The 55,538-nt window shown below is 50.2% G+C and overlaps 3 protein-coding genes across 6 annotated transcripts; 1 reads left to right on the forward strand and 2 right to left on the reverse strand.

The window, feature by feature from the left end:
* Nucleotides 1-4,748: 4,748 nt before the first annotated feature.
* On the reverse strand, nt 4,749-27,330 carry SH3YL1 (SH3 and SYLF domain containing 1). The gene is made up of 10 exons (XM_079792712.1): nt 26,843-27,330; nt 18,296-18,406; nt 17,793-17,906; nt 15,735-15,799; nt 13,609-13,721; nt 12,641-12,769; nt 10,191-10,359; nt 9,501-9,579; nt 7,980-8,036; nt 4,749-5,618 (listed from the first exon to the last, which is right to left on the reverse strand). Coding segments are annotated over exons 1-10 (1,029 nt in total). The 5' UTR covers nt 26,844-27,330; the 3' UTR covers nt 4,749-5,427.
* Nucleotides 27,331-27,718: 388 nt separating this feature from the next.
* Nucleotides 27,719-40,749, forward strand: ACP1 (acid phosphatase 1). 3 transcript variants are annotated; one of them, XM_079791499.1, is made up of 6 exons: nt 27,719-27,848; nt 30,750-30,823; nt 30,905-31,018; nt 37,453-37,514; nt 39,689-39,794; nt 39,924-40,749. In XM_079791499.1, the coding sequence occupies exons 1-6, from the start codon at nt 27,806-27,808 to the stop codon at nt 39,999-40,001; spliced, it is 477 nt and encodes a 158-aa protein (XP_079647625.1). In that variant the 5' UTR covers nt 27,719-27,805; the 3' UTR covers nt 40,002-40,749. The 3 variants fall into 3 exon arrangements, 2 of the variants coding, with proteins under 2 accessions (XP_079647625.1, XP_079647626.1); XM_079791500.1 differs by lacking the exon at nt 30,905-31,018 and adding an exon at nt 31,066-31,179 and having other exon boundaries at nt 39,924-40,746; XR_013814584.1 differs by lacking the exon at nt 39,924-40,749 and having other exon boundaries at nt 30,905-31,179; nt 39,689-39,764.
* A 107-nt stretch (nt 40,750-40,856) lies between these two features.
* On the reverse strand, nt 40,857-47,973 carry ALKAL2 (ALK and LTK ligand 2). Of its 2 annotated transcripts, none has more exons than XM_079791501.1 (6): nt 47,724-47,973; nt 46,843-47,159; nt 45,617-45,670; nt 45,460-45,540; nt 43,180-43,245; nt 40,857-42,466 (listed from the first exon to the last, which is right to left on the reverse strand). In XM_079791501.1, the coding sequence occupies exons 2-5, from the start codon at nt 47,099-47,101 to the stop codon at nt 43,181-43,183; spliced, it is 459 nt and encodes a 152-aa protein (XP_079647627.1). In that variant the 5' UTR covers nt 47,102-47,159; nt 47,724-47,973; the 3' UTR covers nt 40,857-42,466; nt 43,180. The 2 variants fall into 2 exon arrangements, with proteins under 2 accessions (XP_079647627.1, XP_079647628.1); XM_079791502.1 differs by having other exon boundaries at nt 40,857-42,469.
* Nucleotides 47,974-55,538: the final 7,565 nt, after the last annotated feature.

Genomic DNA, 55,538 nt, shown 5'->3' on the forward strand with positions numbered 1-55,538 from the left:
TTCCCCGGGTTGTGTGAGGACTGGAGGAGTTATGTCCCTCCTCGTCCTACATCCTGCCCGGCCCCGGCCCGGGCTGTTCCAGGGGCTTGCGGGAAACTAGGCGAGGCCCGAAAGGCCAGTTTTTGATTTTCAGGGATGTTAGAAGGGCTTATTAGCTATAAGACTTTTAATGCTATAAAACATTTAGTTTTAAAAGATTGACTTCAATACACAGGCACAATCACGTAATTCTAGAAATGAGGTGATTAAAGTCCTTAAGCTTTTGTGTTCCAGGAGAATATAGGGGATTCGCTGAGGGTCCTGGGTTCTACAGAACAGAGTGCTATTCTCAGGTTAGACGCGAGACAGACGCTCTTCCCATCTATTTAAAATTATTTTAAAAACATTTTTATTGCTTTCAGAGAGGAAGGGAGAGAGAGAGGAACATCAATGATGAGAAAGAATCATTGATGGGCTGCCTCCTGCACACCCCACATTGGGGATCGAGCCCGAAACACGGGCATGTGCCCTGACCAGGAATTGAACCCTGACCTCCTGGTTCATAGGTGGATGCTCAACCACTGAGCCACACTGGCCAGGCAAGGCCCTTTCCCTCTACAGTGAGCAGTGCCTGGCCCTGCGGAGACTGAGCACCCAGCAGCCGGTTAGACTCATTATGGGCTCAATTCTGCTGTGGTTGGTAAGGGTCTGAAATAAGAATTCAACAAAACGGTATCATAGAGAACTCCATAAATATTACATCTGGACACAGAAGGAAATCCATCCTGGACAGAAATTCTTTTTCTTTTTTTTTTTTAAATATATTTTATTGATTTTCCACAGAGAGGAAGGGAGAGGGATAGAGAGTTAGAAACATTGATGAGAGAGAAACATCGATCAGCTGCCTCCTGCACACCTCCCACTGGGAATGTGCCCACAACCAAGGTACATGCCCTTGACCAGAATTGAACCTGGGACCCTTGAGTCCATAGGCCGACGCTCTATCCACTGAGCCAAACCGGTTTCGGCTGGACAGAAATTCTTTCTTCTGGGACTGCTGACCTTTGCCCCAGCCCCAGCATCCCAGAGAACAGCGAACGTTGGGCATTTCCCCTCTGTGGTTCAATCAAGAGCTGCCTGCAGAGAACACCAGGCACTGCTGCGGACCCTCAAACTCGCATTCTTTGTACCGTGAACGATTAGCTGAACTCCTTTGTTTCCCCTGATCTAAGGAACGAAATGCTCCTTAGCCAAAGTCTGGCTAAGCTTCTCCCCTCCCCAGGCCCCTGAACCTTGGCCCTCACTCACTCAAGCATTAGAATGAGGAACAACCGTCCCGTCCCCCCCCCCCCCCCCCCCCCCCGCTTCTCCAGCGAAGGCTGACCTTGGTCTAAACAGCGTCTCACCCTGCATCTGGCTCCTCCACTGCCCACAGGTTCTTCCCACCCTTTTGACTCCTCCTGAGGAGAGCCTGCCCTGCCCAGCTGGGGGCACTTGGGCTCAGGGTCAAGGAAGCTCTATTGCCACCAGCCCCTCTTCATCTTGAGATAATCTCCTCAAAGTCAGCCCCGGTGTGGTGTTTGACACCACATGGTGGAGAATTACACTAAAGCCTTAAATACAATCAGCAACAAGCCATACAGGCTCTGCTATATGCCAAGCAGTGCACCGGGGACCCTCTGCAGAGAATGCCAAGAAATAGGAAAATGAAAACGAAGAAAGCATCTTAAAACGTACAGGTGAGCCCCGGGAGTCTAACCTGCAAGAACAGGCACGAGAACGTCAGTCCTGTTTCCTTTGTTTCCACTTGGTTCCAAACAAAACGTAACGAGGACACGGGAACATCTATCTCATTGGCTTCATCGTCCAGCAACTGGAAGGGCGCTCGAGGGGCTGCACAAATGGGAGGGACTCGTGGGAAGTGAGTGGGCAAGGGGGTTTCGTGAAAGAAAAAAGGAGGATCATTCGGGCAGGTGCCTGTTTTTTGGGGGAAGAGATGGGGCAGGGGTCTTATCATGCAGATTGCCTCTTCCTTCTGGGGAGATGCGGAGAGTGAAGTCCATGGTCCCAAACCTGACCTGATGCCTGACCCACTGCAGTTGTTGCTGAGGGACTACCTGGCTGGCTTTTGTGTGGTCAGCAGTAGTGAGGTGGTGGTTGAAGCTCCACGCACGTGTGTCTCTGGTCCATAAAGGTGCGCGGAGGGCAGCGCAGTGGCGAGGGGCAGTGGAGACCGGCTGGGGGGATATTTAGAGACCTGCATGTGCCTGTGTACACCTCACAGGGGTCTTCCGTCTGCAAACTGGGAGCTGCAAGACCTCTGCACAGGTGACGAGAGGCAGTCCAGGCTCTGAGGAGGCTCTGCTCGGCTGCTGTTGGAGGTAATGACCTGCTTGGCCCAGTTCCAGCCTCTGAAACGGACAGCAAGAGTTGGCTCTGTCCTCCTGTCTCCTGCCTCTCCGAGCCAATCAAAATACCCACAGAGCCCAGTTAAGAATTAACTTCTATTTATTTTGTTATCCATTAAACACAGGTTGTGAGCTAGAAAGAAAAGATATATTTAAGGCTCGTTAATTTTTTAAAATCGACCTTCTTTGAGGCTTATGGAATGTTACTAGTTATGGGAAAATACCTGCGTAGACCACTGAGGGGCCAAGACCATGTAAAACTGGAAGGTTAAAAAAATTCTACAGTAACTCTTTCTTTGCTTCCCCAAAGCTGGAAATCCTAAGGAGGCAGAGTTTTCTGGAGCAGCTGATGTCCCGGGGACTGAGTCTGAGGGGCAGGTCTTCGCCTCTGGGCCCTGAGCTTTGGATAGAGGAGAAGTCCTGAGAGAAGCTTCTGGGGCCGAAGGAAGGGTCGCCTTCGGCGTCAGGAGACATGATTAAGGGTGTCAGTCCCTGCCGACGTCTGCTGGTCCAGTCAGGAGGCAGGAAGTGCTGGGTGGTCAGTGCACACTAGTGCAGACCTTCTCAAAGTGAGGAGAGCCGGACACAGACAGGGGCGAGATGCAAAGTCAGACTTGAGCAAACAGACTTACCTTAGCTTTGCTCCGGACACCTGAGCATCATGAGGATGCACACTGTCTTTTGTTAATATATGGATTTAACACGATCTCGCTAAAAATATTGTCTCCCCCCGCCCCCTGGTGACAGTCAGGCTGATGCTGCAGTTCACATGTCAAGTAGGCAGGGAGCAGCCAGGGAAGCCGCAGGGAAAGGCGCTAGACCAGCTTCCTGCCTCGTGGAAAACACCGTCACATCGTGTAACCCTCTCCGTGGTCAGGAAAGGAGCAGACGGACAGGTCTTTCCTGTGTCTCAATACTTTCAACTCTCTTGTGTCAGATTGGATACACGCTCTAACCCACCTTCAATCCAATGGCTCTCCTTTTGTTTAAATTACTGTTAGATCCGTGTATTGTTTTCTCAGTTTATTTTTCAATTCCAAATGTTCCATTTTGTGCTCTCGCATAGTGTCAACTTTCTGCTGAAATTCTCTACCTCATCTTTTAATTCCTTGAATGCATACATCATATAGTTTATGATAATTCTATTGTGAATGAATGAATTCACTATCATTTTTTTACAGTTTAAAAGTTTAAATCTTGAAAGCTTTATAAGCATGCAAAACAGTAACGCATACTGCTTCAAAAATATACAAATATACTAAAAACATAGAGAATTAGATAGAATAAATAGCAAATTCAGGATGATGATTACCTTTGGGTTAAAAGGAGAGAAAAATTGAGAAGCGTTTGAAAAGGAGGACATACTAGGTTCTATTTGTTTGCTGGGATGAAAGTGTGGGTCTTCTCCTTTTTCCTTGTCCTAAGAATTGCATTATAAAGTCACCGTGTGTGCATGTAATGTCAGCCATGAAGACACACAGCAGGGTAAGTGGAGTGGGAGGTACTACTTTTAAGAGGATCATCTTGGCTGCTGTGTTGAAGAAAGGAATGCAAACTGGAGGCTGTGACAGTAGTCAAGGGCTGGGCTGATGGTGCCTTGATTTTGGGCAGTGGTGACAGAGGCAGTTGTGTCTGGTAAGTATTTGAAGCCAATAGAAATCACTGGTGAATGTGACGTAGGTGTGAAATGGGTCCTACCTGATGATGTGGCCTAAGGAACCGGGTGAACAGAATTTTCTTTTGCTGAAGAGGACGAGGGAGACATTGGAGGAGGGAAACGCCCGAGCTGAGTTTTGGACAAGTTGGGCTGGAGATGCTATCAGGTGCCCAAGCAGCTGTCAAGGGCGGAGCTGGAGCTGAGAGTCTGGAGTCCAAGGGAGAGTTAGAGGGACTGAGCTGTGCAAAGGGGGCTCATTCCCCAGGAGGGGGCGTGCAGGAAGAGCCGATGGATGATGCTCTGTCATCATTGGTGTCTCTATCCCTCTTCCCTTCCTCTCTCTGAAATCAATAAAAACATATTAAAAAACTAAATTTACCAATCAGAAGACATTAGATGACTGAATGGAATTTTAAAAAGAACCAACTGCATCTGAAATACATATTTTAAACAAAGGTAAACGTGTGAGATGATGGATGTGTTGACTCAGTGGGAGTCCTTTCACGATGTAGGTGTGTGTCAGATTATCATGTCGTCCCCTTTACATAGTTTATAATTTTATTTGTTAGTTAAATGTTAATAAGCTGAAAGGAAAGTCAGGAAGCCCAATCGTGGGGTGTTAAACTGCAGACCAACCACAGGACCGATGCTTACTATATAAACAGAAAATAAGAAAAAAAATAAATCAAGACATTAGTTTAGCATTTGAAAAACATTTATTTAGGGACAACTAAACCATGTCAACAGAAGTTGCTTTCGCTCCTGCTGGAAATGAACAAACATAACCTTATGAAGAGAAAAATTAATAGATATTTTTAATGCATAGTGGCTGAACTTCTTTGTAATAGTGTTTCTACTATAAATGTCTATACACAATTTTTACAGCTATCAAGATAAATTCTAAGGATTCACATTCTAGTTAATACCTACAACTCTAAGTATTGCTACCACTTGCCTGTGTAAGCTGATTTCTTTTTTCTACTCACTTTGCAAAAATATGTGTATCCATGCCCCTACACTCAAGATTCTCAAACGAAAAGAAACAGTTACCATATACATTGCCAAATCATTTATGATGTTCGAAAATAAACACAAAAGAACTGCAACCATATAAATTGAGGATCTTAACTATTAAATAGTATATGTGATAAAATTAGTACAAAGCATTAAAGATATATAAGTTAATCATTTATTTATAGGTGGAAAAATAAATCCTTTTACATAAAGGATACATGTTTATCCTTTCCAATTTGTGTGTCTTTTGTTTCTTATTCTTGCCAAATTTTTAAACTTACTCTCAACGTTGCTTAACTGGATAGTAAGTTCTGTCAGTGAGGAAACAATTATTTTTTGTAATTCTCCAAGAAGAAAATAGTATAAAGCTCAATTCATGGTAACATAGTTGGCTGGAAAAATGCCAGTCTGACCTCGAAGCCTTCCTTCCCACCAATCAAAATGCGAATCCGTTTTTGACGTCACTGTGATTCTGTCTCCAGCTTTAAAACTCAGATCCCCCGGCTGTTGTCCTTCGAAAGAATAAAGTGCTGTCACTTCTATGGGTTGACTGGAATTGCCTAAAACAAGAAAAAGTACTTAAATGATTCACATTTTTATAGGAAAAACGGGGAGTATATGTAGGTGAGATAGAAATGAATGACTTAGAGTATTCTGAGGCCTGAAGGCCTGTGGGACCCACAGAGATGGCCTGGGTGATTGTCATCATCATTATACTCACTAGAGGCCCTGTGCACGGACCCCTCGGGGGATGTCGGACTGCTGGTTTCGGCCCAATCCTCGCAGGCCAGGCCGAGGGACCCCACTGGTGCACGAATCCATGCACTAGGCCTCTAGGATGCATATAAGATCTTTGGTTAATCTCTTCCTGCCCTCCCCGCTTCCCTCTGAGATTCATCAGTCTGTTCCATGTGTCCATGCCTGTGCATTGAGCATCTTCTCCCCGGTGGTCAGTGCACATCATAGCTACCAGTCAAACGGTTGAACGGTCGCTTAGGCTTTTATATATAGACTGGAGGCCTGGTGCCTGGGATTCGTGCACTGGTGGGGTGTGTGGCCTGCGGGGATCGGCCCACTGTGGGAGTGCCGCTCATCCCAGTCAGCCGAGCGGCACTCCCACTGTGGGAGCACACTGACCACCAGGGGGAAGGTCCTGCGTTGAGCATCTGCTCCCTGGTGGTTAGCAACTGGTCGACTGGTCATTCTGGTCGTTCCGCCGTTTGGTTGCTGGGCTTTTATTATATAGGATGATTTTCCTTTTTGCAAAGAGCAAATGTTTGGTAATAACACTAAGTTCACACAAGTCAAACTGCACATTATTTTATAATAACTCCTCCTTCTGGTTCCAAGACACCTGGGATGACAGAAGGAGACAGGGAAGTGAGTGCCCGTGACCGTCAGGCCATCCTAGCTTCCCCCACGCACACATTGTGGTCACAGAAGTCCAAGTGCGCAGGAAAGAGACATACGAAGGTAACAGTAGCAGTCACTGTTCCTGAGTTGGGCACAGGACAGGCACGGACATGCACCCACTCACCCTGCACCTCCCCTGGGACAGCTCCATGGGAGTGGCCTGCCCAAGGCAGTGGGTTTGAATCCTGGAGTCTGTTCCTGGCTCTCTGAACGACATGAGACCTCAGCAATCACACAAGCACCGCATTGTGTTCAACAGACGGAACGCAACGCATCCAAGCATTTTACGTTTGTTAGGCCCGTTTCCAAGGACTGGTGCATTTTTCTGCATCACTGCATTACCAAGACTACGCACATAACTGAACTAGTTTTTACCGGTCCTAGGAGCATAGTTTATGATGAACAATTCGAAGAAGAAAGATATTCTGAACTAGAGAGGAGAAAAGAGAGAGGATGGCAGAGCTGGCCCCATGCCTTCCCGCCCTCAGGTTTTGTCTAATTCCCTCTGAGTCGAAGTTTTCAGGTGAAACCAGGATGAAGCAGTGAGGGGAAGGTGAGTAAGGAAGGGCAGGTGGTTTGAGCTGCCGCAGAGAGCAAGGCAGTCCTGCTGGGCTGAGGAGGCTGATGGTCGGCCCTCCTCTCACCCCGTGTGTTGTCTGAGCAGAGATGGCGGGGCAGCGGGGGGGGGGGGGGGGGGTCACAGACAAGAAGACGCAGGCCTGCCAGATGCCACCCAACCCCCCAGTCAGGGGCTGGGAAAACAGGAGGCTACACCCGAGTGAGGCTGTGCCCAGTTCACTCGATGCCACGGCCTACTGTGAGCTTTTTCTTCAATAAGCTCGAAATACCCTAAAGTTCCTCTTTCCTGTAAACAGTAGGGGAATTTCCATTAGGAAAAGTTTAATGTCTACAAAATAATTCCTTTAAAAAATAAGTGAGTCCAGCAGGTCCATCCTTGGTCATTTTTCTCTCCCAAATCAGGGCTACACTGACAGGAAACAGGTTATATCAGCATTAGTGATTGGCAGCTGCCCTGAGGCTCCCAATTAGCAAGGCCGGTCCCCTCCCCCTCTCAGTGCCTAATGTAACCCAGATGCGGCCACACATCTGCCCAGACAAGAGGCAGGAGAACCTCAGCCCTTGGACAGTCCAGCTTTTGGACAGTAAATGTCTGTGCACATTTGCTGCAGTGACGAGTGTGCTGGTGACCTGGCCCCTGCGTGCAGGCAAGCCTGTGGCCCGAGTCAGTAGCGTCTAGTCTGTGCCCAGGTGCTTCTCAGCAGGTAACTGGCTTTCATGTCACTCTCACTACCTCCAATTCAAGCAAGTAAGAGAACAAAAGCATCACATTTTAAAAAAATGAAGTGCTTCTGCAATCATGTGGGTTCCTGTGCATCTAATAAGGGTGTCGAATACTGTCCCTGAGGTTTTTTACAACCGCCAGAGAAATTAGAGAGCTTGTGGCTACCGATGGAGATAAATCACTTTATGTGGATATATTTATTTACCAAGTCTCTCAGGATAGCTGGGAAGTTCAGGGTAGAGCTTATATTCGTTTCTGTTACCTGCAAAAAATAAAATAAAAGATCGGGGGGGGGACATTTAGAAAACTAGTTTATAGTATATAAAGTACCCAAGAATGCCAAACCTTGCCTTTGCTAAGCAAATATTGTAAATCACAATAATTGATAGAAACGCCATTATTTTATCATGCTTTAAATCAAGGAATGCCTGAATAAATCCAGAACATACACCAGGTTTAAGGCAGATGGCACGCATCTGATACCTTAGCACAAAAGCCACAATGCAGGCCTCGTAGTGACACACCCATGGCAAATACAGACACGTCGTTTTACAGACGTGATCCTAAAACGCCTGAGTCAAAAAGCTCATAACTCCCAAGCCAGAGACTTTTGAACATCCTTACTTGCATAACCCCAGAAACAATTTTTAAACAGCACGCACTGGGACACCCAGGCTCCTCCCCCAAAATCATAAACTTCCTTCCACGGCCCTCGGTCACACTTCCATGGGGGCACCTCCTAGCCCAGTGGTCGGCAAACTCATAATCAACAGAGCCAAATATCAACAGTACAACGATTGAAACTTCTTTTGAGAGCCGAAAACCGACTAAAGCGCATGGGCCACAAAGTTTCAATCGCACTGTACGTGTGCGCTCGCACGTGGTGTTTTGTGGAAGAGCCACACTCAAGGGGCCAAAGAGCCGCATGTGGCTCGCGAGCTGCAGTTTGCCAACCACTGTCCTAGCCTGAAAGCGCTTGCAGGACGCAAGTGAGCCTCGTCTTTGTTCTCCAAAGCCCGGCACAGCCTCCCCGACAATCGAGATTACATGCTTTAATGCAGTGGTCGGCAAACTGTGGCTCGCGAGCCACATGCGGCTCTTTGGCCCCTTGAGTGTGGCTCTTCCACAAAATACCACAGCCTGGGCCAGTCTATTTTGAAGAAGTGGCATTAGAAGAAGTTTAAGTTTAAAAAATTTCGCTCTCAAAAGAAATTCCAATCGTTGTACTGTTGATATTTGGCTCTTTTGACTAATGAGTTTGCTGACCACTGCTTTAATGCATTGTGTTTATTGGTGACCTCTCCATGTGAAAAGCAGAATTCTAAGAGTGACCGTCGTCAGAGAGAGTGATGGGAAGGGGCAAAGGGCAGGACATGCTGCTGCATCACCCAGTCTATTCTAAAACCGCTTTACGAAACCCTGAGGTCCCAAGATGGAGGATTAATATTCAGAAATATGAATCTGTGAATATATAAGAAAAACAGGCTTATTTTGTTCCCATTTTAAATCAGCTGCTTCTGAATGAGAATAGAAACCCTAACAAAGTATAGCCATGAGAATGTGACTTGGGCATTTAGAAGAGGCTTGAGCATTCACTTTTCTTCCTTTAATACCCACTAGTTCTTTTATTCAACTGTAAAGTTCAACAATGTGGCTCCATTTCTTAACAATAATATTTAAGAACTGCTTAATTCTCATTGTATTTGAATTGCAAAAGAATACTTACTCTGTGAGCCGGAGCTCAGCGGGCCTTGTGGAGATGATGGCTGTGGTCTTGACAGTGGTTTTGGAGGTAATTCTTGAGCCTTGGGAGGAATAAAAAAAATGCACGTAATAAAAACCCCGTTTTTACCTAGGAGCACACAGGCCTTTTCTCCTCATGAGCACATGTGGCAAAGTCTACCCCGTGCGCTGACAAATGAAGCCCCTCACGCTCAAGGTGCTGCTCTGGGGCAAGCTTCTCCGAACTGGACCACAACATACACGGGGTGCCCTGGAGCAGGAAGCGCCCCTGGCCCAGGTTCCTCCGACAGCCGGCAGGCAGTCAGTGGTGGCTGGGAGAGGCAGTGGCAGCTCTAACTCTGTGCGTCAGTTTTCATTCTTTAAGGGGATTAAGCGACTGGAAGCGGTTGTGGAATTAGGTAACGAAGGCCCACAAGCCCTGTCCCTCCCACACCTCAGTGTGGGTACTGAAATGACAAAGTCCTACCCTTGGAGAAACGCAATCGTGGGAAAGGACTGTGTTTCCCTCTGAAGCCTGTGCAGGTGGCATGTGAAGGCTGTAGGCCTTTTTCACAAGCACTTTCGGTAAATGAGGTCACCAGGGAGTTCAAGGTTATTAGGAAGCTGACTCAAGGACAGAGTACTCTGTGTGGAGAGGTGTCCTGTGGCTACAGAGAAAGAAAACCAACAGCACCGAAGCCTTCCTGCGCTCCCGGGCGGCTCTCCTCGCGTTGATCCGCTGTCCTTCGCTCTCATACTTCTCCGTGAACGCATCAAGGATTTCATAAAGATCCTCCGCCTGAGCAGGCCGCGGCATGTCTCCAAATAAAATGTCATACGCTCGAACATCTTGACAATAAAACCTAAAAAGAAATGTCAAATCAAGAACATTTCTTTTATAGACACGGATCCTTTCTAGAGGAAGTCGTGTGTGTGTGTGTGTGTGTGTGTGTGTGTGTACTCATACACTACTTTTCAAACTAACTACAAGCCACACCCACGTTAACCGGAATGCACCCCCATGCTCACCTCTGGAGGCACCACCATCAATACTCTGATATGCACAAAATACAAAATGCACATCACATATACACACAGACACTTGTCTATACAAACATACGTGACCATATATGGTATATCAACACTTTTGCAAATACACCTACAAGCAGATACATTTTTACAGGTTTTTATTTTTCAAGTTGCTCAATCACCCTAGCCTAAGGCTTTATTTCAACATATATGCCTTTGCAATTTCTTTTCTTTTTTTTTTTTAAATATCGATGAGAGAGAAACATCGATCAGCTGCCTCCTGCACACCTCCCACTGGGAATGTGCCCACAACCAAGGTACGTGCCCTTGACCGGAATCAAACCTGGAACCCTTGAGCCCGCAGGCCGACACTCTATCCACTGAGCCAAACCGGTTTTGGTTGCAATTTCTTTAAGTAGACATTTGCTTCAAAACCATACAAGGATTTGCCTTACGTGTTTGGAAGGCCTGCAGTTGACTACATGTGTTTTAGTTTGCCCAGAATGTAGGTGAGCTTGAGTGGGAAAGTCTTCCAAAGGCCTAAAGTCACAGTCCCTAAAAGTTTTCTTAACCTGTATTTCTCAAATTTATAAAACCAGAGGTCAAACACCTCGACTTCCTGATGGAGAGCTCCGTAACCCTGCACTTCCCCCCATCCTCCCTGCTGTCTGCCTTGGTGTTTACATTGAATGCGATTGAGCGCTCCTGAATCGGCAGTGAACTGGCACTGACTTTGCGTGGGTTTCTCTCTCTCTGGGGGGCGGGGGGGCGTCTGTCTGCTGTGAACCACCTGGCCAGCTCCGTTAGCTCCCACCGGGAGGAATCCCCGCCAGGTTCTGGAAGCAGTGCTTCTGTGGGTCTTAGCACTTTACCTTTTTCTTGGGAAAGCAGACATATTTTAGAGGAGATTTTAAAGAGCTGCTTTGGGAAAAATTAGCCAGATGCCTGTTTAGAGTGGAAGTTCCTCTTGGCCTGTAAGTACATCCAGGTCCTTTTTTTAAAAAAATGTAAAGTGGTCTCTCTTTTATGGAAGAATGAGTGTGATAACAGGAAACTTTCACAATGAGACACATTCTGACTGACCTACAAGTCATAACTGGCCCGGGCCTCTAAAAACGCTAAAAAAATATACCTAATAGGGTACATCTACCTCATAGAATACTATGGAACCATTAACTTACATTTATGATTCTTATATTATGATGCTAAGTGAAAAAATAGGACTTACAACAGAATCTTGCCCTAGCTGGTTTGGCTCAGTGAATAGAGCATCGGCCTGCAGACTGAAGGGTCCCAGGTTCAATTCTGGGCAAGGACACATATCCAGGTTGTGGGCTCGATCCCCAGTAGTGGGCATGCAGGAGGCAGCCGATCAATGATTCTCTCTCATCATTGTTGTTTCAATCTCTCACTCCCTTTCCCTTCCTCTCTGACATCAATAAAAATATATTTTTTTAAAAAAAGAACTTATGCTACTATCATATGTGGCAAAACAAAAGAAAAGTATGCTTAGAAAAATATTAGGAGGTAACAAAACAAAAGGTGAATAATCTTTAAAGGGGTAAAATGTTTCCCCCCCCCCCCTTTTAACTTTTCGTGTTTTCTAAGCTTTCTATTCTATATAATAAAAGCATAATATGCAAATCGACTGAACGGCAGAAAGACTGGTTGCTATGACGTACACTGACCACCAGGAGGCAGACGCTCAACGCAGGAGCTGCCCCCTGGTGGTCAGTGCGCTCCCACAGGGGGAGCACTGCTCAGCCAGAAGCCGGGCTCGCGGCTGGTGAGCGTAGCAGCGGTGGCGGAAGCCTCTCCCACCTCTGCTGCAGGTGGGCCGTAAGGAGTGAGGGGTCCGAAATGCGAGAGGGATATCCACCGAGAGGTCCCAGCCTGTGAGAGGGCTCAGGCCAGGCTGAGGGCTCCCCTCCAGTGCACAAATATTGTGCACCGGCCTCTAGTAGGTACATATTATCTCACAATGAATTTTTAAATGAAGAAACATCCACTCGGAGTCATAAGTTGTTGATTTAAAAAAGGAATAGACAAAGGAATTAGCGCTGTATACACTTACCAAACATTCTTTACATCAATAATTACTCGCCTTGCACTTACTTCCGATTGGTCTCTTTCCTTTCAATCAAGCAGCTGCCTTCCAAGCTGATGCCAGCAAAGAGCCCCCGGGACCTGCAGTACGTGAAGACGGCAGCCGAGCTCCGCAGGGCGACGTTTCCCTCCAAATTCCTGCAAAACAGAGGTGAGCTCACACCTGAGAGAGGCTCTGCCCCCACAGACGGTGCTAGAGCAGCGTGACCTCTGACCCCAAGTCTGGCCTGTCTTCCTTCAAGCTTTTACACGCTCGCTTCCTGTGGGCCTGGCCTGCGTGGGCTTGAGGGGTGCAGGGAAGGGGGGTCGTGGGGCAGGACAGGGCCCCGGACTCGGCCAAGGGGCTCAGTGCCGGGGACACAGGGACAGTTTTCATCTTCCTGTCTTCCTTTCCCCAACAGGGAATACTCTCCAGGTGCCAAGGACTGGGTTCTTTTTACACTGAGGGTTTTCATGGAACTTAGACATCTTTTCCGATGATTTTACCGTGTAACTTCTTTAAACAGTCTGGGTTTAAAAAGTCTAAACTGGTCAGTGAGCACAACAGTACTTCACTAACAGAGAAGGAAAATCCACTGTGTTTTAAACAACACTCAAGTGAGACACTTCCTCTCCTATTTTCATAATTCAGTTTGGAAAGAGAGCCTTTTCGTTTCTGATCCCCACCACCCTTTACCAAAGTTTAACTTGCTTTGGCTCCTCCAAAGTTTAATGTGAAATTTGTGTTCAATTCCAGAAAATACAATGGCTGGAATTTCAGCAATGTTTAGTTTCTTGTGTGTGAAAATTTTCTCATTTTATCACACTGGCTATGTTCTGTAAATTTCTTATTTGTAAGCAACCTCAAACCTTCTGTGAGATATAGAAAGTGTAACTTTGCTTCATGTGAATTCAAGTTTCCTCTTAACACACGTCAATATATAGCTTTTAACACTTTCCTACCCCACAGCTGTCCCAACGTGTTTTACAGAACTCACCGTCCCAAAGGCCCGACCGCCACAGTCAAATTCCCTCCGAGGGTTAGGTTGCCACCTTTTGCAAAAGCTTCTACCGCTCGGTCATAGTTCAAAATTATAACCAAATCCGACACCTAAAATGTAGAAACCCATTTATTTAAAAATAATTTATGTTTAACTATTATTTAAAATATAGGCTGATTGAAACCCAAAAATAATATAGTATATGTACTGCACAAGCATTTCGGTGTAGACAGAGGAAGACGAGGACAGCCATGTTTTTAATCTTGAGCAGAAGATGTAAGCCACTGACATTTCCACAGATGACGGCCAACTCCTGGCACACTGTGAGGCTTCATGCATCCTCTCTCATTCTCCCCAGCAACCTGGTAACACAGGTGGTGACTGGTAACACAGGTGGTGACCGGTGTCGTGAGGTTAAGTTAACTGTCACAGCGATGACAGAACAGATCAAACGGGTCGGAGAGGAACGTCACAGGACCCCCGGCAACTAACCCCTCAGGGAAGCCAAGCCGAGAGCCAGACGAGTGGGGTGGAGGCCACCGCCCAGACGGCCTGGCTCCCAGGACAGGTCCACGCCAACATCCCTGCCGGGGCCTGGCGCCCGGTTCCCATGAACTGCACAGCAGACACTTTATTTTATGCCACAGAGGTTCACACCATCAGGAAGAAACACAGCGACCGTTTCCCAGTGCCTGTCACTATGGCCTCATTCTCTAAGTGAACCTAGAATGAGGATGCTCAAGGCCCGTCGGCGTGGGGAACACATTTGTTTTCCAGACTTGCGCTGCTGTGGTGGCACCCACGGCGAGCACGGAAAAACAACCGGCTGTCCCTCGGGCAGGCAGCCCTTGGGTGACAGACACACGTCTCCTCCCAACGCGTCCTCTCAGCAGCTTACGTATTCCAGTGGTTTCACCTACAGACTCATTTATTGTAAACCCGGAGGGAAGGCGACCTTCGCCTCTGTTACGGGGTGAGGGTATGAGCTGACCGAGAGCGCGCGCTGGAAGACGCTCAACGGGAACTGGACGGTGCTGCCCGCTCAGTCCTCGCTCCAGTGGCTCCAGCACTGGACCCAATTGCTTTGGAAAGACAACCGAGCTCATCGTTTTATAAGGTGTTTATCTTACATCTTCCTGTTGCATTCCTGGGCGATAGGACTTCATGTTACTGTACTTGGTTTTCAAGTCTCTTAACGTGCACTAGGGCCCCAAGGGATCGTTATGGAGACGCTCATGGATAGTCTTCACTACATTAAACTTATTGACGTCATTATTACTTAGACTATCATCCTTTTTTTTAAAAATTATTGATTGAATTTAGAGGGAAAGAGAAAGACACACACACACAGAGAAACATTGATTTGTTGTTCCACCCATCTATACATTCATTGGTTGATTCTTTCTTTTTAATATTGAATCTTTTTTAAAAATATATTTTTATTGATTTCAGAGAGGAAGGGAGAAGGAGAGAGAGACAGACACATCAATGATGAGAGAGAATCATGGATCGGCGCCCTCCTGCACGCCCCCCACTGGGAATCAAGCAGCAACCCAGGCATGTGCTCTTGACCGGAATCAAACCCAGGACCCTTCAGTCCATAGGCCGCCACTCTATCCACTGAGCCAAACCAGCTAGGGCCATTGCTTGATTCTTATATGTGCCATGACCAAGCATAGAACCCACAACCTTGGCATATTGGGGCGACACTCTAACCAACTGAGCTGCCTGGCCAGGGCCTCTCATTGTTTTCTAAATAAATGCTATTTGAGAGAGACCCCAAAGCAGGCCCCAGCGTTGCGTGGAGGCCGAGGCTGTGGAAAGAGTGGCTGTAACCCGGCTCGAGGAGTCACCAACACATCGCCCACGTGGCCAGCCTGAGACATATCTGTTCTACAGACGCACCAAAGATGGAGACATGGCAAATGAAAAAAAATTCTACTGCCAATGAGAGAAAAGGAAGAAGATGGCCACGTGAGAGAGGTGTGGGGAGAGGTTCGTCCAGAGGATAAGAGGGGACCGTTTGCACAGGTTAAATAAACAGTGGAAATCTCACTTCCAGATGTTAGGGTTCAGCTGCTTTTGGAGGATTCGCGATCGTGTGCGTACCATGGGCCCCTTACCTCGATTCCGATTTCAAATCCTCCACCGAGCCCCGCGATTCCGATGGCCGAAGGTGCAGACCACTCTAATAAAAACAAGCACACGTCACTCCACAGTCAGACCCATCACGCAAGTGTCAGGGGAAATGCTAACATGAGGATGAATACTGTCTCTTTTTAAAAGAAGAAGAATCTGACATTTTCCTCTATGTTTTTAAATGTTCTTTATATATAATTTTAAGTTAAAAATATTAGACATTCATTGAGTCTCAGACTCACAAATACATGTTGTCTAATCTTTCTCAATAAACATGCCTAATACCAAACTATTGAATTCTCACCAACTAAACTTAGCATTTGACAACTTCAACAATCAACATTTCATGTTTTACAAAATAATTGAGCAGTAATTCTAGTCATTAGTGAGAATTTTAGATCTGAGAGCAAAAGGTTTGAGAGTTTACCAGTATTATAACCACCCCTAAGGGTAACACAATACCACACGGTTTCTATTTTACATTTCCGAGGGCAAAAACTGTTTGACACCCTTTGTGCCTAGGAAAAGCACAAGGAATAGGCTATGCATTCCAGATGATTAAATTCTAGTAAACTATATTTCTTTACATTTGCACACTAAGCACAGTAATTGCATTTGCATGAGTATTTTATGCTTATTTTGTCTGATATAGAAACAGGTTAAACAAGTCTAGAAAAAACATGAATTTGGTTGGGGGAGGGTGGAATGGTCCAGATAAAGTTGTTTCTTGAAATGCTTGTCAGCTTCTAAATCAGACTTTCCTTCCTGCATGCATTCCAGGTGATAACTATCGAGTCTACCCAGAACTAATCTGTCTGGACTTAGAGGAGTTTTGATGACAGAAATTAGTGTCTTAAATACCAACATTATTTTCCATTTCCTATGTTAGGAACTGCCTCTGTCCCCATCCGGCAGGGTTCGGGAATTCTCTGTGCTCATTTGGGCAGCTTTTAAAGTATCCTGAGCAGCCACCACTGGGCAAGATGGGAGAGAAATGTAAGGGCCCAGAGTGAAACGCCAGAGGCCGACAGCACCTCCACCTTCCGCACAGTCATCTGCTAGTGACCAAAGGGACCTACAGCGCCGAGGCCTTCTTAGAGACTTGGGGGTCACCCGGCGTGGACTCTCTCAGAACGTGCCCCCACTTTGGTTGTACTACTTACTGGGAAATCTGCCCATAAAAATTGGGGTGATGCTTGAGAGAAGAGAATTCTGTCGCTTTTGTCTCATAGCCGTGCATCGAGCTCTGAGAGCTGAGCCACCGCTCGGAGGACTCTCATTTTGGGGGGATACCTCACAGGAAGCGGGGGGTCCAGCGACTAAGGTTCAAAGGCTGTGCGCTCCACAGATGCCTAGATGTACCTATTGTCGGTGAATGTCCCACTAATTATCCACACGAACAAGTAACTACACCAAAATGTGCCCACTTATAGGGCTGAACAGCGACGTTCAGTTGGTCTAAGAAGCATTTAGTTGGTCCTGGCAGGCCTGCACACACTCTAAGTCTTACTATCCATGCTGGTTCTTGGGGTTCAAGGCAAACACACTTCGATTTCACCTCTGAGAAATCAAGTATTAGGTTTCATTGCAGAAAGTAAAACCAAATTATATTGATCTTGATAGCATTCTGCTCTGGGGATATTCCTTCAAATGACTTCCCACAGCAGCTACAGATGGCTCTCATTTTCTTACAAAGTTCCACAAAACAAAACCATTGTGGCATGAGACTGAGGAACAAGAACTCATACTTAACAGCAGATGCGAATTTTGTCATATTTAATATTTGCTCCATGAAAGAACTACAAAATGTATACAAGACAAAGCCAGGTCTACCCAGATCTCATCCAACGTTTCAGGAAGAGAACAGTGACGGCTTGTGGCCCTGGGCTGTTGGATACCCAGGACGCACCCCAGGGAGCCCTCAGGATGACAGGTTTGGGGTGTGGGAGGCCTGCCATACTCCCTGTGAAATGTGTTCACATGGAAACAGAACAGCGAATGTGCAGGATTCTCTCCTCCCCACGTGAAGAAACACCACTTACTTCCGTCCGGAAGACGAGCCAGCACGATCCCGCTGCCTCCTCGCGCTGTTACCAGAAACCCAGCTTTTATCACAGACAGAACCGCAAGGCCCTTGGCCTTGGCAATCACATGGGCTGCAAAGGTCAGAGACAACAGGTGAGCAGGTGCAAGCAGACCCCACGCACACAGGTGTGATGGGCCGATTCCTGGGTTCTCACGAGGAGCCTTAAGGGGACACATTGGAGCCACGGATAAAACGTGGTTACAGGACAGTTAAGGGGGGGAGGGTCCCCAACTCCCAGCTCAGCCTCTATGTTGTTTCTGCAAACGCAACATCGTACGGGCTCAAAAACCCCCGCAAAGGACATAATAGGTGAGATACAGCTGGGAGGATCAGCCAAGAGAAAAGGTGGATGAGGACTTGCTCTCTCAGGGGGTTGGCAGCCTGAAGTCAAGGAATGCAACACTTAAGTTAGAAAGAAAAGCAAAGTTAGAGATTAACAGCACGGTTTTATTTACCTACCAGGAATGATCTTATCAGGTCCATTTCTGGAAGTTATTTCTGTGAATTCTCTTAGAATTTTAGCAGCCTTTTTTGCTTCTGATTTCAAATTGGAAGGTATAGGGTTATTCACTAAAACATTTTTAAAAAAGATAGAAGTTACAAATTTATTGTCATTTCATTTTTTTCTCATACATAATTAAACATTAACAAATCATACCCTACTAGACAAAGAAAATGAACTGAAAATCCTCAATTACTAATTGTTTCATCTCTATTTTCCTAGTAAATTAAATTCACTAGGAGATTGGGAAACCCTAAACATCTCAGATATTATAAAATCATGGGATTCTAAAGGATCTTAACAAAAAATCTGGTTCAATCTCTCAATTACGTATGTTCTCCCTGTAACCCTTAACTCACCTCAATACTAATAAAAACATTAAAATAGTAGAGGCCCGATGCATGAATTCATGCACAGCCAGGGGAGTGGCTGCGGGTGGTTGGCCAGCCCCAAACCCTGGTCGAACTCCCGGTCGAGGGGACAATTTGCATATTAGCCTTTTATTATATAGGAATTTTAAAAAGATGTACTTTAGAACTGTCTATGTTAGCTAATGTAAAATTTAACATAGTTGGCTATTTTTGTCAAAAATGTTTGAGCGGTCTGTACAGATTTTCCTTATTGATAGTAAAATTCCAGGAGTCTTGGGAATTGAGTGATTACTTTAAGTAACGAAGGCTAGCATTTGTACAGGACTTTGCACTCCAGTGTTGCTTGTGTGGGGGCTAAAGAATAGTAATACTTTTCTGCCCACCTACAGGGCTAATAACCAAATTAACAGAGACAGATTAACAGGAGAACATCAAAGTTTAATATGTGCGCATGGGGAATTCACATTGGCATAACAATTCCATGGGAATTCCAAAGACCGTGAGGCAACATTGGGTGCAGAAGGCATTTGTGGACAAAGATCATGCCCTGTTTCCAGACAGGGGACCAGAAGAGCCAAAGAAATCAAGAGGTTTAGCCCTAGCTGGTTTGGTTCAGTGGATAGAGCATCAGCCTGCGGACTGAGGGGTCCTGGGTTCGATTCCAGTCAAGGGCACGTGCCTGAGTTGCAGGCTTGATCCCCAGTGGGGGGCGTGCAGGAGGCAGCCTATTGATGATTCTCTCTCATCATTGATGTTTCTTATCTCTCTCTCCCTATCCCTTCCTCTCTGAAATCAATAAAAATATATTTTTAAAAAATCAAGAGGTTTAATGTGAAATCTGCTGTGCAGGCCATCAAGTCAATGTTTCATTTAAAGGCTGTGTTTCTGGTTCTGAAAGTCCCGCTGGTGGTTTTCCGTGCCTTCCGTTTCTGTGCTCCTTGTGTTTATGCCGTTCTTTGAACCCTCAAGCACGTTGTAAAAGGTGCATTTACGTCCTTGTCTGGTCATTGCAGCATCTCTGTTCCTCCTGGGCCTGCTTCTGATGGATTTTTCTCCTAACTATGGATTCTATTTTCCTGGTTCTACCCATTTCTAGTAAAAGTGGTGGTTGCTGGAAGTTGTGAGCAGGCAGTGAGCCAAGGCTTGCTTCTGTTACTGGTGGAAATAGGGTTCTTCCACAGAATTGCAAGAAAAGCATTTCGGGGACCCATGGACTTGCAGCACAGGGGCAGGTTTATTGGAGCGAAAACAAGGGGCTGCCCCAAGTCCTAGTGCCTCATCCACGACCAGGGGCTCAGCTCCGTCCAGTGTGGAAGAAGTCCAGCCTCCGGCCGAAAGCCCGCAACCACGGCTATCAGGCCAGGAGGCCGGGACCCAGCGAAGCAGAACTTCTCTGTGTGTCATTCACCCACGGGCAGGTCCTCTGCTGAGGCTGCATTTGGGCCCACACTGCTGCTACAGAGAGGAAGCACAGGAAGCTCTGAGGGCTGTGATGGGCCCTCCCCCTACCCAATCCCTTCCTTTCCCCAGGCTAGACTCCTCCCCTTCTGGGTCCCATCTAGGCTCTTACTGCACATGCCTCAGCAGAGGAATTTCTCTCTTACTGGTCCCCCCCTTCTGGGATCTGGGGGAACAGCCAGTTGTCCCCTGGGGGGATTGGAAAACCAGTCCTTTCTCCCTCCTGGGGATTAGCATCTGTTTGGCAGTCCCCTAGGATGCGCTGTCCCCTAGGATGTCTGAAGGACCTAGCATCATAGGAGACCTGGTTTAATGCTTAATTAGATGTCTGGCTCCATCTGCTCCCTTTCTTTTTTTATTTTTATTTATTGATTTGAGAGAAAGAGAGAGCGACCAATTTTGTTGTTCCCCTTATTTATGCATTCATTGGTTGATTCTTGTACTAGCATGTGCCTTGACCAGGGATTGAACCCGCAACCGTGGCGTATCAGATCGATGCTCTAGCCAACTGAGCTACCTGGCCAGGGCCCCCATTTGCTCCCTTTCTTTGTCTGCAACTAACTAGCTGCCTAGGCCTGTGGTCGGCAAACTGCGGCTCGCGAACCACATGCGGCTCTTTGGCCCCTTGAGTGTGGCTCTTCCACAAAATACCACGGCCTGGGCCAGTCTATTTTGAAGAAGTGGCGTTAGAAGAAGTTTAAGTTTAAAAAATTTGGCTCTCAAAAGAAATGTCAATCGTTGTGCTGTTGATATTTGGCTCTGTTGACTAATGAGTTTGCCGACACTGGCCTAGATGAACACTTTGATGTGTGGCTCAGGTGTGTACATAGTCTTTAGCTCACTGTTAGCCCTACAATTAGGGTGGGCCTCTCTCCTCCACGTCCTCAGGGCTTAATGAGCTCTTTGGCCCTTGGCTGGTTGGAACTGCTATTCCCACTCTGAGTCAGCCCAGGGCTGTTCCCCTCACAACAGCGGGCAGTTATCCTGCCTGCCTTCCGAGTCCCCCAATAATGCCTCCCATTCAGCCAAGGACTCGGGGACCCCTCTGAGATTCCCTGAGCTCTCTCCCTAACCCCCTCTGCTCTGCAAGTGCCATGGGCCTGAGCCTCTCCAAGCTCACGGTCTCTGCATCCAGCAAGAACACACACTCTGAGCCTCCTTCTTCTCTGGGACCCACGCGCCTGTTGTCCAAAATGTGAAAACAGACATTCCTTATATTTTGCCCAGTTTCTAGTTGTTTACAGCAAATGGAAAACCCAGTATCCTTTTCTTCATCATGAAATTCTCAGTGTGCTTTTAATCTGTTCTTCCCCAAGTTATGTTGAATATTTTTCCAATTCTGTAAAAATCTTTTTAATATTTCTTGTCCATTTATGGGGCATTTCTCTCTTTCTTATTAATTTATATATTAAAGGAATTAACCTTTATTCTGCAATATAGCCTCAATGTTGCCACTTGGCCCACAAAGCCCAATACATGTCCCCTCTGCCAACCTCTGACTTCTTGAAAGTCTTCAAGACCCTTTACATGCTGCTCCTACAGGAAACCATCAGCACAGCCCCTCACATAACTGGCATCTTGGCATGGCTGACATCCATGCTGGGCATTTGTGGGGGATGACAGGGTCCTTAATGATGGCCCCGCCTCCTACTGGCTCAGGGCCCCCCCATTCCGAGGCCCCTGGGCACAGTTTCTTCCCTTTTGCCCTCACTGAACAACCAGTGACCTGAGGCACAGGGACAAACCTGCCCATGTCCGGTCTGAGTGGTGAGAGACACAGTAGCACATTTTTAAAAAGATGCCACCAAGTTGCTAACACGGACTGGAGCTGCCTCCAGGAAGAGCGACGAGGCCCCGGCCTTCCTTCTCCGCCTCCTTCCAGGTCCTCTTGTCTTCCCAAGCCTCTTCCTTCTCGGCACTCAAACCTCAGGTCCTATGACTTCAAGCACCATCTATGGCAGATCATTCTCCAAGTTTCATCTACTCTTTAATCTTCCCCTACATTCCAGACTCATAATATCAATTATCTGCTCAGCCCAAGTATCAGGCAAGCATCTCAAATTAAACACATCCAAACATAACTAGTGACGTCCTGCCTCCTCCCCAACCTGTTCTCCCAGCTTCCTCTCCAGGCAGGTCTCATCCATCTGGGAGCTCACGCTCCACACCTGGGTCAGCTGTGACTCCCATTCCTCTTGCCCATCACCACCTCCACCCTCTCAGAACCTGAACCTTCCACGCACACTCAGCATCTGATGGCATCACCCGCTCCCCAGCCACCAGCCCCGCCCAGAGAATATCAGTTCTCGTGTTGTCGATTCAGCAGCCTCCTCACTGGTTTCCCAGTCTTGAATTTATGGTCTTTTCTCCAAAGAAATTCTCCATCTAAGTAATATTTCAGGTAATATTACCCCACTGCTTACAGCCCTGGAAGTTTTCTCATCATAGTTGGTCTATGCCATGGCTAATATGCCTGTCTGTTATCTACTACCTACCTATCTATCATATCTGTCAATATGTATATCTGTCTAGCCATCCTGTCTGTCTGTTTGCCTGTCTGTATCTGATCTTTCTTGAACATGCCCTTCACTGGAATGTAAGTGCCATGAGGATAAGCACATTGACTATTTTATTTTATTAACTGTAGTATCTCCAGCACATGCCATAATGACATATAATAACTGCCCAATACATATTTGTTAAATGAATAAAGTATTTGCAAGGCTTTGGGGAATTAAAGGTTAAATCCCCCTTTAATTCCCTGAGGAGTAGAAAAGGTTCATTTCATATGAAATTGGTGGATTTATAAGAGACTATACTAACTAACAGCAAAATGTGCCTGCCTCTCAGACTCGGTAGCATTTCTAGACCTTGAGAGAAAGCAGGTCAGAGAGAAGCAAGGTACAACTTGATAGCCCTCTGCCCTAAAATAGTCCTTTCCAGGTCCTCCCAGAAAAGGGAGGACAAAACAACACAGATACGGAAGGAGACCTGAGTGCACCGAGACCAGCAAGCAGATGCTCCAAGGGGCCTCAGGCACCGCAGGCTGAGATGAGCGAGGCTCACCCGCCACATCCCTCCAGCCAGGAAGGTGGGAGCTGAGTTTGTAACTAGTGAACTTTGTTCCTTCTGCTGAACACCTGTGTCTTTTCATTTTGGAATCAGCACCAGTTTGTCTCCATTGATGCTGCACCTCAAGTGAAGCAGGTGATGCCATCGTGCCTCCAGGGCCACTTCGATTTCCTAACCGGAGCTGGTCCACAACGGGCACCGGCCAAGGGCTGGTGTGGGCGCTGCCAGGAGAACCTTTCTCCAGGTACTTGCTGCAAGATGTCACCCCACCCCCCGGGGGTGTACGGGGAGAGCCTGAGGACAAAGCCATGCAGAGGAGCCCGGGACAAGAGCTGGAGGGAGAGAACCTGGGCTTGGCCGGCCCGGATTTCCGGCCTGTCCAACTAAAGCACAGTAACTAATGCATACCAAAGCCTTTCCACTTGGATCTCCACACCCAAGCAGAATCAAGCCATCAAATAAGCAAATCCCACAGCTGAGAGCTGCTGCTGCAAACATCCTGCTGCAGGGGCAGGTCCCACCTCTTCTGTAAACCCCCGGGGGTTCAGATGCAGCCCAGGAGGCCTGCGGACGCAGTGCTCCGTCTGCGAGCCCGAGTTCTGTGCAGGCACAGTCCCGTGTCACTGCGAACTGGTCACGGTGAGGATACCGCTGTGTCCAGCTCAACTACAGAAGGGCCTGGCTGCTTTGCTTCAACAATACAGGTTCTGTTAAATTTCTGATAAAATGATACTGCCTGGCCACAGTTTACATATAGTGACATCCTGTAAAACCAACAAATAATAACGTAGCGATATGCTGCAATTCCTGTTCTCAGCATCAACCCAGGGCTCACCAGCCCCTCGACTGCGCATGGAGTGTGGAGAGCCTGTCAGATCGGAATGCTGCTGAAGTTATGGAGACAGAGGTCATACTAAAGAAACCCCTTCCATGCTAAACCACGGTAGGAGTCTGGATGATCATGAAAGTCTCAAGTCTCTTGAATCCAAAGCAAAGCAAATTCTCTATAAACATTTGAGTTTCCTCCTAACAGGAGGATGGCTGCCAAACCTCAAGCTAAGAAACTTAGATGTAAAGTTTTCTTTTAAAAGTACTTAACATAATTGAAAAAATTCATACTAAGACACTGTTTTAATGAAGAAGAGTTTATAAAAGGCTGGGGAGAAAAATTTTACTTCGGAACCGCAAAAGCTCTGAATGAGCTTAGGATGTGGAAATGATTCACATGCGGATCAGAGGCAATAAACTCAGGCTGGGTCTGGGGGGAAACAGGGACGTTAGGGTCCTTCTTAAAGGGCATTGCCATGAGGGTGAGGAAACGGACTAGTCTCCAATCTACCGTCCACCAAGGTTCTGGAATGGAGGCAAGGGACTCCAGGGTTTCCCAAACTTTTCTTCCATCAACAAGATCATTATTTTTCTCAATGGTTTCTCTAGGAAAAGTTTAAAGTTTTAGAAACAGTTTTTCAATTTTCCATTCATTATTAAGGCTTATAAGTTACATGAACTAGAGGTTAGTCACTAAATTGATAAAATCTCAACCAAAATCAAAGAAATAATATTTAGAAATATTTCGAACTGATTAAACCTTAGCTAAATTAAAAGCGACTTCACCTATCTCTGTAAGCTTTTAAAAGTGCCTTTAGCCCAGAACCTTTGCTGGAACACTACCCATGAACACCTGCCGGTAACGTGGGCATTGTTTCTGAAACCACTTCTGATGTTTCCGTGGCCTTGGTTTAAGTACTTCCTTTGACTTAAGGAGACAAAGTTGTCAGTTCTAGAAATCAAAACCGGTCTCTCTGGCCAGATCGTTAACCTTCCTAATCCAAATTCTAACCCAAACTTTAAACAACACGAACCATTTGAATCCAAACATTTGTGGGGCCTGGGCTGCGTTACTAGTTCCCTGACCCCAGGTGCAGCCAGGGGACAGAGTCAGGAGTGATGAGAAACATGACTTCCAGCCCAGGACACCTTGACCCTTTCCATGCTGAAGCTCACAGGATCCTGGCTCGAAGCCGAAGACACGTTCCACTCCGGCCAGATCATTTGGTGTAAAAAATGGACAGTGTGCTTAGGTCTGAAACTGCACAGGGTTATGTCCTATCAGGATGCATTTGCAAACAGACGGGTGTGGGAGGACTCTGTGACCCCCACTAGCTTGTGTGACCCCACCAGCCTGGCTCTCAGACACTCTTCCCCTCTGACCTGTATCCCTTTCCTTCCTTTGGAAACTCCATCCCTTAATTCTAAACAGTGAGAAGTCTCCTGAGAATAAAGATTCCAAAATGGGATAAAAGGGTCAAATCATCAGTGGTTGAGCATTTGACCTATGAACCAGGAGGTCACAGTGCCATTCCCTGTCAGGGCACATGTCCGGGCTCCATCCCCAGTGGGGGGTGTCAGGAGGCAGCCAATCGATGATTCTCCCTCATCCTCTCTCATCATTGATGTTTCTATCGCTCTCTCCCTCTCCCCTCCTCTCTGAAATCAGTAAAAATGTGTATATTTTTTAAAAATGTCGAATCACTCTTGATGAGCAAAGATTTTTCCCCGTTCTTTTTTTCAATTTTACAAAAGATGAGGGGTAGTATTTACACACTGGACAGAAGTTTTGTGTAAATAGAACAGTAAGCCAAGCCACCAGGTCTCCTGAAACATGATAAACAGGGTGGAACTTGTTCTGATTGTTGTAACCTCCAACACAGTGATCTGTGACACCTCCCGGGCAGCCACCGTGCAGGCGTTCCCGAAGCAGGCAGCGCCAGGGAGGCCGTTTCTCAGAGGTCCTGCCAGAGACTCCCCAACTAACATCCCAACATGTGGACCCCTCAGATGGTGACCCTGTGAGCAGGGGTCGCAGCCTTAGCAGCAGCAATGGGGACCCAGAAATGTTGGTTGAAAGGGGGTGAAAATGACAGGTTTCCACCAGCAGGGTAAACCTCATTTCCTTATCCTCAGGTACCAATTCAGAGCACTCACACCTGTTCCAACGAGGAAGCCCTGCCTGCCTCAGATCCACTGGGTCCCAAGGGCGGTCTGTGGGGCTCTTTGGCTCTCAGAGACCTCAGACTGTGGGGTGATGGCAGGGAGGGCCAGGTGACAGCTGCAGGGCTGTCACTTCGGGCACCCCCACCAAGCACAGTCACCCCCTCTTCCTGCCTCCTGCCCCCACAACTCAAGCATAGCCACACTCAACCATCACCAAAGTTCTAGAATAACACCTACTCAAACAAAATGGAAGGAAAATGATGCAAATCCATGGCCTTTTAAATACTAGATATTTACAAATAACAAATTGCAATGGTTAAAAATTAAAAACTTCGGAAGAACTTTTCTGTGAATTGTAAAGACTGGGAGTAGCCCTGAGTCCAAACCGCTGTGGGGCAGAGCCCTGATGTCACCCCTAACTCCTGTCGGAGCGCAGGGGACCTCAGCGTCACCCCACCTTCTGACGGTGCGCAGAGGATCTCCGCGTCAATAGATGCGCAAAAGCGAGAACCCCTGACACCTCTCTCTCGAGCCAGTTCCCTCCCCAGCGAAGGGGAAGGAGTCCTCCCGACTCCGGGCCTGGCTCGGCGCGGCCGACTGCGTACTCACTTGTGACCCGAGCCTGGTCCGCTCCGGGGCCCCTCGAGCGCGGACGCCCAGCCAGGAAGAGGAAGGCGCGCTCCTCCGGCCCCGCCTCCCGGCGCAGGGCGGGCCCGCGGCGCACACCTGGGACAGGTAGCGCGGGGCTGGGACAGCTCTGCCCAGGTGGCTGCCAGGGAAAGGCTGTGCCCGACCCTGTCCCGAGATGGCCTCTAGGGCACCCCACCTTTTAGAACCGAGGCGGCTTGGCTGACGGTCCCTGTCCCGGAGCGGACGGTTGTGCGCGGGGTTCCGACCGGGGCACTGGGGGTGGAGTGGGGTCTCGGGTCCCAGAGGGGCCCCTGGTCGCGTGGGGACCCCGCTCACCCCAGATCGCGAGCCTCAGGTTCCGCCCGCGAGGCCCAGGTGAGGGGGGACGTTCACCTGAGCCGCTCAGGTCCCCGCCCCTCCTGTAAGGCTCTGTAGCCCACCCTCAGCCCCACCTAGGGCCCGCCCCACCCTTAGGTGATCCCTCTGCAGAACCCTGACCTAAGCCCGCCTCACCCCGCGCTGTCCAGGTGACTCACGACCCCGCCTGCCCCTCGGTCCCGCCCCTCCCTCCAGGTTTCAGCCCCGCCCTCTCCTCCGCTCCTCCCCTAGACCCCGCCCACCAGGCTATAGCACCGCCCCGTCTCCACCCCGCCCGAGGCCCCGCCCACCAGGCTATAGCACCGCCCCTACGCCCCGCCCCGAGGCCCCGCCCTCCAGAATATAGTACCGCCCCCTTTCAGTCCCTCCCCTGAGGCCTCTCGGCCCCGCCTCCCGCCGCGTCGTTTACGCCCGACTGCGCAGGCGCGAGTTCCGCAGGCTCGCCCCAGGAGGCTCCAAAGTCGAACGGCGCAGGCGCACGGGGCGGTCCGCTCAGAGTGCGCATGCGCTGCGCCTGTACAGTTCCTACGCGGTCTGTGGGCGCCTCCGTGTTTGCGCGCGAAGATGGCTGAGCAGGCACCGAAGTCGGTGCTCTTCGTGTGTCTGGGTGAGACGTGCGGTTCTAGCCCCGGTCCCATTGCCCTGGGGGTTGGGTGGGCCCCGTGCGCTGGGGGCTGCGCGCTGGGCGAGGACGCGGGTCCCGAGGGTGGGCCGGGCGCCCCGCTTCCCCTCCGCGCAGCGCTGCGCCGCGGCCCGGTCTGTCTGCACGGCGGGTCCCCTCGCCTCCCCTCGCCTGTCCTGTCTCCGAGCCTGGCCCTTCCCGTGGCTCCTGCCGGAACCCCTGTCAGCCCTCGCAGGGAGCCCTGACGCTGCGGGGGTGGGGGGCCTCCTGCTGCCCCAGACCCAGCACAGCGCGGCTATAGGTGGTGATGTCCGCGGCCCAGGCCTATGAGTGAGTCTGAAGGCACAGGCACTGCACGGGTTTGGAGTTTTTGGTGTAAAAGCCAAACCGGGGAGACCTAATTCCCCAGCTCTCTGCGAAAGCACCCTCCTCTGTACCTGCGCGTGGGAGGTGGTGGGGTGACGTTTCTCGCCGCCCCCGTGGATGCCAACGAGCACCTTCTCGGTGCGGAGGGGGGAGTTACTGCCCGGTGTGCATCGAGGGCTTGGGGCCAGGAGTCTGCGAACTGTCTTTTGTGCTTTGCAGGCCCTCCCTCGCACGGAAAGGGTCCAGCATGGCTGGGTTCCAGCTGCTTTACTTAAAGACACTGGGATTTGAATTCCATACCATTTTCTCATGTCACAAGAGGTTCCTCTACTTTTGAGGGTTTTTAGAATCTATTTTAAAATGTGGAAATTATATTTCGCTCCGTGGGCTGTACACAAAGGTGGTGGTTTTTGGACCCCGGCTCCAGGCCTGAGGAGGACTGGAGAAGCCTTCCTCGGAGGATGGTGAGCAGCTGTTGTGCTGAGATTAGACAGCAGGGCGGGGCCGCAAGAGGGACCAGCCGGCCGGGAGGGAGGATGGACCTAGCCCCCAGGGGATGTGGGATGATGAACCCCATCTCACCTGGGACTGTGCCCAGGACATTGGGCGCTGTTTCTAAAGTGTACATATCTTCCTTCAGAACCTCTGCTTGGACCTTCTTCAGACTAAAGTAAAGAGTGTCACATGCTTTTCACTGAATTGAACTCCTTCGTTTGGCAAGATTATTAAGTGTTCTTATGTTTTTGTAAGATAGCTGTGCCACAGCCGGCACGGTTGCAGGTGATACCATATTCGTGGTGTCAGAGGACTTTTTCTGACAACTCAATGTGTGCCACACACTGCTGGGTGTTGGGGCCTCCCTGGGTGGGACAGAGGCAGCGCCTGCCCTTGGAGAATTTTTCTGAGTCTCTTACCTTGAAATGAAGGTATTGAATAAGTACATATTACACTTCTAATTTGGAAAAAGCAAACTTGAGACTTTATAGATTGAAATTTTTTTTCTAGAGGAATCTGAAAATGACATAAGTTTCGCAACTTTTCCGAAGGTGGAACCTGGAGTGCTGTGTTTTCCTGACAAGCTCTCCCTTAAATGACATGTCAACTTAGTGATGACAACATTTGAAGTTGAGGGCGAGTTATAAGCAAGCATCTCTTATCTGTTGCTCTCTTAGGTAGAACTTTAATGTCTAATCTTTACAGTAGTAAATTTTTTTTCTTACCTACACTTATACAGATACCTTCTTGTTGTAAAAGTAGCCATCTGGGGGAAAAGTGTGGAAAAAAGCCCGTTCATCCAGTCGCCCTGACTCAAGTGCCCTTTCAAGATGGTGCCCATTAAGGTCCTCTTCGGTCTTTAAAGATCCGCTCTAATCTTCCTTGTTTTCTGATAACCAGTTTTCTTCTTAGGTTGTTTATTCTTTTTAAGAATTCTTTCCTGTGCTCCCATCACCAGCACTGATTTTCCTATTTTATTGTAGCTAACTCTGTATCTCTGTAAATACATTGCTTGGTACATGGTTGAGATAATTTGAGAGAAGATTTTGTCCCTTATCTTTTTCCCCTGTGACTGAGAAAAGGGATGGCTTTGTCCTGGCTCCTGGGAGGAGTGTCTTGTTCTCAGGAAGCGTCCTGCCCTGCGTGGGGGACAAAAGGAGATAACTCAGCCCTGGGGTGCTGGATCCAGCCACAGGCTGATAACCCGGCAGTCCTGCCTCCTTAACGAGAACCCAGCGCACCCTCTGCATCGGAGCCTGGTGAGCATCCTGGGCTCACGCTGATGACAGGGCGATGTGTCCCTGAGGCCAGAAAGCTTTCTGCTGGGAACCCTCCCAGGATCTGCTGTATGCTCCTTAATTTTGGCTGGTTCTGCTTTTAACTTTTTATTAAAATAAAAATGCAGTTATAAGTATAGCATTTTCCGGAATGCTAATAAGTCCTTTTAAAGGGTTATTTAACCTGTGGGACTCCCACACCTGTGGACAGCTGGTCTGAGTGAGGGTGGCCTGGAGGTCTGAGTGGTGCCTAGAAGCGGTGCCTGTGGCTCAGGCCGACTCCAAGTCCAGCCCTCCAGCAAGGACTTCACCCACAGGATGCAGTGAAAGTTGGTGCTGACTCCTCATGCCTCGCACATCGGTGTGTCTTTATGAAATAGTAGTAATCCTTGTTATCCTTGTTATGTGCGATATACTTGAAAATGCTTTATTTTTTAACTGTTGTATTTCATTTTAACATTAGTTGCTTACTACCCACTAAGTTGATTTCATGACCCACTTCGGGGTCATTGATAGCAACCTGGAAAACTGATTTTGGTTATGGCTGTCTTTCTGATGTCTTTGTCATTGGTGCTTTGAGTGCTTGAACCGTGGGTACCTGACCCTTGAACTTGGGCTTGGCCAGCTGGTGCTCACAGGTCCCGCCTGTGCAGGTGTGACGAGGCCCGCCGGCCACCCTGTGCTGGCAGTCAGCACCTGTGCTCCCTCAAACCAGACCCTCACTTCTGCCCTCCCCTGTTTTTTTAAGGTAACATCTGTCGATCACCCATTGCTGAGGCAGTTTTCAGAAAACTTGTAACTGATCAAAACGTTTCAGATAAGGTAAGAGCTGTTCACTGTCTTAGGCCGACCTGAATGCCTTCGGGCAGGAAATTGCGAAAAAAATTTTTTTTTCTCCTGCAGTGGAGGATAGACAGTGCAGCGACCTCCACGTACGAAGTAGGAAACCCTCCCGATTATCGAGGGCAGAATTGCATGAAGAAGCATGGTGTCCCCATGAATCACGTTGCCCGGCAGGTACCGTACCTGAACCTGAAGGTGCACGCGTGTGTTTTGTGTTACAGTGGGTCATTGACAGCAGTGCTGTTTCTGCCTGGAACGTGGGCCGGGCACCAGATCCAAGAGCTGTGAGCTGCCTAAGAAATCATGGCATCGACACAGCCCACAGAGCAAGACAGGTAGAAGAGATCTCCCTTAAATTAACCTCAATGTCTATCACGCAGAGACCCGTAGCTTCGGAGGCTGTGAGAGCTTAACCAGACTTCCCTGTTGATGGGTGTGTTTATTCACGGTCTATTTAATTGCGACAGTACACCCATTCCATTTCACTTCTGGTTCCACAGACTTTTGGGGTCTTGGAATTTACTTAGGGAAACAAAATTAGTGACTGATTTGTCCAGAGGAGAGCCCTGGGCGGGAGCTGCAGTCCCCTCCTCTGTGACACTTGCTCCCTTCACAGGGGTGCTGCTGGGGTGCAGTCCTTCGCTCTGGGCACGGGCACTTTCATCTGAGAGGCACCTTAGAAGCCTCAGGCCGCGCTGACGTGGGTGCACAGCCCGCACTCCAGCACGGGATCTTCTGGGTTTAGGTTCCGAGCGCTGCCCAGTAGAACCTGTGGTGATGAGGATGCGGCGCTGTGTCTGCGCCCTCCTGGGAGGCAGGTGACCGCTGCTCACTTGACGTGATGCCGTGTGACCCATTTAACTGATGTGATTGCCCCTGGGATTGGTGGACACCTTACTGGCCTGCAGGGTCCTAGGCTCACGTACCACGGGGGGAGCTCCTAGAGAGGTTGGGTCCCTTGGTCCTTCAGAATGTCTCACATCTTACTCAGCAGGAACTGGGATTATTTTATGGAGATTCAGTGGATTTTTAAAAAATCTGGCTAAAATCTTCTACCTTCCTTTTGTATCCAACCTAAGGGAATGTCAGGCTCCGCAGGCCTAACAGGACTGCAGGTTAGCATCCGGGGACAGGAGGCCCTGTCCCGAGATGGGCTTTCAGGTCTTCAGGGCGAGGAGCTGAATGCTTTGAAAATCAGTCGTCAAATATGTTACATTTCAATAAGTATGGAAGGCAATGCAAGAACTATGAATTAGTATTAGTGCTTGAATCAGAACTTTAATTCTTGTTATACTAAATCTTGGAAAGCTTTTCAAATTGCTTTGCCACACCGCACTGTAGTTTTAATTTGATCATCACAATTTTTATCCTCTTCATTGCCCTTTAGGGAAGGGAGTAGTTGGTAAACCCATTTTGCAGATCAAGAAACTGAGTGCTGGAGAGAAAGTGAACGACTTATCTAAAGTTACCCAGCTTCAAATGGAGAGCTGGGATTTCATCATCGCTTTGTTTTAATAAAAAAATTAAGGTTGTGAGCTAGAAAATTCACAAAACAGAATTGTCTTAGAAACACTTCTAAAACATTAATGATGCCTCTCAGCTGATCGATGTTTCTCTCTCATCGATGTTTCTAACTCTCTATCCCTCTCCCTTCCTCCCTGTAAAAAAATCAATAAAAAACGTATTTTTTTTTTTTTTAAAGCCTCAGAAATTAGTCAGACATTATTTTTGGCTGAGAGAGGTTTAGGCAAATCTGTGAACTTCAGTTTCTGGCTGTGTCATTTGACTCTGTGTATTAGCAATTTACTATTTAAATTACCTGTCTTAAGGACCTGACTCTTTCTTAAAAGGAATTTTCATTGGACAGAGGAATGAATTTTCTCATTTGCCCATCTAATCTGGTCAGGCTTTCGCACGCTTTGCCAGTCTCTCTTGTATTTTTTAAAGAATGTAGACATATATTGAGGAGTTCTTCAGAATTATGAGCAATCATATTTTCATATTTTCTATTTTTCACTGAAACCTGATGGTTTTTCATACATTGTTATATACTAACAGTGGGTACAAAAAAGCATTTTAAATATATAAGGTATTTTGGTTTTTAAGAAATCAAAGCTAGAAATTTTATTTTATTTTTTTAATGTATGTGCCACAGCTAACATCATACTCAATGATGAAAGACTGAAAGCTTTTTTTAAAAAAATATATTTTATTGATTTTTTACAGAGAGGAAGGGAGAGGGATAGAGAGTTAGAAATATCGATGAGAGAGAAACATCAATCAGCTGCCTCCTGCACACCCCCTACTGGGGTTGTGCCCGCAACCAAGGTACATGCCCTTGACCGGAATCGAACCCGGGACTTTTCAGTCTGCAGGCCGACGCTCTATCCACTGAGCCAAACCGGTTTCGGCTAGAAATTTTGTTTTTTTAAAATACCAGCAGTTACCAGTTTGAGAAGTAGTATTCCCACATACCCTGTTTTTGCCTTTTTCTTTTCTTGTTTTTAAAATTTTTTTCCTCAAATTTTTAAAACTTTACTGCTAGTTTAAAAACTAGTACCTAGTAAATATGTTTTATAAATCAGTGTCACATCAGTTCTTTAATTTTAGGATCTCGCTAATGTTTATAGGTTTTCTCTTCAGTCATTGTCACCATTTGTGTGAGAACTATTGTTTTCTGCTGCTTAAAAGGTTCATTTCCCGGTGCCTTCCACTGGGTTTAATAAAGGGAATGCTTGTAGGTGGTTTTTCTTTGTAATGGGTGCAGGCAGTGCTCCTGAGCAAGCCAAGGCTCGCATCCGGTTCGTGCTGTGGAGATGTTTACTGTACTGGACATTCTTTCCTCTTTTCAGTAAACTTCTCTGACCTGAGCACCAGAGTCAGTGAGTTTCTACAGCATGACCAGCCCCGCTGCTCCCCCTCCTCCAGAAGTCACCGCGGAAAGTGGGTCCTGCCCTGACCCCACTGCGGCCCTGTGGCAGGCGGCCCTGTGGCAGGCCTCGTGGTCACGCTGGACCCTGGCACCTGACAGCTGTGCGCAGCTCACGTCCGGCTCTTGCTGGACACGGGTGGTTTCAGTGTGACGCTCTGCGCTGTGGGTGTTTGTGCGTGTGTTCCAGGGAACACCAGTGTGCGGTTCTCTTGGACACACACCCAGAATCACAGTGTGTCCAGGTTGGATACACACCCAGACGTGGGATTTTTTTATGGGATTGTTTGTTTTATTGATGTTGAGCTGTATGAGTTCATTCTGTATTTTGGATATTAACCTCTCATTGGATAGATCATTTACAAATATCTTCTCATTCAGTAGGTTGCTTTTTTGTTTTGTTGATGGTTTCCTTTGTGGTACAACAGCTTTTTAATTCGATGTAGTCCCATGTGTTTACTTTGCCTTTTGTTGTCTTTTCCCTGGGAGACATACTGCTAAGACCCATGTCAGAGAGTTCACTGCCTCTGTTTTCTTCTAGGATTTTGTGGTTTTAACTATCTTACAGTGAAAACATTTAGTCCAGTCCATTTTGAGTTTATTCTCGTACCTGCTGTAAGAAGGTGGTCTGTTTTCATTGTTGTGCATGTGTGTGTCTCGTTTTCCCAGCACCATTTATTGACTAGTCTGTCTTTACCCCATTGCATGTTCCTGTCTTCTTTGTCAAATGTTAGCTAACCTTATAGGCATGGGTTTATTTCTGGGCTCTCAATTCTGTTCCATTGATCTATGTCTGTTTTTATGTCTGTACCATGCTATTTCCATTACTATGGCCTTGGAGATAGTTTGAAATCAGGTGATGTAATGCCTCCAACTTTGTTCTTTCTCAAGATTGCTGTGGCTATTTGGGGTCTTTTGTGTTCCATATTAATTTTAGGATTATTTGTTCTAGTTCTGTTAAAAATGCTATTGGTATTTTGATAGGGGTTGACTCTTTAGATTGCTTTGGGTAATATACACATGTTAACAATGTTAATTCTTCCAATCCATGAACATGGTGTATTATTCTGTCTTCTTCAGCAATGTTTTTTCATTTTCCAAGTACAGGTCTTTTACCTCCGTGGTTAAATTCATATATACACTGAGTGGCCAGATTATTATGATCTCTGAATGCATAATAATCTGGCCACTCAGTGTGTGTGTGTATATGTGTGTGTGTGTGTATATACATCTATATATATAAAAGCCTAAGCAACCATTCAACCAGTAGCTATGACACACACTAACCACCAGGGGGCAGAGGCTCAATGAACAGGCATGGAAACATGGAACAGACTGATGAATCTCAGAGGGAAGGGGGCAGCGGGGAGGATGGGAAGAGATTAACCAAAGAGCTTATATGCATACTCGAGGCCCAGTGCATGATTCGTGCACTGATGGGGTCCCTCAGCCTGGCCTGTGGGGATTGGGCCGAAACCAGCAGTCCAACATCCCCTGAGGGGTCCCAGATTGCAAGAGGGCGCAGGCCAGGCCTAGGGACCCCACCAGTGCACAAATCTGTGCACTGGGCCTCTAGTATATATATATTAGAGGCCCGGTGCATGAATTTGTGCATGGGTGGGGTCCGGCCAGCCTGGCCAGGGGGAGGGGACATGGGCGGTTGGCCGGCCTGCCTGCCTGCTGGTCACACTCCTGGTGGAGGGGACAATTTGCATATTAGCCTTTTATTATATAGGATATACACTGAGTGGCCAGATTATTATGCATTCAGAGATCATAATAATCTGGCCATTCAGTGTATATAAAATGAAGTTGTAAATGTGATTGTTTTCTTAATTTGTCTTTCAAGTAGTTTGATATTGATGTGTAAAAATGCAGCTAATTTCTGAATGTTAATTTTGTATCCTGCTACTTTACTGAATTCATTTATCAGTTAATCTTTAGGGTTCTATATATATAAAGTATCGTGTCATCTGCCAATAATGACAGTTTTACTTCCTCCTTTCCAATTTGGATGCCTTTTATTTCTACTTCTTGTCTGATCGCTATGCTAGGACTTCCAGTACTATGTTGTATGAGTCGTGAAAGTGAACATCCTTGTTTTGTTCCTAATCCTAAGGGGAACGCTTTTTACTTTTTCCCTGTTGAATTGATGTTAGTTGTGGGTTTGTCATATATGGCCTTCCTTATGTTGAGGTATGTTCCCTCTATTCCCACTTTGCTGAGTGTTTTTATCATAAATGGGTGCTAGATTTTGTCAATAGTTTTTCTGCATCTGTTGATATGACTGTGATTATTATCTTCCATTTTGTTTATGATGTATCATGTTTATTGATTTGTGAATATTGCATCAACCTTGCATCTCTGGAATAAATCCCACTTGATCATGGGGCATGATCTTTTTAATGTATTGCTGAATTCAGTTTGCAAATACTTTGTTGAGGATTTTTTTGTCTGTGTTCATTGAGGATATTGGCTTGTATTTTTCTTTTTTAGAAATGTTTCTGTCTGGTTTTGGAATCAGGGTAAGGCTGACCTTGTGAGTGAGTTTTTAGAGCCTTCTCTGCTCTTGAAATGTTTGGAATAATTTGAGAAGAATAGGTGATTTGAAGCCATTTGGTCTTGGACTTTTGTTTGTTGGGAGCTTTTGATTACTTTGCTTTTGTTGCTAGTAATCTGTTTAGATTTTCTCTTTTTTTCCTGACTGAGTCTTAGAAAATTGTATGTTTCTAGGAATTTATCCATTTCTTCCAGATTGTCCAATTTGTTGACATATAGTTGTTCGTAATATTTTCTTAAAATTCTTTGTATTTCTTTGGTGTAAGTTGCTGCTTCTCCCCTTTCCTTTCTGATTGTATTTATTTGGGTCCTCTCTCTTTTAATCTTGCATGAGTCTGAATAAAGGTTTGTCAATCTTGATTATCTTTTCAAAGAACCAGCTCTTTGTTTTATTTCTATTATTTTTTGGTCTCTACTTTTATTTCTTCTTTGATCTTTATTATTTTCTTCTATTCACTTTGGACTTTGTTTGCTCTTTTTCTAGTTCCTTTAGGTTGTTTATTTGAGATTTTTATTATTTCCTGAGGTAGGCCAGTAATACTATGAATTTCCCTCTTAGGACTGCTTTCACTGTGTCCCATAGATTTTGGGTCATTGTGTTTTCATTTTCATTTGTGTGTGTATGACATTTTGATATGTTAACTGAATTCTGCATTGTTACTAAGAAATTGAAGATGAAGTATAAACTCTTGGTCTACATATTATACTACTTTATATTTATTCGGGAACTTTATAATATAACTAGAGGCCCGGTGCACAAAATTAGTGCACGGGTAGGGTCCCTAGGCCTGGCCGGTGATCAGGGCTGATCGGGACCTGCTGCCGGCTGCTGGCGGGGCCTTCCTTTGTTCTGCGCCGCCCCCTGGTGGTCAGCACACATCATAGCGGGTGGTCAAACTCCCAAGGAGATAGTTTGCATATTAGCCTTTTATTATATAGGATATTTTTTTGCAATACAATTTTAGGAAATAGGTTAACTCTATTTTCATTTAAAATTACCCTAAATTTAATTTTTGAGTAATAGATTCTAATATAGCAATTTTTTTTACTGCTCTGTATTCTCTAGGCTTGATTGGTATAAATATAAATACTATGTTTTTGACTTCTTATGTAATTTCAGGTTACTAAAGAAGACTTTGTCACATTCGATTATATGCTGTGTATGGATGAGAGCAATCTGAGGTAATCACCTTTCTGAAGGATATTTCTGTTCAACCCCCATTCCAGTGACAGGCCAAGTAGTTTGCTGTCCAAGTGACTTTTATATTATCTTAAATTTTTTATTAGATAGTGATGGCCACAGTGTAAAGAATTAATTTATTTAGAATAGTAAGAAATTCGGAGAGTAATTTAGAATTGTCTTATGGGTATATTTATAAAGAGACACCGCTCAGATGGGGGACAGTTGAGTTAGCACCTATAACTCGGAGAGCAGCTGGTGTGTGGGGCAGTTTCTCCAGCGATGTGGTGCCATGCTCGCGGGGAGTGGCTTTGCTGTGCCTGCAATGACTCCTGGACAGTGTGGTGTTTTATTGTGTTTCTCATCTGACTCCGCCCCCCCTTGTCCCGTGCAAAAAAAAAAATGAGGCTGACAGAAAACATCTTACTCTATTTAAATTGTTGATGGCCTTAATTGGTTTAAAAAAACAACCACCTGACGCCGTATGGTGTTGATGAAAATGGCTGACCCTGATGTAATGTGTTGTCAGGTCTGGGTGCCAAAGCCGCAGCCGGTAGGTGTGCATGGCTGCCCCATCTTAGCGGGGACTCCGAGCACAGGGCGCTGAAGGCCTTGGCCCAGGTTCACAGATTCTGTGGGTGGGTCCTCAGCTCTGGGAAAGCAGAGTCCTGCCATGTGCCTCACATGAGCCCAGGTCGCTTTAGGGAGATGGTCTGTTAAGACACTAACACGCCCCACGGCAGCACCGTGCTCAGGCGAGATGTGTTGCCACGTAGCTCAGCGAAGTCGCTTTTCCTCCTGCAGCAGGTGAGGGCTGAGGAGAGGGTGTCGAGTGTCTGTCCCAGCTCAGGCGCAGCTGAGGCCCCTGAGGCCGAGGCTCCGGAGTGAGCAGTGAGGCCGAGGCCCCGGAGTGAGCAGTGAGGCCGAGGCCCCGGAGTGAGCAGTGAGGCCGAGGCCCCGGAGTGAGCAGTGAGGCCGAGGCCCCGGAGTGAGCAGTGAGGCCGAGACACAGGAGTGAGCAGTGAGGCCGAGGCCCCGGAGTGAGCAGTGAGGCCGAAGCACAGGAGTCAGCAGTGAGGCCGAGGCCCCGGAGTGAGCAGTGAGGCCGAGACACAGGAGTGAGCAGTGAGGCCGAGACACAGGAGTGAGCAGTGAGGCCGAGGCCCCGGAGTGAGCAGTGAGGCCGAGACACAGGAGTGAGCAGTGAGGCCGAGACACAGGAGTGAGCAGTGAGGCCGAGACACAGGAGTGAGCAGTGAGGCCGAGACACAGGAGTGAGCAGTGAGGCCGAGGCCCCGGAGTGAGCAGTGAGGCCGAGGCCCCGGAGTGAGCAGTGAGGCCGAGACACAGGAGTGAGCAGTGAGGCCGAGGCCCCGGAGTGAGCAGTGAGGCCGAGGCCCCGGAGTGAGCAGTGAGGCCGAGGCCCCGGAGTGAGCAGTGAGGCCGAGACACAGGAGTGAGCAGTGAGGCCGAGGCCCCGGAGTGAGCAGTGAGGCCGAAGCACAGGAGTCAGCAGTGAGGCCGAGGCCCCGGAGTGAGCAGTGAGGCCGAAGCACAGGAGTGAGCAGTGAGGCCGAGGCCCCGGAGTGAGCAGTGAGGCCGAAGCACAGGAGTGAGCAGTGAGGCCGAGGCACAGGAGTGAGCAGTGAGGCCGAGGCCCAGGAGTGAGCAGTGAGGCCGAGACACAGGAGTGAGCAGTGAGGCCGAGGCCCCGGAGTGAGCAGTGAGGCCGAGGCCCCGGAGTGAGCAGTGAGGCTGAGGCCCCGGAGTGAGCAGTGAGGCCGAGGCCCCGGAGTGAGCAGTGAGGCCGAGGCACAGGAGTGAGCAGTGAGGCCGACAGGGACCCAGCACCTTGGGGGCTGACAGCCCTCGGGGCTAGTTCCCAGGGCCTTTTGAGATCCACGGATGTCTCTGTTTAATCCCTGAGCCAGGTGTCTGATGGATTTCACAGGGAATCCAGGGCTGTGCTCTGACTTGCGGATGCATGTTTGGTGTAAAAGGTCGGAGACAGTGCTGCTGTGCAGCTGACTAACGGCTGCCTGAGGTCGGCGGTCCCGTGCCTGACGAACTGTGCAGATCAGGCTACCGCTGCTGGGTGTTTCATAAAACCCTGGCACGTCCCTGTTTACCCTGAGACCACTGGTCGGAAAATTAAGTTACTGTTTCAATCTTACAGAGATTTGACTCGGAAAAGTCATCAAGTCAATAACAGCAGAGCTAAAATTGAACTACTTGGGAGCTACGATCCTCAGAAACAGCTCATTATTGAAGACCCCTATTACGTGAGTACGGGCCATGCCCACAGGCCAGTGTGAGGACCACCCACTTTGTGTCCAGCCACAAGGAGTGACGTGCTGAGGTTCTTGGGCATTTTTGTTCCACAGGCTTAGTTCTTTTTCCTTTCCTCCTAGGGGAATGAGTCCGACTTTGAGACCGTGTACCAGCAGTGTCTGAGGTGCTGCAGGGCCTTCCTGGAGAAGGCCCACTAGTGCGTCCGTCCGAGCCCGCTGGTGCCCGGCCCCACGTCCCAGCCCAGGGTCACGTCCGTAGCTCAAGGCCAGTGCTGGTACTTCCGTCCACTTGCTGTTTCTTACTTCAAAAATAATTGTAGATGGAAATCAGTGGTTCTGTTTGGCAAAAGAATAAATACCTTTGACTCAGACAGTTTATGGGGCACGTGAAGTGTTCTTACGCCAGTGGGGCCTCCCACTTGGCTCCCGTCACAGAGGAAATCGTAGAACAGCCTCATCCCTCTCTCAGCATGTGAGCCTCGTAAGTCACCTGCCCTCCCTCTTCCCCGAGTCCGGACGACATGAGAAGGAGCGCCCTGTCCCCGGCACTCCCTTCCCCGGGCAGCAGGGCCCTCCCGCGGGGCTCACAGCCGAGGAGTGTGTCCATTCACACCGTGTGTTTGTAGGAAAGTAAGGCTCATGGAATAACCATCCTTCCTAGTTTCTGTCTAGCTTGTAGCATAAAGGAGTCAGCTCATTTGTCCCATTTGAGCCACAGTTATATCCAGAAAGGACATTTGTTAGCTGCTTTATCTGTGGTTGGCAAGAGTTGGAAAAATTTTATGTTGGCATGCTTAAATATTGATGTGGTGATACGTATTCTTCAGTGCTTAATTTATAGGTAATTTCTATGTTCTTTCAGATAACTAATCTAAAATTCATATGGCTACATGTTAGAGAAGACTTCAAAATAAACTGGGGAAGTTATAAAAATACAACTAAGATGTAAGTCTGCTGTGTGCCTGCTTTTTTATTGACAAGTGAAGACTTGGAACGGATGCTCTGATTTTCCCTTCCAAATGGTCTGTGATGCTCTAGACACAGTTACCTGCCGTGTTAGGAAGGACAGGGATGGAGATGACAGTTATGTCTGTTGATGGAGGAAGTTCGAGGCCCCTGCGACCCCAGTGTCCTCGCCCGACCCTTACGAGTGGCTGTCCCGGTTCCACGGGCGGCAGTTCACTTTGTTCACCCCACTCCTAGCTCTCTCCGTCACAGGGCGGTCCCCAGCCGGAGTCGGGGGTCACTTCCTGGAGGAGTAATAGTCAGAGCAAGGCTGCCTGCTTCTCCTAGGTGTTGGGGGCCTTCTGTCGGCAGCGTCCTGAGGGTCCCAGGCCGGGGTGCTTCGTCCTGAACCCCCTTGTGCCTGGAGGATGAGCAGGTGGGTTGTCCCACCCATGCATCAGGGAGACGGGAGGCAGGGAGATGGGAGACCAGGGCAGGAGACCGTGGGATTCCTCGAGAGTCACCATGAAAGCTCTTCCTAGGCCATCCAGGCCCTTGAGAGGGTAGACTGAGAGTTTGATAAGATCCCTAAAAAGTGAAGACTGGAGAAGTTCCGTAATTAACCAGTGAGAACATAGGATTAAATGAGCACTTCAAACAATGTGCCCGCCCTATCTTCCAGGAATCGCTTCCGAAGCTGAAGCAGAGCTTTCTTACTCTCTCCTGTTCCTCGATGTTCACAATGAATGCCTATCATTTGTTTTTAAGGTTTAACGTCGATTTCAGGTGCAGTCCTCAAACCCCAGGCCTCTCTGCATGGTTGTCCTTAGACCGGGGTTCCTGAAGAGAAACTTGGCTGAGTTCACTTGTCTTTTTGAATTGGATCCAGTCAGATTTGTGCCTAAAAAACCTGGAGCTGTTTGGCAGTCAAGGTTCCTATAGGGCGGTGCTCCATGCCTAGTCACATGGGAACTACAGTGCAGACATTGAAATGTTCACTGTAACTATGATAACTGTGGATTACAAAAATGCACAGCCTTCCCGTTTTGCTTGTTTATACCTTTTATGTCTCTGGCATGCTGCCAGTATTGTCTTCATCGAGTTGTGCAGCGTGCATTCCCAGCGATGGATGTGTTAGAAAGTAAAAGTCACTTTTAAGACTTTATTATAACAAACACTTTATTACTTGCCTTATTTACAGTATGTACATATTGCACAGTAGGCAGATCCTATCTTACATTTATCACACAAAGGGCAGGTGAATTGACCTCACTGTGCACACGATTACACGTCACTGTCTCCAAAGCATGGCTGAAGTCATCTTTTTAAAAATTTTTTTCATGCAATTCCAAATAATATCTGGGAATTTAATTGTAAAAGTAACAAAAATATTAAATCATACCATATGCTATATGAAAATATAGTTTCAAATCTATATTTGAAATCTAAAGAAATACTCTGTGATTTCACCCAATCAGGAGAGTGAGGTGCCTTCCGTCCTTGCGTGGTGTGACCGGCAAGCGCGTGCTCGCTTCCTAAAGGAAAGGCGGGTTTGCTGCCAGGTGCCCGCAAACAGTGTCAACATACGAAACTGAAGGAATCACGGGAATCTGCAAAAATAACTCTCTTGTTCGGGGGGCGTGTGTGTGAAGGTAGTAGGTTCTGTGTCCCTGTTGGTCTCCAAGGCACTTCTCGTGGTTTCCCTTGTGGTCCGCTCGCTGCTGAAACAAACATGGGGCTGTCACTCTCGCTACCAGCCCCAGAAGACCCATGCGCTAAGTCATAGAACATGACGTCTGTAAACACGAGGAATCTGTGCACACGTGGTTCTCTGTCCCCCAAGTGGGAGCTAACTCAGCTATGGGTGATTGCACACCTGCCCAGCTGAAGGCGTGAGGACTGCTGAGAGCACAGATGGACGTCTGGTCCTGCCATCACTGTCAGGTACTCGGAGCTCATAGGGCGTCCTGGGCAAGACTGAGCGGCCCGGACCTCAGTGTGAGTGTCTGCAAGGCTACCAAGAAGCAGCACTACATCTCCACGTGGTCCTGAGCCGTCGGCATGGCATCGTTTTAGGAATGATGACAAACCAGTGTTACTGGGCCAGGTAGTTTCCTTGGAGGTATTCCAGGTCCTGTGCCCGGTGTGAGTGAGTGCTGAGTGAAGGAGTGAGCAGGTGTGACTTCAGATGTGCACCCTACTGTGCACACTGACTCGTGTGCTGAAATAGCTTCACATGAACATACTGTGCACCAACGATGTCATCACATGAGTACTTGATGGGCGGCCTGGCAATGTGTAGACCAGGACGGGCACCTTTTACTGATATTCTTTATGTCAACTTAAAGTAAGGCTACCCTGGCAAAAGAAATGAGTGTTACTGAAGCCCCATGAATTGTTTCCGGTCCCTAGCTGATTGTGTGGAGCTCACCTCATCCGTCCATGCACACGGGGCTCACAGCCAGCCGGGTCAGCAGCCGGGCACACCTCTTGTAGTCTGAGTGGAGAGAAACCCCGGACCCGTCAGTCCCCAGGCAGCTCCAGTGAATGGCATTTACAACAACCACACAACTGCTAAGGCCATTTAACTCCCTTAAGTCTCCTGAGTTCCCTGGGAGCAATGGACCCCACCACCTGCAGCCATGGGCCCTAAGCTGGTGATGTAATAACTTAGCGTCCGGTGGCAGAGGTGAGGTGGTGTAACCAGGAGGCTGTGCTGGGGCTCATGGAATAACCAGTTTCACTCCCTAGCAGATGGCTTCCTGTGCTGTTAACGTGTAGATCCTGTGCAGACTGAGTCCCCTTGACTTCACAGCACAGAGCCTCCTGCATGAAATTCTAGAGAAAGTGTGTCACATGAGGTAGCAGAGCATGAAGACCCAGGTGGAGTGCAGCCGTCAGCGAATCGGGTGCAGACTGCAGTCCTGGTCCCTCCCACTGCCCTGTGATCCCTGCTGCCCCAGCAGCCAGCCGGACCCTGCACAGGGGCTGCAAAGCTGCCTCGGTTTATAAAGACAGCTGGCTGCTCAAGCCACAGAGTCCCACTAGAAGTGGGAGAGTCGACTCCTAACTGGAAACCCGAAGGAATGAATCAAGGCCAACGCGTCACACCAGCAGGTAACTCGAAGGTGCCCTGAGAAGCCAGAGGAGGAGGTATCTGGGTTCAGAGGGCAGGATGGTCTCAGTGGAGGCTGGGCCCTCGGTTCCTGGGGTCTCCCACCTGCAGAAGTTTTTACGGGCAGTTCTAGCATCACCTGTGCATGCGTTTCCACTCTGTCCACAGGTCCTCCAACCTGCGTGTCCACCCCGGACCTTACCGAGGCGCAGACTGCCCTGGTCTGGGTAGGACCTGACGCCCTCCTATTGCGGGAGCTCCTCGGGGACCAGGACACACCAAGTACAGAGGCCTCGGGTCCTTAGCGCAACCTCCCAAGTGCCCAGAGCAGCGGGATGTGGTCCAGCTGCAGGCCTTGGCTGGGAGTGGACCCAGGTAGGGACCCTTACGCAGTGCACAGGTGTGTGGCCTCCCACCTCCGACACCGGGAGAGCGTGGTTGGGTCTGACTGACGGGCCTCTGCCTGTGAGGGACTAGGAGCCGTGGTGGCTGCGGTGGTGCCCAGAGAAGGGTCTGCAGTGAGTGTGTGGCCTCTTTCCTCATCCGCAGTTGGAGGGATAGAAATAATGGCCCAAAGGCCACTTTGAAATGTGGGTCTTTGGTCCTGTTACTGTGAGGCAGGCAGCCTTTAACATAAACGTAGGCACACAAACAATAAAGGGAGGGCCTCTGGCTCAGGCCGCAGGTTAATAATTCTCAGACAGCAGGTGACTGTCTCAGAGGAAGGAAACGCAGGGGTGATGTGTACCAGACCCATATGGCAGGGGTGTGAGGTGTGCTGTTTGCCTTGGGGTCACCCGTCAGGGGGTTTTGTGAATGTGCCTGAACAAGGAGCTCCTAAATGACACCTGTTGTTATTCCGGGTAACTGCTGCCTGAGCTGGAAAAGCTCCCACTTCCTGTCCAGTGCTTATTTTCTTAAGGCAGGACAGGCAGGTCTCCTCTGCCCCCTGGTCACCCTGAAAGCAGCTGGTAAGATACTGGGTATCTGCGAACTCCCGCCCCGCTTCCCCCAGCCGATGAAAGCTGTACTCCCTCAAAAGAAAAAGGCTTAGGGCTCTAGTAGATGTCATTCTACCTAATAGTGACTGTTTTGTGGACAGCACAGGAGCCGCTGTGAGGAAATGAAGTGCGTGCTGTCCTGAATAGATACCAGCACGCACGGCAGCTCGGCACCGGGAAGGGCAGGCCTGCGTTTTTGAGTTAGTGACGAAGCCATCGGAAGAGCAGAGTTTTGAAACAGCAGTTTACTCCTGGGTGACGAGGGTATCACTGCCCATCACCTCTTCTCGCCCAGTGCACAGTAGGCACTTTAGTGACTTACTCCTAACGTTTGTTTGGCGCAGCTGCGTAGATGGAAATCCGTGAGCAGAATGAGCGATACCCACTCCAAGCCTTGGTGAATGGCAGAGAATGTCACCAGTTTCAAGTTTGGCCCTGACTGCTGCCCAGTGCAGTGACCTCCAGTGGGGGGTCACCCTGGCCCCTAACTCCACCGCTGAGGGAACAGTATTAGGAGGCAGGCCAATCTGGGAGGGTATGGGAACCCCCCCTACTCCCACCCCGTGCTGCCCCCAGCAGCTCGGCTGTCACTCACATGCCGGGACGGTGCAGTCTCTGGTGTTGTGGTAAAGCCTGTGGAAGTGTTTGCTGCACTTGGGGCTGAAGTAGAGAGGACCTGGGATGGAAGGAGAGATTGGTGTGAGGCTCCTGGGTACCAGGACGGGCACAGGAGGGGTGGGGAGGAAACCTACCTGTGAGATGCTTTAAAAACTTGTCCTTCATCCTTAGATCTCGAGGAACGATTTCTGTTGGAGGGGAAAGAAGGTGGTTATTGTGTTGCCTGAAAGAAGCCTCTCTCGCGTGACCTTACATGAATGCTGAAGGAACTTACTGGAACGTCTGCATCGCCTATCAACTGACCAAACAAAACAGGCCTGAGCCTCCTGCCTGTCGTACATGATACATGTGAACACCTGGCATCACGCTTCTCTAAACAGCATTGACCACCCACAGGGCTCAGTGTCACCTGCGTGGTCTCCACCACAGGACAGGGGTGTGACCGTCAAGTTATAAGGTGAAGAAAATCACGTGTCTGGTTGGTTTTGAGTTAGCTTCCAGTGAATAAGTCACTTTCAGGCATGTTCATCTTGAAGAGCTTAGGAATCAAATTCTCCACAACCTCCCCAAGTCCTAGAAAGAAATCCTCATCCTTCAAACAAAAAGGGATGATAGAATTTTGCTTTTTCTTGGGATATATTTAGAAAACGGATGAAATGCCTTCAAGGCACCTGTTTGAAAGCTGCGTACATGCACGGTTTTTCTGGTAAAGCAGGCCATGAGCCTGTCTTCTGAGATAAAAGGATTCCTGGGGAGCCCCCTTCCAGCCGACCCCCAGCGCTGGTGGGCACTGGGTTCCTGGCCACGGTCCCCCCATGCTTCCTGGCTCAGCCTGTGGCTGCTCTCAGTCAGGCACGCACCTGTGCTCACCTGTCCTGCACTAGTCAGGGCCGATCGCACAGGGTCCCCTCTTTATTCCAGCAGGAATGCGGGCCACACGGAGGCTCAGACATCCCCCCTGTCAGTCTTCATTTGCTCCCAACCTGAGTCAGTCTACACTGACCTTTTCGGTTTGACCTGATTGTGTCAGGGGAGCTGAAAGCCGCCCGCTTCCCTGGAACCCTCCAGGGCGCTCTGTGGGCTCGGCGCGGGCGGGCCCGGGCCATTTTCTCAGTTAAAATCGCCGGAAATGTCCATTTCCACCAAAACGAGAGGCCAGGTCTGTGCGGAAATTACCGGCCCAGGTGACAACCCGCGTGGGAAGCGGGCTGTGGACGGTTGTCCGCGAGGCATCATGCACGGGCTCCCTATTTTCTTCTTATTTTAACGATCGACATGCATTTGCCTTTTTGAAACGCGTTTTCCCAAAGACCCTTCTACTCCCAGCCACACCACCTCCCGTCTGGCCGCTCGCACTCACCCGCGCGCTGCTCCTCGGGGTCCAGCGCGTAGTCGGCGGCCTCCCTGCGGCCGGGCACGGCGTCCCGCGGGCCCGGGGGCTGCAGCCGCTTGGCCTCCCCCGCGTGGAACTTCTTCAGCTCCTGCATGATCTCCAGGAGCAGCCGCAGCAGCGTCTGCCGGTCCGCCTCCCCGCGGGGCTCGGGGCCGCCCCGGCCGGGCCCCGCCGCGCCCAGCACGAGCAACAGCCCCAGGAGGAAGGGGCGCCCGGGCCCGCGCATCGTGCGCTCAGCGGGGCGGGAGGTCCGTGCGCCCGAGCTCGCCGGCTGGAGGGATGGGCTGTGGGGGGACCGGGAGAAAGTCGGGGGACTGGCGGGCGGGGCGGCTCCAAGAGGCCGCCGCCCAGGACCCCCGAGGACCCCGCTGACCCCCACGGACCCGCGCAGGGGCGCCCCGCACTGTCCGAGCCCCGCGGGCAGAGGAGGGCCTGGCAGCAGGGCGCCGGGCGGAGGTCTCCCGGGGACCCAGACCGAGGTCCACCCACGGGGATGCGAGACGGGCGCCTCCTCCGCGCGCCCGGCCCCGGCCCCGGCCCCGGCTCCGCGGAACTTTCACGGATGGCGCCTCCCGCACGAGAGCTCGGGCGTCGCCAAACTTTCTTCAACCTTCGGGGCCGCGCTGGGGGGTCCGCCCGCCCCGTCCCTCCGAGAGGCGGCCCGGCCGGCGGCGGTGCCCGAGGCCCCGGCCTTTGTGTGGGGTCGTCCCCCACCCCCAGGTCCCCAACCCTCCGCCCGCCGGGACCGCGCTGCGGTCGCCGCTGGGCCAGGTCCCGGAACCGCCTGGGCGCTGGGCGGGCGCCGGCCCGAACCTGCCCGGGACCGCTGGCCCGGAGCTGCCGCCTACCTGGCGGAGCCGCCGGTGTGCTCGCGGCGTCGGCCGAGGTCCCGCCGCTCCGCGTCCCTACTCCATGCCCGGCCCGGCCCGGCCGCGGAGCGCACAGCACGCGGGACCGCACGCGCCCTTGGACCGCTCGGCGCTGCCCGGCGGCCTCGGACCCGGCGCTTCTTATCCCTGCGCCGCCCACGTCAGGCCGGTCCCGAGGGCTCCGCGCCGCTTTAATTAGAAGCCGCTGGAGGGCTCGTACCCCCGCGGATCTTCGTCAGACACCCCCACGCCCACCGCCTCCCCCAGCTCCCCGCGCCCGCATCCTCTCCCGCCTCCTCCCCGCCTCTCCCGCCCCCTCCGTCCTCCCCGCCCCGCCCTTCTCCCCTCCCCTCCTCCCCCCTCCCCTCCCCGCTCCCGTCTATTTACCTCCGTTCCTGTCACTGCGATGAGAAGAAACGCCTCTACCAGGAACTCGATCTGTTTTTGTCTAAATGTGGATCTCGGGGCGATTAAAAAAGGAGCTGATTGCCTGACATTTAATAAGTCAATTAGCGTCTGTCGGTTTTGGAGGGATCGGTCCAGGGAGGAGGGTGTGGGCAGGGGGGGCTGGGGGGCTGGCTGCGGGGCAGGGAACTCGGGGCGCATAGTTGCCTGCACCCCCTCCCACTGCAACCCCCGGAGCCTCGCGGCGGAGCAGCCGGCCCCTCGGACCGGACCCTCCGGGCGGGTGGCCCGCGCCCCTCCCGGGGACGCGCCCGCAGGAGCCCCGGCGCCTCCCTACAGCCCGCGTCTTCCCAAAGTTTTGGTGCTTAAGATGCCGGCGGACTCCCGGGGAGAGCCCAACAGTGTACCTTCCCTTCTTTCTGTAAAATGTAAGACCCACCAACCGCACTTCCCATCTCTTTGGCGCTTCTGGGCACGAGCTGGCCGCCCTCCCAGTCGGCGATCCGGTGGGGAAGGTGTGAGCGCGGCACCCAAAGGCTGGGCTCAGGCAAAAGCCTCCCCGTCCCGGGCGGCGGGAGCGCGAAGGCGCTGGAAGGAGCGGGGGGGCGGGGGCCTCTGAGACAGGGCAGGGCCGGGGCCCCTCGGCCTCCCTCTGCCCCGCTCTCCCCCTGGCCCTGCGCCCCTCTCCGTCTCCTCCCAGAGGCTCGTTTCTTTAGTCAGTTTGGCAGAGGAGGGTGGGCGAGTGGGTAGCGATGGGAGGTGCGAAGATGTGGCCGCTGACCCCTCCCCGACGCGGGTGTAAGTGCTGACGCTCTGCGCTTGGAAAGCAAACGGTTTGATTTTTCCGCGAGCATTTCTTTCGCAAGCGATGATAGCACTGAAAAGTGACCGTTCCTGCTAGGGTGTGTTCAAGAAAAAGTAAAAATTCGCATCGGACAGATCTTAGATACGACGAATGCTTTTCCTTTCCCAGCGCCTCTGGGTGTGTGAGACCTGTAGGCGCCTCTTTCCAGAGCGCCGCCTAGTGACCAGTCTCACCGCCCCCGCCCCCCTCCACCCCATCACCCCCCTCCATCCCCATCACCCCCCTCCACCCTCCTCCACCCCCTCCACCCCCATCACCCCCTCCACCCTCCTCCACCCCGGCCACCCCCATCACCCCACCCTCCTCCACCCTCCTCCACCCCTCCACCCCCATCACCCCCCTCCACCCTCATCCACCCCCTCCACCCCCATCACCCCCCTCCACCCTCATCACCCCCCTCCACCCTCCTCCACCCCCTCCACAGCCATCACCCCCCTCCACCCCCATCACCCCCCTCCACCCTCCTCCACCCCCTCCACCCCCATCACCCCCATCACCCCCCTCCACCCTCCTCCAACCCCTCCACCCCCATCACCTCCCTCTACCCCATCACCCCCCTCCACCCCCATCATGCCCTCTACCCCTCACCCCACCCTGGGGTGCGCATTCAGCATCCCTGGGTAGCCCGACAGTAGGAGGGGCGAGTGGCTCCAGCCAGTCAAGTTTCTAATGTAAAATATTTTGGTGTAAAACTGTTTTTTTTTAGGGGAAAATATTGCTGCAGTGAAAAAAAAATTAGCCCAAATTCATTTTAAATTTACATGCAATATTTCCTTTTAAATAGTATTCATTCGACACAATCAAAAGCCACTTTTTTCCCCCTAAAATATCCCAGTAAGAACCATCTCCCCTCGCTGGTGGTTCACACTAGCCTCTCCCTCCGGCAGTTTGTAAGGGGCCGACCCTGGGTCCTCGGGGCTCATGTGCACGGGCATCAGCAACAAGCCGGGCACTTGGCTGGGGTTTAGATTCACGAGATCTGCGAGCAGGATCAGACAATTCCTGTGTACATTCATTCGTTTTTTGCAAAGCTCTGTGCTGAAAAGACTCTGGGTGTCCTTCATTTTGTAGAAATCATTTTTGTAGACTTTTCAACTTAATAAAGGAGTGCACTGATGAATAATCTCTCCCGAGCCTTTCCATGCAGGGTGTTGTCAGGATGGATCAGCAGAGAGATGGGTATTGTTCCCAAATCTGATTGGCTAAACTAACCGTCTGTGCTGGTTAAGGCAAAGCCAACTACATGCAGACTGGTTTAGACGAAAACGTGATGTATTTACCCAATCCTGTACTCTCCACTTCTTTTTGTGCGTGGACTGGGCGGTCTGTGAAGTCTGAAGCTATATAATTCTGTGATTGTTACCAAAACAACAAAATGCAAATTCCTACAAAAAGCTGGAGCGAGTGAGTTACTTGTCACCATGAATCTCACCATCTATTTTCAGGCAACAAGAGGTAATATATTTATATTAAATAATTTCATTCCCTTCTTTAGGGAATGAACAACTTTTAGTAATTTAGTAAGTGAACAACTTTCTACTATGAAGGCTTCAAAAAAGATGAGAGAAAATTAAGCAACAGATTATATTTTAACATTATTGGCAAAAAATAACTAATAATTTCTTTTGCTAGATATGACTTAGCTTCGCTTCCTTTTGAGAAAACTATATGGGGTCAAAGAAGGAAAACTCACCAGAGAGGGAAAGTTGTGTTTAATCTACTATAGATCTGTGTTGTGAGATGGGAAAGGTGTTTTTTTTTCCCTAATTTATAAACAGTACAAAGCTCTAATGTTTTAACTACAAATCACTTTCTCTTTTCCATAAAGGTATCTATTTTATTTGAGATGAATATGAACTACCCTCAAAGATTCTAAAATAGATGCATATTCACTACATGTTTGAGTCATTATATTTGTTCATCCATTCTGTTCCTTACCGATGTAAGTAAACTCTTACTAGCGAGAAGAACAGTTACCTTGCATAAAGGGAGACATTATGCACTATACAGAAATATTGTTTAATGTTTAACTTGTATTGGTTATATATTTTCACTACTAATACGTTACTAGTATGCTAGGAATGTGCTAGAATCTGTGCAGAGCACTGGGGAAGGCAGGCTTCCGCACGGCTCCCGTGTACGCGGAGCCCCTAGGAGCTGCACGTTCGCCCGTGGTCTGTTCTGGGTCAAGGAGACACAGCCCCACCCAGGGCTTCCTGCAGACACAGCCAGCACCGCTCGGAGCTGTTGGGTTACCCGCCCTCCCGCTCCCCAGGCCCCGGCACTCGGCGCGGCCTGGTCCTCGTGGCCTGGGCTTTACGGTGTCCCCGTCTACCGGGGCCACAGCCAAGCTCAGGAGAGGCTTGCGGGGAGCGTGGACTTGGGCTCCTCCGTGGAGCTGGTTTCGTCATAAAATCCGCCTGAGAAAATGCCGTCAGTGCCGTGACCCTTCTCTGCCTTCAAGGCCGCCTCTGACGGCCACCGGACGCGGAAGGCAGTGTCTGTGCCCCACCCCCTGTCCTAAGGGCACCCCGTGTCCCGTGTGTGCAGCCCCACCCCCATGCGTGCTGAGGAACAACACCGTATGTCTACAGTCCATATGTCTTCTGCAGGATCAATTACAGTGGAACCTTGTTTCTGGGAACGTTTCCCATCGTGAACAGTCCCCTCTCAGCCCGACAGCCCTTTCCTGCTGACCCCTGTGCGGTCAGTCACGCAGAGAACGCGTGAGTGTGAGTCAGTTTTCACCGGTAACACCTCGGGCTACTGTGCGGTGAATATTTTCATGGTTTTGTTTTGCTTTTGTGGCTGCTTATAATTATTGTTGAAAGCGTACATGTAAAGTAGGTGTACACACACATGTGCACACGCAGGGAGGCAGGTCAGTGGCTCAAGCTCGTTAGGCCCAACCCCTCCTTCACTCATTGGCCATCGCTTCATGGTCACGAGCTGCCTCAGACTGAGGGCTTGCTTTTCTGGTTCTCAGGAGCGTGTTCTCGGTGGCGTGTTCTCAGTGGCGTGTTCTTGGTGGCATGTTCTCGGTGGTGTGTCCTTGGGGGATCCTCCCTGTGCCCTGGGCCAGGTCTGCGGGGTCTTGGTCTGCCCTGCATGAGGGGGTCACGGTGCGACTTGGTGCGGGTTCTGTTTCTCCTCCACCCACGGGAGGCAGCACGTCGGCCCCCGGGGAGGACTCCCCACCTGAACCTGCAGTTCCAGGGCAGCAGCGTGTGGGCGAGGGTTCCGTGGGGTCGGGAAGAGGAATGTGTGGTGCTAGTTGTTCAGCGGAGGATGCTGTGCTGAAGCCGCTACGTGCTCACTCATTGTCCTCGGAATGAGCAGGAGCGTAATGGTGGGGTTTACAGTTATGGGTGAGCTACAGGGGAACCCTGGGGCTACTGGGGTCCCAGCCCCCCCCCCCCCCACTCCCAGGCTCAAGAATATGATCTTGGTGGAGACCAGCCAGCCTGGGGTGACTTCTGGGGGCCGGGCCAGGGCTGGTAGCCAACACCTCTCCCTCTCTCTCTCTCTCCCTCTCTCTCTCCCTCTCCCCGGTGATGGGGCCTCCCCCCGCCGGGCCGTGAAGCCGGGGAGGGGCTGGGGGTGGTCTATATTTAGCCCGAGCAGCAGACACATCTGGAGCGCCTGGCGGTCAGCAGGAGACACTCGGCAGCTGCGGAGCCTGTTCCCTGCCTCCCCCGATTGAGACCCACCACACACACCCTTCCTCTTCCTGCCATGGAGACGCACACTGAAGCCAGGAGACGAAGCTGCGTGAGGGCGTGCGGCAGAGAGCAGGGCTCCGGGACGCCTGGACACGCCGAGTGGGGCTGTCTGACCGCGGCGTCGTTTATGCAGAAACGAGCTCTGCGTGTGGCCACGCCACTGCGGGTGGCTTCCTGGTCCGTGTAAACAGCAAACAGCCCTCCCACGGGCCACTGCCACGCATCGGTGAGACCACGGCCCTCTCCGCCAGTCCACGGCATCCAGGTTATTCCTCCTGAAAATGACGGCGGGCCCACTGGCTGAGCTGGCTGGAGCCGTGGGACTTGCTCCCTGAGTCTCGGGGTCCAGCGCCGGGGTTAGGGCCTCAAGGGCCGCACCAGAGCAACTGCTCCGGCTGCTCCCTCGGCTTCTGCTCAGTGTCACGCTCCAAACACGTAGCCTTGGCTGCTTCATCGGTGTTGGGGTGGCTGCTGATGGGGAACACACGCTTCTTTTATAAAGAGAACAGGCCTGGGTAGTTGAGCGACCACGGTGTTCTTGGGGTGACGGGTGCATGAGGCTCTAGGAGCCCCAGAAGTAGCTCCAGGCAGAGCGGGAGCTGGAGCCAGGGTCCCCGGAGGGGCCTCCCCGGCGGGAAGGGGGCTGGGAGAGGCGTCTGCGTGGAGGCGCCTGGCCAGGGGCACACGCAGCCCAGGCTCTGGGGTGTCCGCCTGGAGTGAGTGGCAGCGAGTGAGCCCGCAGCCGAGGTTGTAGGGAGACCTCAGTGCCCACTGGGGGTCAACCAGTCAGGTGAGACGCACTTGGTGCTTTTTCGTTAGTTCATTTCTTCGTGTCGTTCATGAGAAGTGCCCCGGCCCCGCACAGCCGTCTTCCTGAGACGGGCCACGGGCCATCGGGTGAGGTCTGGGGTGAATTATCAGGATGAATTCATTCAGCAGGCGCTTCACTGTGAGGTCACCTGTGTGGATGTGGGTGCTCGGTCCCCGAGGCCCCGTGCGGGGGCCCCGTGTGAGCCATCACCCTGCTGCACGGAGCTCTGTGCGCGCTCGTCCCAGCGAGCTGGGAAACCCTAACGTCCGAGGTAAGGCTTCCGCCTGGGGTTTGTGGCTGTTCCGCTGCACTTGTTCCTCCCGAGTCTGTTTTAATCGTACAAACAGCGATCTATTGTCTACGACCAGCCTTCCCTAACATACGCCTAAGCCTATAGCCGAACGTACAGGAGGACGTAGTATTTCTTTTATTTTTTTATTTTTATTTATCTATTTATTTTGGGTATTTCTTTTTGTATTTTGTTAGATAATACCAATAACATGGAGACATACACATCTGTAAAAGAAACACACATTTGTGTTCACGTAGGAACCCTCCTCGTTTGAGGAGTCCCCGGGGGTGTTTTCCACATTTCACATCAGTGGAGACAGAGGTAGTGTCTCTCTCATGAACTCGAATCTTTTATGCACAACCTGCTCACTCCACCAAGGGTTTCGATGGAAAATCTCTTGCTTATCTATTGATCAGTATTTGCCTTGGCCGGCGGCGACTCGGAATCTGATAGGAAATCCATGTTGAGTGACATTGACCATTGAGCGGAAGAACACGCCTCTGATGTACGAGGTTTCCCCTCCCAGAGGCTAAATCATCTCCTGTCGCCATTCCACAGACACGTCAGAGCAATGGATGTGGCAGTGCGTCCGCCCACCCTCGTGGCTGACAGGTGATTCTGCGGGCGGACAACGCGAGCTGCTTGGGGGAAACGCTGACCGTGCTCGGAGTCTGGAGTGAGTGTGGCTGTCGCTCCGTGGCTCTCAGACGTGGCCGCCCACAGTGTGTTCTCAGCAGAACTGTGACCTCCTCCCACAGACGGGAGAGGGCGAGGCTCCTGCAGAGGGCGGAGCCCACAGGCGGGCGCCGAGATGATCGGCGCCAGGTCCCCACGCTCCGGTGTGGAGTCTCGGGCCGTGACGTAAAATCCCAGCCCAGGTGACGACCGCGTGACTAATGTCAGGACTGTGCATTCTGAACAGGGACTCGCCAGGGCCAGTTCACGGCAGAGCTGAAGCTAGAAATGTGGTTCTTCCGCTCAGCAAGCCGGTGCCCAGTGCCCGCTGTGCCCAGTGCCGGCTGTGCCCAGTGCCAGCTGTGCCCAGTGCCCGCTCTGCCCAGTGCCGGCTCTGCCCAGTGCCCGCTGTGCCCAGTGCCCGCTGTGCCCAGTGCCCGCTGTGTCCAGTGCCTGCTGTGCCCAGTGCCGGCTGTGCCCAGTGCCCACTGTGCCCAGTGCCCGCTGTGCCCAGTGCCCGCTGTGTCCAGTGCCTGCTGTGCCCAGTGCCGGCTGTGCCCAGTGCCCGCTGTGCCCAGTGCCCGCTGTGCCCAGTGCCGGCTGTGCCCAGTGCTCGCTGTGCCCAGTGCCCGCTGTGCCCAGTGCCCGCTGTGCCCAGCACCTGGCAGGTTCTGGAAACAAGGCATTGAGCAAAGGGTGCAAAACCCTGTTCTCTGGAACGTGCACTCGAGGGTGAGGAGAGGATGGGAACAGGAGGGACTGCCGGGAGAGGCAGAGTCTGGTCCTGGACTCGATCGAGGAGCAAGGGCAGGATCGAAACGCAGTCCTGTGAGTCTGACAAGAATCCCCAGTAACGCCCTGGCCAGGGTGCTCAGTGGTTAGAGCATCATCCCCTGCACCATTGATCCCCGGTCAGGGCACATGCCTGGTTGCGGGCTCGATCCCCAGTGCGGGGGCGGGGGGGGGGGGGGGGGAGGGGGAGCGGGGGAGGGGCAGGAGGCAGCTGATCCATGAGTCTCTCTCA

Source organism: Cnephaeus nilssonii (genome assembly GCF_951640355.1).
Source record: "Cnephaeus nilssonii genome assembly, chromosome: 15".
In the NCBI taxonomy this organism is placed as follows: Eukaryota; Metazoa; Chordata; class Mammalia; order Chiroptera; family Vespertilionidae; genus Cnephaeus; species Cnephaeus nilssonii.

What these genes read in the sequence shown, in the direction of transcription:
- SH3YL1 (XM_079792712.1), bottom strand. An exon ending in GATTTGAAATCGGAATCGAG is followed by an intron (nt 13,722 to 15,734) that starts GTAAGGGGCCCA and finishes TCTACATTTTAG; the next exon opens with GTGTCGGATTTGGTTATAAT. An exon ending in GCGGTCGGGCCTTTGGGACG is followed by an intron (nt 12,770 to 13,608) that starts GTGAGTTCTGTA and finishes TCTGTTTTGCAG; the next exon opens with GAATTTGGAGGGAAACGTCG.
- ACP1 (XM_079791499.1), top strand. Translation starts at nt 27,806, where the DNA reads ATGGCTGAGCAGGCACCGAAGTCGGTGCTCTTCGTGTGTCTGG. An exon ending in GGTGCTCTTCGTGTGTCTGG is followed by an intron (nt 27,849 to 30,749) that starts GTGAGACGTGCG and finishes TGTTTTTTTAAG; the next exon opens with GTAACATCTGTCGATCACCC. An exon ending in ATCAAAACGTTTCAGATAAG is followed by an intron (nt 30,824 to 30,904) that starts GTAAGAGCTGTT and finishes TTTCTCCTGCAG; the next exon opens with TGGAGGATAGACAGTGCAGC.
- ALKAL2 (XM_079791501.1), bottom strand. Translation starts at nt 47,101, where the DNA reads ATGCGCGGGCCCGGGCGCCCCTTCCTCCTGGGGCTGTTGCTCGTGCTG. An exon ending in GTTTTTAAAGCATCTCACAG is followed by an intron (nt 45,541 to 45,616) that starts GTAGGTTTCCTC and finishes CTTCCATCCCAG; the next exon opens with GTCCTCTCTACTTCAGCCCC. An exon ending in AGACTGCACCGTCCCGGCAT is followed by an intron (nt 43,246 to 45,459) that starts GTGAGTGACAGC and finishes CTCTCCACTCAG; the next exon opens with ACTACAAGAGGTGTGCCCGG.